The sequence below is a fragment of the Panicum virgatum genome, chromosome 9N (assembly GCF_016808335.1).
Source record: "Panicum virgatum strain AP13 chromosome 9N, P.virgatum_v5, whole genome shotgun sequence".
NCBI lineage: Eukaryota > Viridiplantae > Streptophyta > Magnoliopsida > Poales > Poaceae > Panicum > Panicum virgatum.
The window spans coordinates 10800619-10869538 of NC_053153.1; the positions used below are offsets into that span (position 1 = coordinate 10800619).

A 68920-nucleotide genomic window follows, 5' to 3' on the forward strand; every position below is an offset into this window, starting at 1 on the left:
ACAACTACTGGTATAGAAACTCATGATACCTAAGGGTTATGCATCTAAGGTTCCATTCAACTCCTATACTCTAATGCACAAGAAATACATATATCTATAATTAATGTTGTATAATTTGAAATATGGGTTATGCACCGGAGCTTGCCTTCGGGCTGCTGCTGCTCAGAGCTGGGGTCAGACGGGCCTTGGGCCGGTTTCTCACGCCTCTCCTCCTGGGTTTGCTCCGGCTGCTCCTGTGGTGCCGTAATCACCTCATACACAACGTTCTCAACTGCGGATGCTACACGAATACATATGAAATGATTGAGTGCAACTCAAACTATATAATCACTATACCCAAAAATGAAATATCCTGCGGACTGTCCGCAACTAAATGGCGGACCATCTGCAGTTCAACTTCGCAGACCCACCAGAACCCCCAACGTCTCTGGATAATGTCACAGAACAGTCCAAATAATACCAATCAAGTGCAGTAATTGACACTTAACCTCAACCCAGAATTACTGCACTCAACCAGTGCACTCAGATCGCCTGCTGTAACCAGGATCGATTACACAGGAACTCTCGCCAAAAGACGAGCACAGATGATTACCGGCAAAAAAAAAATTTTAAGGCAACTTACAACCCGAGTTTAACAGAAGCACCAACTTAATCTACAGCAAGCGTTTATGAGCTAGTTTTACAATTCAAACCTCAGAGTTCAAACGCACCGGAAAGTAATTTAGAGTTTAAAACAAACTTCAAATTACAATACGATAGATAACGTCGACGACAGAAGACGAGCTTCACATCTTGCCCACTGATGTGAGGCTCACCTGCCCGAACTTCGCGGAGAAGACGGGACCCACTCGACTGACCAACCCGGAGGAAGTGGTTGACCGATCCACGAGGCGCAGATCTCCTCGAAGTCCTCCGGAACGCATCCTGCTAAAAAAATATAATACAACAAGCCTGAGTATTCTAATACTTAGCAAGACTTACCCGTCCATGGGTATACTTAGCCCATTATTTAGACATGCAAAGCTGTTTGGCTCTGGAGTTGATTTGCAGAAAAGCTGCTAATATTGGATCCTTACTTTCAATATTTTAGTGCCAATTGAGTTGACCGCTATAACTTAGGTTTGCCTAGTTCTCTAGAGCATACATGGCTGATCACATTAATCTTTAGCAACATACAACTCCATTTTTCCATTCCAATCTCATTCCACTTCTTTACTACGATGCGACGAAGTGACCAAGGTTCTCATAACCGCGAGTCACGGCGAATCGATCTGATTTAACCTTGCAAGGTGGACCTAACACACACGTCACATATAGGCCCCGTCGGATCCTACGTGGCAACCCTTCACATATGCACACCGAACAGCCGAACTGCCCTGCGACCCGGGACTGCTAGCCCCACCGATACCAACGAAGGGTCAGCCATGAGTTTGTATACTAGCTCCACTGGTGAAGACAGTATCAAGTCCGCCTACCGGTGCACATATGGTACTGAGCTTACCGGTTTCGACTACCTCCTACTTTCGGCATGTGGTTAGTACTGTTCAAACTTGGTCAGCACGGCCAGCAATGGTATGGTCCTCAATCGACACAGGCGGAGACTCAACTTTCCTTTATTCCATGGTCATGTCCAACTTTCTCTCCGCCCGGTCTCCATTTCCATTCTCATAGCATTATTTCTCATATAACTATCTGAAGTAACAACCCTATATCTCGCGGGTGACAGGAAATCACCCGTCTTCTACCGAGTTTACTTAAGCATAGCAGTGCTAGCGATAACTGAACTAGTAAAGACACTGGGTATCCAAGATTATGCATCTATGGTTCCAATCAATTCCTTGAACGTAAATGCACAATACTTTAAATATAACATGGAGTAATTAAAATAAGAGTCATGCTCCGGGGCTTGCCTTGCCAATCAGCAGGGTTAACGACTTCTGGATCTGGCTCGACGGCTGCTTCGGCTTGCGGTTCTTGCATCGGCTCAGCGACCAACTCGTAGACGGCTTCGCTCGTGACGTCTACACGTATGAAAAAGGATGCCATGCAATAATTAAAATGGTGCAATGAAATGACACAAGTGTTCATGATGCAATGATAACACCGAAAGAAGATTATTTGGCAACGCAAAAAGGAAAACTGCGGCTAGGAGTGAAACACGTGCAGGAACTCAACGTACCGACAAGAATAAATCAACAAAATTTTACTAGCATGAAAATACTTGGATATCACATGCAAGAAAAATTTATAAACTTTTGTTGCAAAAAGAAGACATTTATTTTTGCCCTAGTAAAATAAACTGAACAACAATAGATCCACAAACATGAACATAGGCTATGCACCTGAAAATTTTTCAGTGAACTACACATACAAAAATTAATTTACTAAATAAATTTCCTAATTTTTAGAGCACCCAAACAGCAGGGACAATTTAAAGTAGCTTACGCACAAACCAAAATTTTAGCAGGGGCAAAAATGACAATTCGCATGCATGAGTATTTTTCCTCTGAAGATCTTAACTTAAGAAACCCAATAAAATTTAGTTTGCATTTTTCGCATTTTTTTGTGAATTGTTATGCATTTATTAAATTTCAGCTGAAATAACAATTTCTTGAAACAAAACAAAACAAAAAGGGGGGCTGACAGCCGGGCCCCACATGCCAGTGGGAGCCCAGCTCCCAGCGCCCTCCTCCCCTGTTTTCGCCGCGCCATGGCCGGCGCTTGGCCAGGCGGGCTCGCGGCGGCTCTGGCCTCCGCCGGCGGTGGCCGGCCGGCGGCGCGGCTCGGCCGGACCGCGGCCAGGGCGGCCGGGATGCGGGGCGCGCGTGAGGCAGGAGCAGAGGGAGGCTGGAAGGTGGAGCTCGACGGGAGGGGGGCGAAGCTCGGGCGGCAACAATGGCGGCCGCGGTGGTGCAAGGCCGAATCGGCCGGGAAGGGGGTCGGTCAGGCTCGGGGAAGAGGCGGAGGAGATCCGGGGTGAGGTGGGGCGGCTTGGGGCGCTCTGAATCGAAGCGGGGGTGGCGGGTTTGGTCAGAGGAACGCTGGCGATGGGCTCTGCTCGTCTCGGCTCGGCGTGAGCACGAGGAAGACGATGAAGGGAGGAAAAAACGGAGACGGCACCAAGACGGGATAAGCTCGAGCTCGCTCGGCGGTCGATTGTCGCGACGGCCGACGCGTGGAGGAGGCGCGCCGACGGCCACAGTCGCCGGCATGGGCGCGGGGCGACACCGTGGCGAGCACAGGAGCACAACAGTGGAGTTCAATGAATTTTGACCGATTTTTGCTCATGTTTGACCGTCCGAAACTCAAACTTTGGTATAGAAACTTGAAATTTGGCCAAAATAAAAGTTGTAGAGGAGGAGAAGATCTACAACTTTGCTTTTGTGCGTAAGTTGATTTGAGGCTCGGATCAAAAAGAAAAACGAGAGCGAACGTAGCTAAGTCGAAAGAAACTATGCGAACTCGATTAATGCTAATGACGGTGATTAACCCTGATTAGCGACTAAACACAAGATCAGCACCAAAAATTAACACCGGGTGTTACAGAGAATTTCTAGACTGACTGGCGGACTGTTCGCGCCCTAGTAGCGGACTGTCCGCAACACACTTTTGCAATCCCCCCAAAACCAACTACTTCTCTAGACAAATTTCAAATCTATACTGCGGACTGTCCGCTCTCAAACAGCGGACCGTCCGCAGTTTAACTCCGCAAAACCACCAGAGGCAACAACGCATCTGGACAAATTTTAAACTCTACTGCGGACCGTCTGACCCTTCTTGGCGGACCATCCGCAGTTTAGCTCTGTCAATCCACCAGAGACGACAACGTCTCTGGACAAAATTCTAGACTCTACGGCGGACTGTCCGCTCTCCAATAGCGGACCGTCCGCAGTTCAATTCTGCGAAACCATCAGAGACAACAACGTCTCTGGACAACTTCTAACCTGACCTACGGACTGTCCGGCCCTCCTAGGCGGACCGTCCGCAGTTCATATCTTTTGACACCGCGCGCTGCCACCAGTGATGCCGGCGCGGCAGCGCGGCGCGCCGTTCCCGCCGACGGTGGCCCGACCGACGGCGAGGATAGCACTACACCATCTACTGAATGAGGCGCACACGGACATGGGTGATGCACGCGAAGAACTCAAGCCTAACCTAGTCGGCGACGTGCGGCCCGTGGCGGTCAAAACGACATCGTCGTGAACGTGCTTGGAAACAACAAGAACGTGGAGGAACGAGGGGAGCATGAGCATTATAGACTCACTTACAATCGATTTGAGCCCTTGGGCGAAGTAAACGGTGCTCGGACGATGGAGTTCCACGGTGAGGTCGAGTTTGGACCAAACTAAGACCGACGGCCGGGGAATCCGAGATTCCCGGCGAGGTAGGGGTCGTGGCTATGGTTTGAGGGATTGAGGAGGAAGCTAGGGAGGTGGTCGAGCTCTGGGTGCGATGGATTTGAAATCCATGGAGGGGAGCTCGCGAAATCGGCCGGCGAACGGGGAGGGCGCTCAAGCGTCGCCCATGGCGTCGGGAGGGAGAGGGAGAGTGAACCAAGAGAGAGAGAGGGAGTGGGCGCGGGTGGGTGAGGAGGATAGTGCTCGCCTTCAATGCAGTGTACGGGGTGGCCGGGGAAGGCTCGATGGCCGACACGTGGCGGCGACCAACGATCCTCGGTCACGGAGCAGGTGAAACAGAACCGTCACTGACCGTCCGCCGTCCCCAAGCGGATTGTCCGCTAGGCGTGGTGTTACACGTTCTCCTGCCCGTCCATGTCCTTCGCGAGAGGAGCTTTCTCAAGCTGAAATGTCAGCAGCCTCTAGATCGATGTGGACAAGCAGACCGCACACTGAAGATCCGGCTTTTCAGAGATAAGTTTGTGGATATATACGGACATGGTTGGTTGAAATTGGTTTCAGATCTTTATGCAAACAGCTGGTCTGAATTCTACTACTTGCATGCAGCGATGAAACTGACTCTCTCGGCATGCTCTTGTCCACGGTTCTTTCTGAACCCAAGGCAGGATCACTGCCACTTCACATATGAGAACAAGTGAGAAACGAGGCCACGCCGTACAACTCTTGGTTATTAAGAAAAACTGGGCAAAAAGCAATCGAGATACTTCATGACATAGGATAGAAAGAGCAATGACAACTAACCAGGCTGTGATATTTATCAATACGCTGTTCCTGTAGAGAACAACAGGCCTAGACAGATAACCCGACGGTACAGACTACAGAGTGTTTACAAACAGGCAGAACGAGCGACGTGAAGCTTATTGTCTTTCACTGAACCTGAATGGGGTAACATGTTACATGGTGCGCAGGCAAATCAACAGAGTCCTCGATACTTTATTGCAACTCTATGCGCAGTTTGGATGAATTACACAATTTCCTGTGAAGGTTCCTCACTTCTGCATCCCATGCAGTCATGCTACTCAACTCAAGCTGTACATTGCAATGCACATCTGTTACATGATGGCACATCTATGAGGCAGCCCTTTCTGCTCTACTCTTTGGTCTTCATTACCTGCAGAGAAGAAACGAAACTAAGAATGCAGGGGCAATATATAGAGAATTGTCACAAACACTTAACCTCATAAATTTACCCCGCGGGTTTCCGTAACTAAATAATACTGATTACAGCGCATGATGAAGAAGATTGCTTATGACCATGAGTACTAGATTCCTGTTTTTGGCCTTGCTGCCAGCTGCTGGCTTGACAAGTGAACTATGTTGTGGCTTCACAAGCTACTCTTGACAAGGATTTCAGATATTCAAGGTAGATCCCTTCATGTAGTTAGGTTCAGTAGCATTCTCACGTATCAGCTATTGAAATAATGATAAGGGAAAAAAACAACCTTCTTGAGGCTGGTGCAGCCTGCGATTCTGAGGAGTTGACATCTCCCTTTTTAAGCTGGTTAGGATGTCCTCCATTGTATGTTCCCTTTGCCAGTTTCCAAGCATAGGAAATAGACTTGGTTCAACCTAGAAAAGCTACTAGTTAAGTACTAGGCCTAACATCATTAAAAACAGCCTCATAGGTTGGCACGAATGAAAATAAATGTATGAGTACCAATCCAGTTTCTTTGTTCACACATGTCATATTGATTCGAGTCTGAAATCGAACAGTTGGTGGTTTATCTGGATAATCTGTATCACAGAAAAGCTTTAATTGATAGATTCGTCCCTCGTGAACAGTCTGCAAGAAAAATGCAGTAAGTCCTCAGGTTTGAGCATAATAAAGCAAATGTAATGTATGTATCCAGTTATGGGTATTTATGCAGCATACATTGGGAGGGCCAATGATAGTTCCTGTCCAGGACCGCATATAAATGTCATCAGCATCATCCATCCCATAGCTCACTGTTCCATCACCAATGCCCTTCTCACCACGTTCTAGTTCTTCTAGCAGCCTGAAGTTTCTGGGAACTGCAGAAAACATAGTACAACAAAGTATGAACTAAATTATTATTAGGTGACTAGCAACATGCTTAGCGGATATTCTGAATCAAAATTTCATCATTCTTGTGGATGAAATAATTTTCGTAATTTACTGGAATGTCATCAGCTACCCGTGAGACTTCAAAATCTCTAGAACAATCCATATGTCGATTTCTATAACATAAGGAATGCCAGATATAAGGCATTGTACCAAGCCTGCTTTATGTGCGGAAGAGCATATTCCAATACATTTTGAGGAACTATGCCAGTTTCCAAAACAATTCATACTGTATATTTCTAAAAAATTAGAGAATAGCAAGAACTGAAGTATCAATTCATTATACTGGGCCTGTTTTATGTAGGGAATATCATATTCATACCTTTTGAGGAATGGTGCCATAAATACACAAATAAAACAATGGTGAACTATTGATGCAAGAAGGCTGAGTGTCCAATAGCCGCAAGCCCGCAACTTTAATAAACCACAAGAAACATTATCTATACTTGCGGAGGCATTAAAGCTAGAAAATATCCCTTCTTTCCTTGCCCTCACTATTTCGAAGGAATCATTTTGTGAGAGTGAGAGCCAAATGACTAAATTTAGTATCACAAATACCACTTTACATTTGGGGCAACATAGAAGAGTTTTTTTGTCAGATTATAAACAGGTGGCAGATAGTTATTTTTTAAGCCAAATAGAATTTGTAGCTACTCTAAGATGAAGATGAAGGGCCAATCATATAATCCCCAATCAACTTATGAGTGCACATCGAATAATCTCAGACTTCCAACAACTTAAACATAAGCCATCTGAAACAAAGTAGTTGGGGGCAGTGGGGCTTTGAGTGGAGAATGAATTTAAACATTCCAAATAAGCCACATAAAAGGCTGCTAAACATATTTCAACTCTAATTATGTAATATGTGAAATCAACATTGCTGTCATAGCAGGCTGACAGATTATGATAAGATACCTTCGGTCGGCCATAGCAGGCTGACAGATTATGATAAGATACTATCAAGGACTATGTTGTTAAGAGTAATGGAAGACTAGGTCAACCATGAACACATGACATGGAGCTAATTTTGATAGGACTCATGCTTGATAACTATCAGCTAGTAAGTATAGTTGTGAAATTGTGATACTGGTTTAAAAGAAGACTATAGACTAGGACCATTGAATTGATCACCCCACCCCCTCCTACGAAAGCATGTGCACACACAATTTTGAATTACTTTGACCACTTTAATTGAAGACACCCAAATCAACAACCCTACAGCAAGATGTATTCATGCTATGTCACTATACTTGTCCTACTAGTATGTTCAACAATCCACTGCTAGTTAATGTCTATCTATTACTGTTGGCAAGCAAAAGTGGATACTATCTGTAAATCTTTGAGCAAGATCACAGAGGCTCTTCTATGTACGTAAGGCCACAGATCAACTCAATATGCACTAGGTTCAGGAAAACCGATTAATCATGGTGAGTTGCGGATTGGTGCAGTTTCCATCAAGGAATGGCAAACCAAAAGAAAAAGAAGAAGGAAAATGATATGTCAGCTAAGGGTAGGACTAACAAGTAGATAAAGCTCAATATGGGAATCGGGTATCACTGCCAAGAAGGCCTCCAAGCCACATGGAAGAAAATTTTACAAATGGATCCTATTTATTAATTCTTAAGGAAACCATTAGTAGTAATTTTCAACTCATTCCTTTAGAATGTGGAGAATTATATTTTGGTTATCAGGGGCATGCTGGTCAGAAATAGCTAACCATAACTCATTCCGAAACCATTAGTGTAGACTCATAAGGATTTATTATCACAAGATTACTATACAAATGGTCCCAAATTCGGTGCCAATTAACAGATTGCACTTATGGATTAATGGATTACATGTTACAAGTACCCAAATGAATATATAATTCAACTTTTCAGAAATTTTTACAAACAAAAAATAAAAAAATATCAGACTACAAAGCCATTTCATGAGTAATGATTTCCAAGAAAAGATGAGTGTGACTGCTCAACAAAAATGATATGGCCCCCTCCAAATCCTGAGCCAACACACCCATCTAGAGTTGGACCAATAATCAAAGAATCGAACCTTTTTGCTTATCCACGAAGAAACAAGCCTTCCAAGTATCAACCAAACACACATCATAATGATCATATTTAGAAGGAATGGTCAATTGGGCCTCACCAGCAACTACAGGGAGATGCTAAATTTACCCTAACATTCCATTGTCGCACTACAATCCCAACCCAAAGTAAAATCCTTGTTCCAAGAAACTATAGTTTGCACAATAGTTTCTTACACCACATGGCGATAGAAATGGTGACCTTGCATCACCTAAAGTTGCGGCCAAAGCAAACTTCACATGGCGTGAATCCGAGGCATTGCCGGATCGGGTTCACTCAGCAACCCCGGGTGACCCTGAGCCCAATCCCGCCCAGCTCCCTGCTCCCTTGCTCGAAGCACGCCCAAATCCGATCAGGAATCCAAAAGCCATGACCTTTTGGCACACAGATCCCACCTCGTCACTTAAATCACCAGCCCGAGTAACAACAATCCCACTATATACAACAAGGCACCTCGAGAGGAATGATGAACAGAGACTGCTACTCACCGACGACCGTTGCCGACGGTCCCTCGGACCCCATCGCGAGCCCCTCCGCTTCCTCCAGCTCCGCTTGCTGCAACGGCGATTTCCTGAGATGGGAGGAGTGGAGGACGCGTACTGGAGCCGAAGGGCGGTGTTGGTGCCAAACCGAGGAGAGAAGACAAGGAATATTCGAAGCCCCGCGTGAGGTCGTCTTCCAATTCCAAGGGTGGCCGAGAGGAAGACGAAAGAAGTGAGAGCACAGAGCAGCTCCAGAAACGGAACTGCTCCAGAAAGGAAAAGGAATACAACTGGCAAGGGGGCGGCGGCACAAGACAGAGAGAAGCGAAGAATAAGTGGAGCAGTTTAAGAGGACAGTTTGCTCCAACCTGTCAGCCTTTTGTCTATTTTCAGCAAAGTTTTTACCTATTAATCAGTACTAGATCACTTTGTATTTTGCATTTTTGTGTTTTTGCAAGAGAATTTTTAATATTTAAAGTATTAAATGTAGACTAATTACAAAACTAATTACAGATTTCGTTTGTAAACTACGAGACGAATCTAATGAGCCTAATTAATCCATCATTAGAGTACGTTTACTGTAGCACTACTGTAGTAATTTAGTATCTAATCACGTCATAATTAGGCTCATTAGATTCGTCTCGCGATTTACATTACATTTGTGTAATGCGATTTATTTTTTGACTACATTTAGTACACCATGCAAATGATTTACAAAAATTTTACATATTGTGTTTTGGGATCTAAACAAGACCTAAATAACATGTCTAAATTCCCTTCCAAGCTCTCGCAGGATCCTGTCAACAATTGGCAGAAATGGTTCCATTTTGCTATGGGTCCGGGGCTGGCCGTGATTTTGGTGATGCTCATTATTTGGTTACTGCTATTTGAGGTGTGTTTAGTTCATTTTGCAAAAATGTGTAAAGATGTAAACAGGACATTTGAAGTACTAAATGAAGTCTATTTGCAAAACTTTTTGCATAGATGGGTTGTAAATCGCGAGACGAATCTAATGATGCTAATTAATCCATGTTTAATCAATAATTAGCGGATGGTTACTGTAGCATCACTATTGCAAATCATGGATAAAGTAGGCTCATTAGATTCGTCTCGCGATTTACAGTCCATCCATGCAAAAAGTTTTGTAAATAGACTTCATTTAGTGTTTCAAATTAGCAAAATTTTGTTTCACTTTAATGTGTTTACGACTTTTTTGCGTTTACATGTAAAGATGCCTTGGTCTGCTTTTACGCCAACTACTACCTGAATTCAGAACCTCTACCAAGATGTACCTAGGCGATGGCAAGATGGTCAATTGGTCAGCTTTTGGTTGACCACTGGATTGATCACCAGCCCCTAGCTGAGCTGCTCCCGGCCTTGTACTCCTGCCGGCCACCCAACATCACGGTTTTGGACTCAAGGTTGGGTGATCAGTGGGAGCTTTTTCTACACCCGAGGTTGAGCTCCGTTTGCTATAGCTGAGCGCCAGCTGCTGCTGCATGCTCGCCCTTTTCTGATGTACAGCCCCTCCCCCCCGCCCGGGATGTGGGATGTCCTGATCGTCGTGGCATTGGGACGCTTGCTGTGGCTGATTCACCGTGATCGGCTACCCACTGCAGCCATGCTCACGAGCCGCAACGTTATTGAATTGGATCTCTGAGCATAGTGCGGTGCCGTGGAGGATCAATCTCATCTGCTTCTATGATGTCCTCGTGCCAAGATCATCTGGTGCCGCCTGGGGTGGGATGCTGCTCCACACCCTTTTATTTTGTAGCATCAGCTTGGAGCAAATTCCATTAGTTGTTCTTTTATGAAAATCTGTAGAAACCACGACAAAAAAGTTGTCTAAATTCACCAAAAAATCACACATATAGATGATATAATGATACACAATCTTGTAAAATATTTTGTCCAAACTCAACTTTTGTTTGTGACTTGTGGAATATAAAAATAACAAATTTCTAACAAATCATCTAGACAAGTTTCTGACTTGAAATTTGTTACCATCTGTCCATCTTGCTTTTACTTCACAAAGCTAGAGACTTGGAACTCATACTCACGAGACCTTTTCTTTGTACTCACGTCTTCAAGCAACCAAGCTTACTCCGTGGGAAAAAATGTATTCCCTCCGCTCCAAATTATAAGTCATTTCAAGAATTTTAGAGAGACAAAATTTTTCAAATTTGACCAAATTTATATAACAAAATAATAACATTTATGATACCAATTAGGAATCATTAGTCTTTGTTAGATATATTTTTTTAGTATACCTATTTGGTGTCATAAATTTTTGTGCTTCTTTCTATAATTTTGGTCAAACTATGAGATGGTTTGACTCTCCAAGATTCTTGGAATGACTTATAATTTGGAACAAAGGGAGTATTTGCAAGGCATATTATTGTTGGTGATATGCCCAAGAGCCCATCATCACAATACGGTTTAAAGGCCCAAGAGGATATTGATCCAAGAGGAATTAGAGTTACTAATGGGCCTATGAGATGGAAGCTCATTAGTACGCCCTATATATATATGAGGGAGGGGGGCGACACAACCATGTGAGCCGCACCACCTCCCTAGCCCCCCCCTCTCGGCCGCCGCCCTTGCCGTGCGTGCGGTGCTAGCACACCGACGCCCGGCGTTTCATCCCCGTACGTGTGGACTCCATAGAGGCGCTGCTGCGACTGCTGCGCTGATCGGCTGTTGGGATCAAGTACGAGGAGCTCGGTTCGTGGGACGTGATCGACTACTTCCTCTACATCGACGCGCGACTTCTTCCGCTGTGCTGCGCGTCTAGTGGTAACGATCTATGATCTTCTACTCGCAAGCATCTTGGGTATATGCGGTAGTGATACTAGCGTAGCCTACCCGTTTACCTACAATTATTCCACATGCCAGTTACTTTGCTATTGCCGGTGCACTAAGCAGCATCCAGCGGAACAAGAAAATGGCACTCTGCAGCTCAATCACACCCATAAACCCATAGCAAAATCATAGCATGCGACTGGGCAGTACATAACGGAACTCCAAAACATATTGGTCTCGAGTGAGCTTTTACTTTCTACTTTTTTTGCCTAAATTTTAGTAACTCTTAAAGATGCAAATTTTACATAGGGGCATCCACAAATCACACCCATTACAAATTTGGTTATGCTTTCTCCAGATTTTTATTATTAGCTCCGCCTGAAAACCATGAGGCAATATCATCATCAGAATCAACCAACTCCATGCTTCTAGGAAGACGAACAGACCTAAAAGGTCGACTGCATTCTTGTGATTCCTTTGTTAGTAGGCCTTTGTTTCTCCTGGACATTTCATCCTTCCATTTCTCCCTTGCAAGAGGATCTTGGGAAGTAGCAGTCTTGCCACCAGTAATGGGAAAACTCTCAAGGAATTTGTAGTCCTGTAGCGGGAGCAAATTGTTAGCCTTGCTATCATCACTTTCATTGTCACTCCAGAAATCTGAATCTTCATCAGATGGATCATTCTTCTTTGGAATTTGCCAATTCTTCAATTGGACGCCATCTTGAACAAATGAAATAGAGGGATTCCTACTATGCTCTAAATCATGACTTGATTCGATACTATCTTGACTGTTCAGAGATTTTGGTCTTTTCCAACAACATTTCAAGCAGAATGCATTCCTCTTGAAGTTCACATAGTTACACCTGTTGTTGAACATTTAGCATATAATTACCTTCCATATTCTGACAAATACTAGAAGTTAACATTATGGTAGGGAAAGGATAGTCATACATTTGAAACTTTTTTTTTCTGATTATAAGCTCATACTGGCAGTAGGCACCAAAACAATTCAATGGATAAGCAGATATAATAGCATAGTGGAAATAGGCACTCACGATACACATTCCCATTCTCCTGGATTGAGCAAACGGTTTGTTGGTTTCTCATGGCATTGCAAGCATCTTGTATTCTTTGCAAAATTCAAAAAATTGCACCTAAAAATGTAAGGTCAGTACAAGAGAGAAAAAGTAATTGCAGGAGATCCTGGAGCTAAGCAAGCTCACTTTTTGCATATCCAGTCACCCTTTTTGAGAGGTAGATGCTCTTGGTCTTCATGCAACAACTGATACCTCTCTTGGAATTCTCCATCACAGCGCAAACATTTGATATTCTTTGCAAAGTTCAGGAAGTCACATCTGACAACAATTGAAAGGCATTGTAACGGAGTGGATAGGTTAGTCTTATAGAACACAAATATTATCTTTTCAAACATACTTGGGACAATTCCAATCACCCTGCTTCCTGGGTAAAACTGATTGACCTTTGCACTGTCCAGATTTAGCTGTGCTGGGACCAGGTCCCCTAGAATCGACCTCAACAACCTCATTTAGTAGGCTCTTTATTGATTCCTTGGCAGTTTTGTTCAGGCATGCTCTGTTCTCTACATTGTCAGTAATAACATCAAGACCATAAGTCAAAAGGATGCGCATAACATCCACAGTCCTTCCAACTTCTTCTTTCCGGGCCTTTACATATGCCCTCTCGCAACTTCCTCTTAAATTGCATTGACTGCAAACCTGTCAGGATAAGCTAATGCTACATAAATTAATGTCACAGAATTAAAGCACTCAAACTTTCAAGCATAGATAAAAGTACTGATCCAATGGGTTTGGAAAACCAGACTGCATCAGCAGCAGGCCAAGTGAACTTCCCCCTCGCCACAAAGAAATATGATCGTTGATTAATTTCATTAACTACCTCTCAAGTACGGAGTGTAAAATCCATATTGCAAACATTTTATACATGCTATCACCAGTGTGCAATGGATTTTAGTGAAAGAAGGGTTACTGATGAGTTCAAATAGGTGATCCATTTTATTCCTTCACAACATATTTTTGCAGTCAACTATTTCAAACATGCAATTGAAAAACAAACATATTAAGATCACATACAGTTATATTATCATTACTCGTGCCTAATAACTTGTGCATGTGCTTAGTTTTCTAGGCCTTTTTGTGTGTCTAATTCCAGTATCGACACGTAGATCCTACCCAAGAATTTGTGTTTATATTCCGAATAGGCTGAATAGCCATTTTCATCCCCCCAACTTTGCCAAAGGCTCATATTTGTCCCTCAACTATCAGACCAACCATTTTAGTCCTCCAACTTTTCTTTTGGGCGTTCTCAAACTTCTGTATTTCCGTTTCTTGGAATGGAAATGGGGGATGGCCTCGATTAAAAAAAAAAACTTTTCTTTTGGGCTCAGATTTGTCCCTTGTCTAATGTGGCATGCCATGTTATTAGCCTACTCTGTGATTTGAATTGACAAATCTCCCTAACCAGCAGACATGAATTGACAAGATTTTTTTATCAGTTCATATATTTTTGGAGCAAATTTCATAAACCACGTGTACATGTGATATGGTAAAAGAAAATGACATAAAATTCTTTACTAGCACTAATGATGGATTTGTTGTGCATATTAGCATGGCAGATCAGCTAAATGGCCAGGCAGGAAGGTGACACAGGGGGCAAGAGACGAACAAGCATGGGGAATATTAAGGATGGTAGACGGGTCCTTTTACATTTGAACATGGCCAACATAAAACCTAGTGACTCATTGCTGATTAGACTGGTTGGACGAGGGGTGAAATTGACCCCAAACACTGGAAAGGTTGGTTTAAGCTGAGGGATGAATTTGAGCATTGGGGCAAAGTTGAAGGGAAAAAATGACTATTCCATGAACATTATAAGTGCAAGGTACTTTTTAAATTGATGGGAAATGAAAAACGTGCTGCAACCAGATAACTTTTCAATAAATAGTTCCATGTAATTACCTCTCCTTCATCAAGGCCTACATAAGCCCGCAATCGCTTCCCAGAATTTACAACCTTCCTGTCAATGCTGGGGCAACCACATCGCAAGGCGACCTGAATATCCCATCTTGATATATGCCTGCAACAAAAGGCTTTCAACTTTAGCTGCAGTGCATCCATTTAAGTCCTTTAGTTGAAAGATGGGACTCACGAAAGAAATGATAACATTACTACTTTGCAAGCTGAAATGTCTTGCAATTGCACACATCACTATAGTGATAGACTGGTAATTTGTGCACCATATGCTTTCCCTGGTTACTAACCCAAAAATGTCACTATTAAGGCAGCATTGCTCCTGAAAGTTGCTACTGAAATGCGCATGATCAATTTAGCACATCTTAGGGGCACACGTTGTTAGCCAAAATGCTGCAAAAACTGCCAAAATGTGTACCAATATGGTAATAAACCACCTTGCATGCACCACCGGAGTGCCTGACGAAGAACTAGGAGGCGAAGCAAATAGCTATCACATTTCCACAGACACCTCGCGTGCAGCTGAAACCATAGCTCCCAACAGAGACAATGGCCTCAATCCGCACACCAACCCAGGCCACGAACTCAACCTCAGCAAGATTCCTCCGAGATAAGCCACTTCACCTGATGAGCTCAGGCCGCTCGCGCCCAAAACGGAGGCAGGCGGTGCGGACAGCGTTGGCGTCCTTAGGAGACGGCGAGCTGGCGGCGAAGGCGGAGGGATCGACTTTGCCCCGCCGGAGGAGGAGCTCCATCAGCGCAACCCACTCCGGCCACGGATGCGCTATGTCCACGGCGGCTGGTGCGCCTCCGGCCTGAGCAAGACCGCTTCTTGGCTTTTCTGTCACCTGGCATTGGTCGTTAGGTGGAGGTCGTGATGGTGGTTTATGGGATGACGAGAGGGAAAGGTCGTCGAGCTCGGAGCGGAGGAAGGCGAGCTTTGAGTCAGGCCGGGGAGGCGCGCTGTGGTCCGAGAGCCGCCGGAGCGCCGGCGCGGCGGCCGCGGTGGCGAGACGGCGGTGCATTGCTTGCAGAGGTCCAAAACTGCGTCGGGCTCCGGCCGGTTTCAAGTTGCCCAACTATGCGGACTGCGTCGGCCTCCGGGCCGGCCCAATTTAGTAAACTAGGCCATGTTTGGCCCAACTAAAGTTCTAGAGAGGGTTTTTTTTCTTTTTTTATATTTAAAAATAAAAAAATTAAAAATATATGACGGTTTGGGAATATTTCAAAAAATAGGGGCTTGTCACCCGGTGTGTCGCCCCGTGGCCGGGCGACAGAATCTATCTGTAAAATTTCTTTTTTACAGATAGATCCCTGAGGGAGAGGAGCGCGACAGGAGAGGCCTGTCGCCCCCCCCACTGGGCGACAGGGGGGCTTGTCGCCCCTCCACCAGGCGATGGCCGCTGCTGTCTGCAGCCTACGTGCTTGCCTTGGGCCACGTGAGCGGGAGGACGATGGGACGCGTGCTCCATGCTTGTGGGAGACGACAAGCAAGGAAATTCAATGTTGATTGTGAGTTCGTCATGGAAATCACAATTCAGGGTCTGTTTAGTTCCCAAAATTGTTTCCTAAAATATCACATCGAATGTTTAGACATATGTATAAAGTACTAAATAAAATTTATTTGCAAAATTTTTTGCACGGATGAGTTGTAAATCGCGAGACGAATTTAATGAGCCTACTTAATCCATAATTTGCAACAGTGGTGCTACAGTACCATCCGCTAATTATAGATTAATTAGGCTCATTAGATTTACCTCGCGATTTCCAATCCATCCATGAAAAAAAAATTATAAATAGACTTCCTTTAGTACTCCAAAATAGCAAGATTCCGTTTCAAAAATTTTCTTATCTGTGAGCTAAACAAGATCTCACAATCTGACGACATGCCCGTTGCCCTACTTGCCTTGGGCCACGTGAGCGGGAGGACGATGGGACGCGTGCTCAATGCTTGTGGGAGACGACAAGCAAGGAAATTCAATGCTAATTGTGAGTTCGTCATGGGAATCACAATTTACAATCTGACGAGATGCCCATTGCCCAAGGCAAGCAGGAGGTTGCAGACAGCAGCGGCCCGTCGCCTGGTGGGGGGCGACAGGCCCCCCTGTCGCCCAATGGGGGGGCGACAGGTCCCTCCTTTCGCGCTTCCCTCCTCCAGGGACTTATCTGTAAAAAGAATTTTACAGAAGGGTCCTGTCGCCCGGTGGTGGGGCGACAAGCCCCCATTTTTGAAATATTTCCAAACTGGCATATATTTTTGAATTTTTTTATTTTTAAATATAAAAAAGAAAAAAGGGCTCTAGAGAGCTTGCATAAGGAAAAAGTCTACTATCACAAAAGTTTGATTTTCCTCCTTCAACTACAAAACCGAGTATCCAGCCTCCCCGAACTATCAAAATCGTTTGTTTTACCTCCCTCGGCGGTTTTACAAGCGGTTTTTACATTTTTTCATAGATTTTTTCTTTATCTTTTTTTTACTCAATTGAGATAGCAAACGTGGATAAAAAATCATATTAATTGGCATAGTGGTAGAGAAGAGTAGAGAACACAATTTTGTAACCTTTTGAAGTTGAACTCAAACAAAATTGAAATTTCAAACTTTGAAGAAATAAAGAATTCAAACTTCATTGAACTTTTAAAGCATTAAGATGAGCTCCATCTATGACAAAATTTGAATTGTTTGATACATGTTAGAGGTGCATAATTAAAGATTTTGGGAGTATAGGTTCCGTAGAAAAATTTAAACTTCTTAGAAAGGGTCAAATTTAAGTCAAATATAATTATTTTTATTTATTTACATATTTGATTTATACATATGCAAATTCTTGAGTATATTTTGTACTTATGAAAATAAATAAAATTATAAAATTTTGCTCAAATTTGACCCTTCATAATAAACCTTGCTCTTATACTCACAAAATTCTCTAGTTATTTACCTCTAATATGTGTCATACAATTCAAATTTTGTCCAATATGGAGCTCACTTGATGTCTTAAAAATTAAATAAATTTTCAATTCTTTATTTTTTGAAATTTTAAGTTTCAAATTGTTTTAGGTTTAACTTTGCAAAATTAGGTTCTTCCTACTCTTCTCTATCGCTACGCCAATTTTTATGATTTTTAAACCACATTTGCTGCCTCAATTGAATGGAAAAAGAGATAAGAGAGAAAAATATATGAAAATAAATGTAAAACCGCCTATAAAACTATTGAGGGAGGTAAAACAAACGGTTTTGATAGTTGGGGGAGGGTGGATATCCGGTTTTGCAGTTGAGGGAGGAAAATCAGACTTTTGCGATAATTAAGGGAGGCAAAGTAGACTTTTCCCCTTGCATAATGAAGAATGAACAATTTGCTTATTAGTATTTACTGAGATTTCATTTGCTCAAAAAAATTACTGAGATTTGAATATGCAAGCAACTTTATTCGGCCAAGAAAAACTAAAAAAACTTAATATAAATAAAGTTGGGAACATGGGTAATTCTGTATGATCCAAACTGGAATCATGCTTAGAAAAAATCCATGCATGGTTATAAAATGTTAAAATGAAACAAATATTTATGTCTTTTTTTCACGTTCCAGCTCATCATAGCTAGCTGGGAGTTTGTTTTGAAGACAGTTACAATTTTGAAGATATGAACTGACCATATAATTCAAGACCAGTTGAAACATTATACTGATAACATGTAGCTGGTTCTATCACAGATACTGTAAAATGACAATTGTCATCAAGTCACGGACTAAGCATGCAGCAGCATTGACTTCGTTTTACGTTCAAATCACTCGTCCTTGCTCTGTTCCTCAACACAAGTACACAACACGGATACGATAAATAGACAAGTTGAAATTGGCCCATTACAACTACCATTGTTACTGTCTGATCTCTGAAGCCACATTCTTGGACGCTAAAGTGTACCATTTCAGCAAACACTTCTAAGAGGATAAGATGTCTACCATCTAGTGGTAGAGCTCCTAACTTCACATTCCTGGGCGCAAAAGTGTACCATTTCAACAGAGATACTTGTACTAAGAGGATAAGATGTTTAACATCTAAACTACCAGAAAACAGAACTCCCACTACAGTCGCAACCATCATCACTAAATCACTGAAGCATTGAACATGTGAAAACCAGTCATTGTCAGAATGCTTGTCGCTTCAGCCTGTCCATGAGAAGGTGCGCAACTGATTCGTATCCTTGTTCCCTTGCTGTTGCAATGACAAAGAAAGTGAAAAGGAAGCACAGCATTTGCCACACATATTTAACAGAAGTAGAAACAGAATTACCATTGTATATGGCAATCCCAGTTGGTGGTATCTTCCTCTTCTTCAGACAGAAGGAGCTGCAATGTTGTATGACCAAGGTTACCAAGTAAGCAATGGGAGATATTTTTTCCATGGAAAATTCAACATATCTTGACAGCACCATTTCAGGCCTCTGAATCTCTGGTCCAACGAGGTTGGGGAAGCTCACCTGTTGCATATCCAGAACTTCTTGATACCCTTCTCCTCAATGCAGTGAGGGCACATCCAATCCTTGTTCTTCCTCACCTCTTCCATCTCTGCTAAAGCAGTTTAATTCAGCTAGCAGGCCAATAAAAACCTCCAAGAACAATGGCATTTCTTGACAACATTGAGCATGATACATACAGCCCCAGTTCAACCATGGCATTTCTTGACAACGTCGAGCGAGTTCACTTACCTTCGCCGTACCTAACTTTCAGGCAAGCACGGCAGAGTATCCCATTCGAAGAATGACAAGATGAACAATCCGTCTTTCCTGTCAAATTTACAAGAGTATTGACCATGATCAGACAAGTACACACAAGGACACGATTGGGGAAAAAGGAAGGAGATATGTTCACGGATTCTTCTTTACCTAAGCACGGCTGCTTCAGATCACCTTTCCCGCAGCGCTTGCAGTCCTCCTCGCCGCACAATTTCTTCTGCCTTCGGTCACAGAAGAACGAGTTTTCTCAACTGCTTGCACAAAGACGCTAATCCCGCCCAATAACGCGACCAGAGCACAAAACCGGTCATAAACGCGACCAACACATGTTCGCAATGGTGGGAGATTGCCAGTGTACCTGCAGAAATGGCAACAGATCCCAAGAACAGGGTCGTACACGCCTCCCCTTCCCTTGCTGTCGCATCGCCTCTCCTGAAGCGCCTGCACCCTCTTCTTGTCCACCAACAACGCCAGATTCTCCTCGTCATCGTCATCGTCATCGTCTGTCTCCTCCGCCGCGGCCGCCGCCAACTTACTCAAAGCTCCTACAAGACGACAAAAGAAACTTGTTTGAGTCGTTTCCAATCACATACAACACGGCCAGAATCCAGGGAAGAGCAGCAAATTCGGCAGGCGACCTTTGGGAGGCAGCGCCTTGTGCTGAACAGACTGCCCGTTCAACCGGGCGGAGCGGCGGTTCGTCGACGGGGATCCAGTCGGCGTCGCGGCGGCGAGGCGGATGGAGCGGCGGAGCGGGGTCATGCTCATCGCCCGCGGCCTGGGGGGCTTCCGATTCCGGGGGGTCGCGCTCCCGGCCGCGCGGTTGCTGGAGGCGGAGCAGGCGATGTTGCTGAGCTCCCCCGCGCAGCGGAGCAGGCCGAGCATCTCCATTCGGGCCTGCACACGCGCCAAGAATCAGTGGCGCCGCAAGAAATTCCTCTTCCGGTGGAGATCGGATCTGGGGAAGATGCTTGCGCCTTACCATGTTCTCGGAGATGCGAGCGTCGCGGAGGCACTCGTAGTCGGACTTGGCGCTGAGCCTCCCCATCGCGGCGGCGGCGGCCTTGCCTTGCAAATATTGGCTGATTGGGGACAGGGTCTAGTGGGTGGTGGCTCAGGCGCTCCGCGCTGACCAGCGGTGAGATGTGCGAAGTTTGAATGGCAAAAGGTGAACAAACGGCTCTATTTTATGCTCAGTGTGTGCACTACTGGCAGAACGTTTTTTACCGTCAAAATTTTACCATTTTCCCCAAGACGCTTGAGGTGGATATCCCCCCCCCCCTAATTTTTTTTAAATGCCAAGGAAGGCAGCTAATCCTGATTATTTTCTAGAACTAAAAGCTAAATCATAATTATCAAACCTAGGAAATAATGAATCAGCCACACGCAGGATATGATAATATAGGCCACGTGTCAATGGCATACCATGAGGTAGACCTGATTAATTATGGGTCGGGTCGGGTAAAAAGACCCGCTACTTTTTTAGCCCGTACCCAGCCCGACTTGATTATCGGGCCAATTTTTTTATTAGAGCCCAACTTGAAATATGGTTTGATCGGGTCGGATCAAACACGATTTTTTGTGTACATAATTCTGGTATTTAATCTGTATCTAGCCCATTTTTTGTGTCGGGTCCCAAATTTAAGCTCGAGCTTGGCCCACACATTAATCAGGTTGGATTTCTTTCGAACGGGTTGGATCGGGTTTCGGGTAGCCTGAGATCATGTACCATGAGGCATGAGCTGGGCCCCTCAAAACCACGGAGACAAGGTTTATGGGATTATATCTTGTAACGACCTAGATAGACAAGACAATGAGCATTTACACAAAATATAACTCAATATACTAACGTTTTGTTTTAGCTCATGGCAAGAACATTATCGGATGAATGTGTGATGAAGACATGGCAAAAAAGGCGTCGAATCCTATTTGAAGAAGTTGTTGAATCATAGTACGAAGAAGATGCTGCATAAGCCCTTCGCAATCTGTTTGGAATGTAGCCCTATTTGTTTGAGCTTCTAGGCAGCTTCTCAGTGTAAAAAGATAGAAGATCAAACAAACATCGAACTTCTCACATAGCTAACAGAAAAGTCAAAAGCTCAGAAAAATTAAGTTTATATGTAAAGCTAAAAAAACTTATTTATAGTTTTTTTTACTTCATAAAGTTAAAAGCATAATCTAAGGCTATCGACTCTGTTTGTTTGCCAAGTCATCTGACTTTTGAATTTTCCGAAATCGAGCCTTCAAAATCGTCCATGAGCTCGAACAAACATGACTATTATTAGCTTTTGAGGAGCAAAATGCTTGCAACAGCTTTTCAGAAGAAAAAAAACTCCAAAAATTGCAGCTCAAACAAACATACCCTTAAGAATGTAAATGTAAAACTAAGGAATGGAGGAAAATATACGAATGTGATAGAGTGAAAATAAATAAGGATTTTAAAATATGAGAATAGAAACATATAGGGGTCTTTGGATTGTATGAAAATGATGGAACCTTTCACAAGTGCCCCTATAATACAAATCCCACCGTGTCCACTATAATTAAACTGGGTTTCCATGCTAACTAATACATGAAGGTCACGATCTATCCCTTTCTCCTTTCTCCTCTTCTTGTTTCTTCCCTCTTCCCACAATCCCATCCTTATGATCCCCATACTTTTCTGTTTTTCTAGCTCTCAAGCATTGCCATTTCACTAGACCACGGAAGCAATGAAAAGGGACTGCTATCGTGAAGCCAAAGATTCACGGGGGCAACAACAGTGAGCAACAAGGTAAAACAAAATGTACAGTAGTTGCAGCATTGCAAGGCAGCGCCAGCTCGACCAAACGAAACGCTGCAGGAAATTTTCCTTTGGGTTTATTTGGATGTCTTTTTTCCCTACGTTTTGTGAAGCAACAAAGGCCTTTCCTACGCAACGGGAATCACTTTTCCTCCATTTCAAACAGCAAAACGAGAAAAGTTCCCTGAGGAATCCATTCCCGAATCCATTCGAAGTACTCCGTAGTCCTCTCCAAGCATACCCATTCAATGCTGAAATGCATGACGCGCGTGTGGTGAATGCATTGTAATCCACTCACATTCCAAGCCGCAAGAGTTCAACAGAGACCCGGCAAGAAAATTAAAAGACCATGCTCCAGGAATCGACTTAAACTACACACGGATATTTAGCTGAATATATAGCAGAAGTGTGGTAGGCGAGCACACACCATGCCTGCAAAAGATTAGTCAAAGTGATTGCTATTAGGCTATTAGCAGACGAGCTGGACACGGATAGGGGAAAAATTGGAGAGATCGTCGCTGCTTCTTGTTTTCCCTGAGCGCGGCAAGTTCAGGTCTCATTCCACGCAATCATCCGCGCTGCACGACCTCCTCTGCATTTGATCACACAAACAAATTTTCTCAGCATGCTGTATAGATAATCTAATCCCATGCTTTTTTTTCTCAATAATATAAAACAATGTTTGCAACTAAAAGTTAATGAATAAAAAGAAATAATTAGCTTCAGCAGTAAGTACATACTGAATAAAGTATATATATGGTTGGAGCAATTCAGCAAAGGTGTGAGTACCTGCAGAAATGGCAGTTTCCATAGGAACAGAGTCGTACACGTCCCCCATCCCCTTGCCGTCAGTGTCCATCTGCTCGTCGACGACCGCCGGCGCACCGTGATCGCTCTCCTCCCCCTCTTCTTCCTCTTTCTCCTCCACCACCACAGCCATCGCCTTGCCCAGAACCCCTAGGAGACAACACAAGAAACGCGTTCCCATCTCAGACCACCCGGAACAACCTCCGACGGAGAGGCAGGGAGCGCACGCCACGGCAAACCTGCGAGAGGCAGCGCCTGGTGCTTCACGGCCTGCCCGTTCAGCCGCGGGGAGCGGCGGGGCGGGCCCGTGGCGTACTGCTTGTAGGTGTAGCTGCGGCGCGCGGGGGCGACCATTGCGTTGAGCTCCTCCTTGGCGCAGCGCAGCCCGAGCATCTCAAACCGAGCCTGCACGCCGCACGGGGTTCCCCGAGGATCAGTGGCGCCGCGCGGAACTTCCTCATGCGGTGGGCTGAAATCAAGTACGGGGAACCGGGGAGAAGCGCGCGCCTACCTTGTTCTCGGCGATGCGGGCGTCGCGGAGGCTCTCGTAGTCGGACTCGTTGCCGCGCTTCCCCATGGCGGCGGCGGCGGCCACCGGGCTTGCGAAGTGTTTATTTTTTGGATTGGAGCCTTTGGAGGGCGAGCGGGTTGCTTTGGGGCGATTCGTTTTGATGTGAATGGTAACAACACAGAGATTGGACGAGGCCTCTCTGACATTCTTCCTGGTCACTGACGCGTGGGTCCGGGCCCCCGCGTCAGTGATTGAAGTTCGAGAAATTGGCAGTGCTCCGCGCATTTATTCTAGCCTAGGGTGTCAGTGGATTGTGAAGAGGGGGAAGCTGGCACTGAGGAGAATCGTCATCGTCCTCAACACCTCAACCATTCGACCACTCCCTTTAGAAATTGGGCGGCGTAAGCGATGGGGCTAATCTCCCTCCCGTTGGGCGTGATGGTGCACAGGAGGAGCTCCATGGTGCAGGTTAAGGTAAGCTCTCTGCCAGGACTTCAGAGGGATAGTTCAAGCCTTCAAGGAATCAGGATCAGCTAGCTATATGGTGCAAAATGGAACCATATGAAATCCTCTATTCAGATTATTGTCAGTCAGCCATGCTTCACTGCTTAATTTTTATATGGGCACTGAATAGTAGGGGTGTTAATTGGTGACTCTTAGGTACACATCCAATTGATTTTAATTTGAAAAATAGTATAAAATTTTGAACTAAAGAGGGTCACCAATTAACTCCACTACTAAATAGGAATTAAAATTTGGTTGCCATCCAAATTACTCATGAGAGCTAGGAAATAAGATAGCAAATGGGCCTCCATGCCTGAACAACAGTTGATTTTGGCTCAAAGACTAATTTGCACTGAACTGAACTAATATATTGGCCGATTACATATTGGCAATACTTGTAGGCAAGATGCAATAGTCTTATCTTATTTACAACGAAAAGGTTTATAATTCAGGATGCGTTTAGTTCCAAAAAAGTTTGCGCAATACCCGTCACATCGAATTTTTGGACACATGCATGGAGCATTAAATGCAGTTGAAAAAATAATTAATTATATAGTCTAACTGATTCCTACGAGATGAATCTAATTATGCTAGTTAATCCATGATTGGACGTTAATTATTAAATAATAACGAAATGTGCTACAGTAGTCAAATCCAAACTTTTTCACCAACTAAACACCCCCTCATAAAGGATGTTACACAGTATTCCACCATTGCCGTGTCCCAGGTCATCATCATGTTCACGATCACCCAGGAAAGCCCCCACAAGCTCATCCCACTCAGATGGTTCACTCCTCGGTGACGATGAGGCGCTGCATGACGTTGTTGAGGTCCTAGGGCTATCAAAGTCCGATGATGACGACTCGGAATTGTCTTGCAAAGTCTCTTCCTCAAGAGACACCAGATGCTCAATACTATGAAGGCCAATCGTTCCCTCCTCAACGTCGATTGACTGCACCTCCTGTGCTCTTAGCATCTTCTGTTGCGCCGGAGGCGATGTCGACTCTTTTTCTTGCTCCATCAACTGATGACAGTCAAAACAGATGAAGTAATGTCACAATTTACATGATCACGACATATATAGAAGGTAAACCGGAGACATGCAAGCATAGTATGAACTCACATCTAAAGCCTTCTGAGCCTCTCTTTCGATCCAAATAATTCCATGGTCGGTGGCAGCATTGCACGACAGAACAACATGTTCGAATCTGCCCACTATTGGAACTGCTGTTCTGACCTCTGGAGGAAATCTTCCGCATCTGCATAGAAAGACACGTGGCTGCAATGCTAAATAGCAAGACTCCATAATTCAAATTTTAAGAACCAGATGTTATGGATTTTGTTTTTCCGCAGAAAGTGGAGAAACCTGTTTAACAGTTGGTTTGGTTTCAAATTCTTGCAGGGAATTAGGAGAAACATTTTCTGTACTAGCATGAAAATCACCCAACATGTTGGTTTTCATGAGAAGGGCTCATGAGAATCATCCCCCCCTCTCACATTGCACAAAGTGGTCCTCTTTGTCTATGGAAATGTACCAGGAAGAAACAGACCCAGACACATAAATTGGAGAATCCAGAACCGTGGACAAATGATGCCCAAATTACATCACAGGTGCAAATTCAGAAGGTATATGATAGTTCAGAAGCTTGTTAAAATCCTATGCAGAGGAGTAGAGAGGTGCACAACTGTGCAAGTAACGAATCAGATCGAGTCCGTTAGGTATATGCCTCATTAGTCCACTACGATATCATCCGGTGACCCCGTTTCCAAGTGACGCTAGCAGATTTAGAGACAATGGAGATACCTGCAATTCTTTCGTTCCACGATATGGAACACCGTGCCAGGAGCGTAGAGTTTAGCTGGATCCTTGAGCTTCCCTTCTGAGACAAAGGTGTCTCTCATGCAAACGAAGCATAGCAGACACGGCAAACTGCAAAACGGAAAAGGAAATGAGCGAGGCAAACTAGTAATGAACAGCAGGAACTAAGCATGATCCCTCAGAACATGGCTTTTTGAAAGGCGTCCGAGCAAGTTTACCAGAAAATAGATCCAAAAATGTGCTGCAGGGGCGCCGGAGTCCTGGGCAAGAAATCATCCTGCAGAGGTTCCACAACTGCGCATGATGAGGACGATCATGGATGTCAAAATATTACAAGCAATATCTAATGTATTTGCATGAGTTTTGATACTGCAACTTCAAGATTTCAAAAGTTTGTTAGTTTCTGTATCATTGTTCAAAAGAAATGGATACCTGAGAGGAACAAAGAAGCACTAAGAGGCAGCAATCTGAGCACTCAGCGGACATGCCTGCAGCACGAAGGAGTGGACGACGTCGGCGTACTCGACGGCAAGCCCGAGCGACATGCACCGCGGCGGCGCCATGGCGTAGCACCTCACGTCTTTGCGGCGGAGCCTGAGCCTCCCGAGCCAGCACCTCACCGCCACGACGCCCGCCAGCACGGCCACGCCCGCGCCGAGCGAGTGGCCCACGAACACGAGCCTGCAGGAGCAGGCCGCGGTGCGCGTGCCCTCCCGCGAAGGGCTGGGGCCCGCCGGCGTCGAGGAGGAGGCGATAGTCCTCGGGCCGCGCGAGGCCAAGGCCGCGCACGGCGAGCACGACCTCCCCGCGGGCGCGGTCGTGGTGGAGCCGGTACGGCGGGCAGAGCGGCGGCGGCGGTGGCACGTCGTCGTCGTAGGCGGCGAGCGCGGCGCGGCAGGCGCGCGGGAAGGGCGCGAAGGAGGCGGGCCACGACGCGCTGTCGTCGGCGCCCGAGAGGGAGAGGCGGCGGGCCGCCCACCGCGCGCAGGCGAGGGAGAGCGCGCACTCGGCGGCGCAGGAGAAGGCCATGGCGTGCTCGCGGCGAGCGCGTGGAAGCGGGACTCGACGGGCATGGGCATCCTTGGCTTGGGGTGCAAGGGATTAAGGGAGGGAGCTAGGCGTTCTCGAAGGCAGCGGGAGTTGATTTCGACAACGCGGCAACGAAGGCGGCGAAGTTATGAACGGAGCACGGGAGAGTTCGAAAATTCGAACTTCTAGAACGGAGAAATCAAGATCCGGCCGTAGATGTTTCTTTTTTTTAAAAAAACAACGATAAAAACAATTCTTATTCATCAACCGGGGAATCTTTGACCGTTGCAGACCAGGAACCGGAAACTCCAACCACTGGCCCACTGCCAGTCTGGCACTAGCCAGTCGTCGTCGCCCGTCGGTCGTCGCTGGGGCTGAATCGGTTCAAGGCGAGACGGCGAGCGCAGAGCCTCGCCGCCGCGCTCGGGAGCAGCGGTCTCTCGCAGCAAAAGGTGGCGATCATATTCGTGTTCCCTTTTTTTTAATTTGTTCAGGTTTTAATACGCTTTTTTTGACACCTTAGTAGGTGATGCTTATACATGTCCGCGTAACCGCGTCAACATCTTGTTCGGCTGCGCATTTGAGATCCCTGCGAGACACCGAAGGAACCCGAGTCTCTTCACTTTGAAACCAATTGTAGGGTGTAAAGTTTTTGAAAGTGAATCTTTCTATATTTGAAGTACTAAATATAGACTAATTATAAAATTAATTACAAAACTCGTCTGTAAATCGCGAGACGAATCTAATATGACTAATTAATTCGTCATGGGAGGGTGTTTACTGTAGTATTACTGTAGCGATTTAGCGTCTAATTACGGCCTACTTAGATTCATTAGATTCGTCTCGCGATTTACAGGCAAACTGTGCAATGCATTTTTTATTTCGTCTAGATTTAAGTCTTCATGCAGATGCCGGGAAAAAATTGTAATTTTGAATTATGCAACTAAACAAGGGCCAAAATGCAGGTTCCCTGTGCGCCAGGAAATGGAGCCCCTGCTGGCTATCAGGCTACCAGACACTGGTGTGATGAGTCAGACTAGCCAAATTTTTGCGAAGAGGGTTCAATAGTGTCAGTGTGCCGCATATGCGAGGAGTATGTCCCTACACATTGGGTGGAGGATCACTCAAGGGTTTGTGCAGTTGCTGATAGGTGCGACCGGAAAGGTTTTAGCATCGATGAGCGTCTAAAAAGAGTTGCAGAAACACTAGAAAGAGATGGTAGAGTCGAATTCGCATGTGATTCTCTTTGTCTGTCATTTATGGCAATGCGGAAATCAATTATTCAGTGCAACTGCATTAAATCGAGCACTGAAAATATGAGGATATATATATCAGGAGGTGCTTCAGAAAATAAAGAGAGTTCGCGTGGTAAGAAGGTTCAGACCATACATATAGTTCTAGGTGTGAGGTTTGGAAAGAAAAGAATTCCTTCATCATCTCACTTATCAAGCCTGACCTTCTGCATACCAAGGATGTTGTGCATGCCTGGATCATATAGAGCAGGCTCTGGCCGCCAACTTACTGAATCTTAGGTAATCTTATCCACCTTGATACTTAGGAAAGCTAATTAGTGTTAGGTTAAATAACTTCAGATGGTAACTGCTGGCTTATCACTGAAGTCTACTCCAGATCTGGGCCATGGAGGGATGGTAAATTTTATGGGGATCCACCCCTTGCTATGAAGTTTCATGAACTTACTGTAAATTATTACTCTGATATCAGGTTACCTAGAGGTTTGCATTCTTGAAGTCCCAGTAGCCCCTTTGTTACCTGCTGTGGAAGTTATTTTTGGGTACTGATGATTTTTTTAATACGGGATAGTTCACTACACCTTCAACTCTGGGCATCTAGAGTAGCTACAACGAGTTATTAGTGACTTCCTCCTTACTGTTCAGATTGTCGAACTAGCTGATCTTGCACGACGCATCTCAAATAACAAATATGTCTCAGCATGAAGAAGGTGCATATATTATCCAAAATGGTTACCTGCATGGAAGATATGCAAGAAATTATCAACCATAGGAAGCATCACTCAGACACTCACTCACGGTGCAAGCATTTGGTGCACGTATAGTAAAACTACACGGGTAAGAGCTTGCAGATTTAAGCACCGAATTGGCCTTTTATTTTCTGTTTGCTTACCGGTTCGTCTATACAAACTTGCACATTTGGGTAGTAGGTAAATGTGATCTACGCAACATATGTACGGATATGACTATGTTGTTTGGCTTCGCGGGTCGGCTTATCCAATCGCATTTGCTAGCCACACCGTTTGCTCGCATCCTCTCCTACCTCGCTACTTGTTTGTTGTGTCACCATATACAGTCTATGTGGGACCGAAGCCGGCGACCAGTGGGGGGTAAATGGGAGCCGATCAAAAATTTCTTCAAAATTCAAATCGTCGGCCTATGTCCCAAAATCGCCCAAGCCCTCAAGCGTTCTGACCAAAGTTTGGAGTAGCTATTGAAAAGCTAAACCAACACAACAGGCCTCGAACGAGCGAGTGAAAACCCAAAGCAATTCGGAAGCGATTGGGGAAAACAGCTGATCCGAACAGCCAGTACCGGTCTGACCGGTGCACTGGACCGGTCTGACCGGTCGGGGCTGTGCAAAAGAGAGCAGACCGGTCTGACCGGTCTTGCCTACCGGTCTAACCGGTGGCACCCAGAAAACCCCCGAAAACTTAGATTCAAACGGTGAATCTCGATCCAACGACCACGAAAATCGACGAAACTTGGGGGATTACTTCGCCCCTACCCCGTGAACATATCCCCAAAAGATCTCGTCCTAAAGATCAACGATTCTTGAGAATTCGAGGGGAGATCAAAAGGGTTGGGGTTTTCTCTAGAACTCAAGAAATCGAAATTCAAAAGAACTCGTGATTCCAGAGGATGTAGGACAGGGGTAGATGCACGGGAATCACAGCTAAGAACTCGTAGCCTCCTCTCAATCAAGTGTGCCAAAAACGAAATCGAAAATCCATTGCACAAGGCACAAAACCAGGGGATTGAATCGAATCAAAAGCCCGGAGGGCACGAGGAGGATAGGGCCTCCTTTCCCCATCAAATCCCTTACAAGGTTTCAACAATCCATGGACAAAATTAACTCAAACGAGAGGAATAGAGGGAGGGAGACACAGGGGCGGCGGCCTGGGGAACAGAACAATTCACGGACGCAATACAAAAGCCGCACTTGACCTAACACAAGTGAAGGGGTATTTATACCCGCGGGACCGGTCAGACCGGTACGCTGAACTAGTCAGACCGGTTGGTTAGACCGGTCAGACCGGTGCCAGGGACCGGTCAGACCGGTTGACCTGCAGCACCCCCTGTACATGATCTCATCCGACGGCAGAGGTTCTTTCTTAGAAACGAAGTCTTCTCTGCGATGCCGCCGTCTTGATGAAGATCCAGTCCGCGGTTTTAGAGGGTCCGCGAAACCCGGTTAGATGGCTGGTTTTGAGAAAACCGCCAAAACCTCACGCGCGGGAAGATTCCCGCCTCCACGTCGTGGCCCTAAAGGCCGTTCCCGCCTCGGCCTTCTGACGGCCCTAGACGCCGCCCGACGCCCGTCACCTCCTCGCCCGCAGCGAGGCCCTAGACGTCGTCGACTCCGTCAGTCCCGAGACCGACGCCCGTGGCTCCACGACTCGGTATCTTCAACCGCCGTCCGCCTCCTTGGTTTTGTGGCGCAAACCAAGAAACCCGCCTTCCGTCGCCGCTTGCGCCCTCGATCCAGGAGTGGACGCCACAGCTGCCGCCCGGTCCGAGCTCCGGTCCCGGCTGCCCTTCACCGCCGTCCACCGCACGGTCCATCGGCCACAGCACCTCCACGGCAGCTCCCCGTCGACACTCGACGCCCGTGTACCTGCAATCCAAAGACCAAGCGCACGATCACACCGCACGGTTGACAATTCACTCATCACAAGCAGGATAGAGTACTCTCGTTCCTCAATATCCCCCTTGATGAGTGCATTGTCAACACACCACAAATGAACCATGAGAAGTGATAAGAAGAAAACAGAAAGAGAAGAACTCAAGCAAGTGACGGAAAGCTCAGAAAGGCAAGAACAGTCACTTACTCAAGCAAAGATCGATTCCCTAAGACAAGGGCAACGGCTCGACACAATCGATCAAAAGCCAAAACATGACTCCTCAAAGACATAGGTAACGCTCGACGCAGTCATGTAAGAAGCAGAGGGAAAACGAGAAAACCAGGAGCCAAAACCAAAGCAGAAACTCCCCAAGAAAAGTTTTTCCCTCTCACAAGTGCAACTCTCCCAAAATGATGCACTCTCAAAGCCCTGTGCACAACAAGTTTTTTCAAAAATCAAACAAGTCTCCCCCTTGTTCGATCACTTCTCTTAATTCTCCCCCTTGTTGGCACATGCACACATCAAGCCTAAAAAGACCTAAAGCTCCACCTGAAGCGCAGACTCCCCCTGAACAGATGCTATGCAATGAATGCGATGCAGGAGGTGTAAGTGAAAGCATTCAGGGATACAAAGATATGAGCAACATCTAGTCACAAGCACGTGTGCATCCATAAACTAGACCTGCATCTATCTCAACAGGGTATATCAAATCAGTCTAGAGCTAGGCAAGTTCAGTTTAGGAGAAATAAAAGCATCACCCATGATCTAGCACTAACAAGTAGGAAATGGAAAGCAGTGCTACTCAAACTCATACAGGTGAGCCAACCCAGCCAAAGATGTTGTTAACATTCATTTTCCATCAAATTTATAGCAATCAATTCTTAATTCCAGGGGTTGAAAGCTTGTCATGCTTCACTTAGCAACGAGGTCAAGTCTATGCCAAAAGACAATCAGAAGCTTAAAGCACTCGTTTCAGTCATGCACAGCCTTACCCGGGTTCTCACAAGTGCAAAGTGAGCCGTCCCGAAAGCTCGATCAGTGCGACAAGGAATCCCACCTGGATTTTTTCAATCCATTTCAAGTACAGTTCAAGCAATTTTATCAGATTAAGATCATTTCAATTATGAATTGCTGAACGAAAAGCCACACTAGCATGAACAAAATAGCAAAGCATATCAACACGCCCTAACATGCTAGTAGTCAAGACAGGGTGATCATGTTTTCAGACTTTCAAATCAAAAATAGCTTAACTCAGATGATGTCATATACACAGTGGAGCAAGCTATACATGATCAAGTTTATCAACTTACACTAGCAGGCACTAGAAGATCATAGCAATGTATACAAGAATGCTAGTGTAAGTGAGACAATGTAAAATGCAAACATGTACAATGCAAATGCACAATGCAACTACCAAACCTAGAAAACAAAAAGAAGAGCAAACAAGACCTACAAAACTAACCAAAAAAAAGTCAGCGATCAAAAGGGGTAACAAACCCCAAGCTCCCCTCTCAAGCGAGCAAAAGTGTCTTGCTCTAGCGGCTTGGTAAGAATATCAGCGGTTTGTCTCTCTGAAGGGACATGGATCAGGTCTATGTGTCCTCTCTCATGGTTGTCTCGCAGGAAATGGAATCGGATGTCTATGTGTTTGGTTCTGGAGTGTAGGACAGGATTCTTTGCAATGCTAATGGCTGACATGTTGTCTACAAAGATGGGAACCCTACCGAAACTCAAGCCATAATCCTGCAAGGTTTGTTTCATCCAAAGTATCTGGGAGCAGCAGCTAGCAGCGGCAACATACTCGGCTTCTGTGGAAGAAAGCGCTACGCTAGCATGCTTGCGAGAGGACTAAGACACCAAAGATGTATCGAGAAATTGACAAGTGCCGGATGTCGACTTGCGATCCAACCGACACCCACCGAAATCGGCATCAGAAAAGCCCACCAAAACCAGAGAAGAATCCGCAGAATACCAAAGACCAAATTCAGGGGTGAATTTCAGATACCTGAAGATGCGTTTCACCACCTGCCTGTGGGAGGTGCGCGGTGAAGCCTGGTACCGCGCGCAGAGGCAGACGCCGAACTGGATGTCCGGTCGCGTCGCCGTCAGGTACAGGAGGGAGCCGATCATGCTCCTGTACTCCTTCTGGTCCACCGCCTCGCCGTCCAAGTCCTCATCAAGCGCCGTAGATGTACTAATCGGAGTCGGCTGAGGAGACAAGTCGCTCATGTCGAACTTCCGCAGCAAGTCTCTAGTGTACTTGGCTTGATGGACAAAAGTGCCCTGAGGAGTCTGCTTGATCTGCAGCCTGAGAAAGAACTGCAGCTCACCCATCATGCTCATCTCGAACTCCCTGGACATCTGCTCAGAAAACTTGGACACAAGAGCGTGAGAAGAGCCACCAAAGATAATATCATCCACGTATATCTGAACTAATAGAAAGTCATTGCCAGACCGCACGAGGAATAAAGTTTTATCCACACATCCCATTTTAAAGCCCTGAGCCAGCAAAAAGGTTTTCAATCTACCATACCAAGCTCTAGGTGCATGTTTCAAACCGTAAAGAGCTTTTTGAAGTTTATAAACACGGTTTGGAAACTTGGGATTTTCGAAACCAGGGGGTTGTTTCACATAAACCTCTTCTTCGATAAAACCATTTGTCGTGGTGTTGCAAACCACGGCCGGGTGGCGGAAGGCACCCGCCCTAGCCCAGAGGGTGTGTACTCAGGGGGTAGCTAGTCTTAGATCGATCTCCCTCCAGAACACAAGAAACACAGCAGGATTTAGAGTGGTTCGGGCCGCCGGAGCGTAATACCCTACATCCACTGTGTGTTGTATTGCCTTCCCACAAGCGTGAGGAGGTGCGAGAGCTTGAGTCTGTATTGTGGAGATGATGTGTGAACCTCCTGTGTTCTAGCGGGCGTGCTCTCCCTTTTATATGTCCAAGGGGAGCACGTACACTGAGCGGGGCCCCGACATGTGGACCCGGCGATGTATTATAAACTACACTTTGGCCTTCAATGGCTCAGATCCGGAGATCTTGTCGTCGGCTTCTGTGCGTAGCTTCTGACCAGGGATGGTCTTGAGTTGTCCTGTCAGAGTAGAGTCTAGCCTTTGCAGTCGCGCGTCGAGGTCACGATGAAGCGCCGAACTACTGACTCAGTCTACTGTAGCAGCGTGCACTGTTGCTTCAGTCAGTAGCTGGTCATCATGACTCGTCGCTCATGCGCGCAGCGCTGAGTCTTTAATGCTTGTCTCGGTATCTGGCGATCCACAGTGTGGACTGACAAAAGCTGCCCCGTGCCCAGAGGCAGCAGATCCCGCCTCAACCACTCGCACTTAATGCGGGTGGGTGAGGGAGCTTCCAGCGGAAGGCTGGCGCCCGCGCCCGCGTCTGCGTGACACGTGGCGGCTCCGGACCCCACCCGAGCAGCTTGCTGAGCCGAGAGCTCACGGGGGTCCGGGTAGGCACGTGGAGGTCCCGGACCCGCCTGCGGGGGTCCGGGTCCGCGGCCACAGGTGCTGAGCATTTCCACCTCTGGGACACGTGGTGACACCGGACCCGTCCCCAAACGGGAAGCGGGTCCGGGACCGTTGGTCCGGTGAGATGGAGTCGGAACCCAGGAGTCCGGCTGCTCAGCTCCTTAGGGCGTAGTTACGGATAACTACGCGAGTCTTGGCACAGTAGGAGTGGGTACCCCAGTTGTAGGGTACCGACAGTGGCCCCCGGGCCCGCCTCGGGAGAGGCAACGAACCCGCAGGTGGGGCCACTACTGTGAGCAACTTGGCTGCTTCTGGCACCCAGCGGTGCGCGCCGCAAGGGTCTTGCCCTGCATCGTCCATCCCTTGGGTCACCTGCTGCATCATCACGTTTGGACCTGCACATGACTCAAGGTAGATGCTTAGTAGCGTGCCCACGGGTCCCAAATCCTGTTGGCTGTAATCCTTTGAGATGGATAGCTAGGTTCAGTGAACGAAGCTCAAGGGGCCGGCCTTTAGGTTAAGAGAAAGTCCGGACCTCCAGGTTCCCAGTCCTAGGTACTACGGCACTCATTCACAGGAGGTGGTGCGTGCAGGCTTAGGGTACGGAACCAGGCTAAGCGGCTACACGGCTCCGGACCTCCCCGGAGAATGAGTGCGCTTCCCTGAACCTGCAGGTTCCCAGGGGTCCGAACCCCTCTCTTCCATGAGGGGTCTCGAGCTAAGTCACTAACTAGCCAACTCAATTCGGACCACAATCACCGCACAAGAGTAAGAAGCCACGTGGGGGTTAGCGCAAACAGAATGCGTAGATCGAAATTGGAATGTAACATCCTTAGAGGCGAACTGAGAATAAACTTTTCCTTTATAACTAGATATACATGAGATGTGCGATGTAAGCCAGAACACGGGTTTATGAGGCCGGAGCTGTCCGGACCTCCGGGCCCCCAGTCTTAGGTACTACGGTACTCACCCTAGGGAGGTAGAGCATGCAGGCTTAGGGTACGGAACCAGGCTAAGCGGCTACACGGCTCCGGACCTCCCCGGAGGGTGAATACGCTTCCCTGAACCTGGTTCGCAGAGGTCCGGACCCCTCCACGGGGGAGGCTCACCGGACTGGACCACACGGAAGTACCACATAGTTACAAAGGAAAAGATTTTATTCCCTGCTGGGCCTCTAAGAGTAGGACTTACAGAGATGTAGAGTCGGGGGTACGACCGGAGTCGGCTTTCCGCCGGAGAGAGCCACTAGAGCCGGCTTTCCGCCGGAGCGGGCTTGGTGCGACCGGAGTCGGCTTTCCGCCGGAGCGGCTTGGTGCGACCGGAGTCGGCTTTCCGCCGGAGCGGGCTTCCTCTCATGAGTGAGGTATGCTGTGAGCTGGGATTTGTCGCTCCGCCGCTCGCAGCTTGTGAGGGGGCCCTTGACGGGTGCCCTGACTCTTGCCGGCGGGCGGCGCGCGCCGCCGCCAACGGTGGCTGCTCCACAGGCACAGTTGCCCCTGGAGCAGGAACGCGAGAGGCATGTGGCGTGGAGGACGCCACCCCCTCCGTCATCTCCACGTCGTCCACGCGAACCATGGGGACGAAGAAGATGATGAAATGCGACCAGCTAGCGCCCCTACCTGGCGCGCCAAATGTCGTGGTGTTGCAAACCACGGCCGGGTGGCGGAAGGCACCCGCCCTAGCCCAGAGGGTGTGTACTCAGGGGGTAGCTAGTCTTAGATCGATCTCCCTCCAGAACACAAGAAACACAGCAGGATTTAGAGTGGTTCGGGCCGCCGGAGCGTAATACCCTACATCCACTGTGTGTTGTATTGCCTTCCCACAAGCGTGAGGAGGTGCGAGAGCTTGAGTCTGTATTGTGGAGATGATGTGTGAACCTCCTGTGTTCTAGCGGGCGTGCTCTCCCTTTTATATGTCCAAGGGGAGCACGTACACTGAGCGGGGCCCCGACATGTGGACCCGGCGATGTATTATAAACTACACTTTGGCCTTCAATGGCTCAGATCCGGAGATCTTGTCGTCGGCTTCTGTGCGTAGCTTCTGACCAGGGATGGTCTTGAGTTGTCCTGTCAGAGTAGAGTCTAGCCTTTGCAGTCGCGCGTCGAGGTCACGATGAAGCGCCGAACTACTGACTCAGTCTACTGTAGCAGCGTGCACTGTTGCTTCAGTCAGTAGCTGGTCATCATGACTCGTCGCTCATGCGCGCAGCGCTGAGTCTTTAATGCTTGTCTCGGTATCTGGCGATCCACAGTGTGGACTGACAAAAGCTGCCCCGTGCCCAGAGGCAGCAGATCCCGCCTCAACCACTCGCACTTAATGCGGGTGGGTGAGGGAGCTTCCAGCGGAAGGCTGGCGCCCGCGCCCGCGTCTGCGTGACACGTGGCGGCTCCGGACCCCACCCGAGCAGCTTGCTGAGCCGAGAGCTCACGGGGGTCCGGGTAGGCACGTGGAGGTCCCGGACCCGCCTGCGGGGGTCCGGGTCCGCGGCCACAGGTGCTGAGCATTTCCACCTCTGGGACACGTGGTGACACCGGACCCGTCCCCAAACGGGAAGCGGGTCCGGGACCGTTGGTCCGGTGAGATGGAGTCGGAACCCAGGAGTCCGGCTGCTCAGCTCCTTAGGGCGTAGTTACGGATAACTACGCGAGTCTTGGCACAGTAGGAGTGGGTACCCCAGTTGTAGGGTACCGACACCATTCAAGAAGACAGATTTCACATCCATTTGGAAAACTTTAAAACCTTTGGAAGCAGCAAATACAAGAAAGATTCGAATAGCTTCCAAACGAGCAACAGGGGCAAAAGTCTCCTCAAAATCAATACCCTCTTTTTGGCAAAACCCCTGGGCAACAAGACGAGCCTTGTTTCGAACAACCAACCCATCCTCACCCTGCTTGTTTTTGAAAACCCACTTCGTTTCGATGGGATTACAAGCAGGTGGAGGCTCGACCAAAACCCAAACTTGGTTTCTTTCAAAATTTTCAAGTTCTTCATGCATGGCATTGACCCAATTAGAATCAGAAAGAGCGTGTCCAATATCTTTGGGCTCAAAAGAGGCAACAAACGCTGAATGAGCAAAGCCAGCGATACTTCTTACCTTGGACCTTGTGACTCGCTCGTTGAGATCACCTAGCATCTGTTGAGGTGGATGGCGACGCTGGATGTGTCGCGGTGCTTCCCGTGTCGAAGTCGCCTCCTCCTCAACCAAAACTGGTGTCTCCTCAGGTGCAGCTGGTGTAGCCTGAGTCACCTCCTCGAACAGCCCCCGGGAAGTAGACGTAGTCGGGTCGGGGCCGTCGTCATCATCCGAGCTCGTGGCAGAAATTGCTGGGTCCATAGCACGCGTGGTAGTCTCAGCCTCGCCATCTGCAGCTTCTTCCTCCTCATCTTCAAAGATGGAGGTGCCGAGCTCATCATCTCCTGCAACTTGAAGGACAGAAGAATTGCACGGTGCAGTCTCGTCGAAAGTGATTTCACAAGTCTCTCCGACGATGTTAGAATCAATAATCTGCACACGGTACGCTCTAGAGTGAGAAGCATATCCGAGAAAAACACCGTCAGACGAGCGAGACTCAAACTTATCAAGATTTCCATCTTTCAGCACAAAGCACCGGCAACCGAAAACTCTGAGATGGTCAACACGGGGCTGGCGTCCAAACCACTACTCATAAGAAGTCCTGTGCATGAAAGCATGTAAGAAAATGCGGTTGGACACGTAACAAGCGGTGTTAACCGCCTGAGCCCAGTATTTGCGAGGAGTCCTATGCTCATCGAGCATCGTCCTCGCCATATCAACCAGCGTCTGATTCTTCCGCTCTACAACTCCATTCTGCTGTGGAGTGTATGGAGAAGAATACTGGTGTTCAAGACCTTGATCACTGCAAAAAGCGTCAAAACGAGCGTTTTTAAATTCTGTGCCATTATCACTGCGAATCGCTCGCATGGCCTGGGGTAGCTCGTTTTTCAACGTTAAGATCAAGTCTCGAACAAACTCGAAAGCCTCATCCTTGGTTCTCATGAAAAAGACCCAATAATAGTGAGAAAAGTCGTCGACAATCACAAGCACGTACCACTTCCCACCAACGGATATCACCCTAGAAGGACCAACTGTGTCCATGTGTAGCAACTCTCCAGGGTGAGCGGTCATCACCTGATTAACAGGTGGATGAGAAGCGGCAATCATCTTCCCGTGACGACACGGATGGCAAACAAGGTCCTTTTCATACTTCAACTTGGGCAATCCTCGGATCAGGCCAAGTGAGCTCAGTCTCGACAACAAATCGAAGCTCAAATGTCCAAGTCTCCTATGCCACTTCCATAAATTAGAAGAAAGACCAGCCATCAAGCAATGAGAAGGGCCAAAAGGAGTTCCAGAGAAGTCAACTAAGAAAACTCGATCGCGAGGTGTAATCCGGCAAACCAAATCTCCCCTGGAATCCAAAACACGCGAACAGCCCTCCTTAAAGCGACTTCAAACCCCTCATCAAGAAGTTTCGAAACATAAAGCAAATTGAAGCCAAGATTCGAAACCAAAGCAACTTCTCTCAGGGTAAAGCGATCAGAAACCCGAACATCGCCAAGTCCACGTACCTTTCCTCTTCCATTATCCCCGAATACAATGTACTCCTTTAAGCGCATCGGGGTGAGGCTGGAGAACCATTTGTCATTTCCGGTCATGTGGCGCGAACAACCGGAGTCCATGATCCACCTGTTCTCCAAGTCTCCGACCTGCACATCAGTAGTGAGACAAAGGGTGAGCAAATGTCTCAACACTGGGGTTAGCAAAGTGAGAAGCAAACCAGTGTCGAGCCATTTGCTCTACAGAAGGGTTAGCAAAACCAGACAAAGCGTATCCCCCGTCCCGTCTACCGCGTGACTGACGAACACCACCGCGAGGAAAGCGTGGAGTCTCAAAACCTCCTCCAAAGCCTCGGTCCCGTGGTCCCTAGCCGTACTAAAAACGACCAAGAGCACGACCGGTAAAGCGACCACCCACTGGAGCACGGTAACCACCACCGTCTCCCTGACCTCCACCTACACGGCGCGCCCTAGCATCTCGCCTATCACCACGCCGAGAAGGACCATGCACCCGAGCAGAGTACATGTCTGCGTTCCGTTTCTCCTGCTCTCTCCTCACAGCCCGCTTCCTCCTGAAGCAAAACTCCTCCAGGTGACCTTCCCTGTCACAGAACTCGCAGTGGTACCTCACCTCACGCTTGGGAAGTGGAGGCCTAGCCTGCGGACGGGGAGGAGCAGCCCTCTTCTTCTGGACAACCTGGGCTGTGGCAGCAGGGAGCGTGTCGAGGGAGTTCCTCAACTCATTAGGCTTTGGAACCCAAACCTGCTTCTGCGGACGTGCTTTCGGTGGTTCTTTAAGCACACCATCCGCGGGGTCAACAAGCGAAGGCTGCGTGCTCGTGCTAGCAGTGTTTCCAGCAGCCTTGCCGATCTTACCATACAACCTGTCAAAGTCTGACTTCGTGTATGTGTAACCGACCCCAAACCCATCACCACACTTGAACTGCTTAATCATCATGCCCAACTGCGGCTCACTACTAGAAACCCAACTCAGAATCGCCCTAAGATAGGTATCTCATTCTCCAGATTGGCTTTCTCTACCGCAAGATTATCCAAATCAGAGATCAAACCAGGGCAAACAAAGCAGTCAATAGGTGGGCTAGACTCTATGACCTTAGTTTTTCCAAAAGACTTAACCAAAGCGTTCTTCTCCTCTAGCTCCGACCCAAGCGTGGGACAAAGCTTACAAGCACCAAGCAAAACTGGCCTAGATCTAAGCTCCTCTAGTTCACAAACAACAGTAGCAAACATGGACTGCAAAGAAGCTAGATCAGACTTGAAGACAGGACACTCATCGCATTCAAGCACATCACTAACAATGGGAGCGTCCTTGATAAGTTCAAGCTCATGCTTGGCCTTGGCTAGCTTGTGAGACACGTCAGAAAGCGAAGTCTTAACAACATCTAAGTTCGCGACGTTCTCATCATGCTTGGCACGGAGAGCAACAAGATCATTCATGTGAGATATGCAGCCAGCGCACTCATCCTCACTAGATTTCTCCCTAGCACAAGCCAGCTCAGCCCTAATCTTTCTACGCTCTCTAGCTGCTTCCTTAAGAAGCCTTTTCTGGTTGTCGAGAGCGGCGTACAACTCCCTAACCTCTGTATCAAGCAGGTCAATCGTGGAGTTTACCTCTGAATCGCTCTCGGATCTAGGAGAAGAGCCGGAGTGCGTCGGTGTAGCGTGTCCACCCGAAGACGCACGAGCACCATTGGCTTCGCCCGCCATGGTGCAGAAGCTCTTGCGCCGACCGGCCGCCAAGAAAAGGCCGATGAAACCGGTGGCTTCCTTGTCCCGCTTCTTCTTCTTCTTGTCGTCATCGTCGGAGGTCGGTGAAGAAGAGCGGTCGGTGTCGGAGCTCTTGTTAAGGTCGCAGAGTTGCGCCAGGAAGGCCTTCTCCCGCTTCTTGGCCTTGTACTGGAAGCGCTTCTTGAGCGACTCCTTGTCGAAGCGTCCTCCCCGGTCACGACTACGGTGCTTGTGTCGCCGATGCTCCTTGTTGGAGCCTCCCTCGCCGCGGTCGCGGTGGCGGTAGTAGTCGAAGGAGTTGTTCTGGCCACCGCCGGACTTTTTGGGGCAATTGGCGATGAAGTGGTTCAGATCGCCGCAGTTGTAGCACCCGGGGTTCTTCTTCCACTGCCTGTTGTGGTAGACGCGCTAGAACTTGCTGATGAGGAGGCACAAATCGTCATCGCCCAGCGTCTCCAGCTGCTCATCTGAAACAGAAGGCAAAGAGACAAGAGAAAAGCCAAGAGCAGAGTTAGCGTTAGAGCTCGATCCACCTGGGCCAGTCACAAGAGCGACACTCTTGGAAGGAGGGGCACCATTGAGCTTGGCTCGTGTCTGGTTATCCACCTCCGTGGCCTTGAGCTTGCTGAAAAGCTCGTTCACGGTCAGAGTCTCATAGCCTGCAGACTCAATGATCGTGTTCACCTTGAGATCTCACACAGAGCGGTCAAGTGCGTAGAGCAACTTGAGAGCCTTCTCGTGCTCTGTGTACTCAAGGGCACCAGCAGATCTGTTCGCATTGACCTTGTTCACAATCGATTGAAAACGACTGAACATCAGGTCAATGCTCTCACCCGGCTCCTGTGTGAAGTTCTCGTACTCACGCCGGTGAGTCTCGAACAGTCTGGCCTTCACCTGAGGTGTACCCTCGTGGTAGTTCTCAAGGCACGTCCAAATTTTGTGGGCTTCCTAAAAACCCTGGACGCGTGAGAACTCCGCACGAGAAACGCCAGCGAACAAGGCATTGACGGCCTTGGCGTTTCGTGCTGGGTCACCTGAAGAGGTGTGGTCTGAACAGCAAGCACCTCGTAAAGCTGGTTCATGGTAATCTCCCAGATATCGGCTCCCATGCTCTGCAGGAAGGCTCTCATGCGAACCTTCCAGTAGGCATAATCCTCGTCGGAAAACACCGGGATCTTACCAAGACTCGCCATGGTCGCCGAGTGGTTTTCGAACCGGTTAAGGTATTGAAAATCTCAACCAAGCTCTGATACCAATTGTGGGACCGAAACCGGCGACCAGAGGGGGTGAATGGGAGCCGATCAAAAATTTCTTCGAAATTCAAATCGTCGACCTATGTCCCAAAATCGCCCAAGCCCTCAAGCGTTCTGACCAAAGTTTGGAGTAGCTATTGAAAAGCTAAACCAACACAACAGGCCTCGAACGAGCGAGTGAAAACCCAAAGCCATTCGGAAGCGATTGGGAAAACAGCTGATCCGAACAGTCAGTACCGGTCTGACCGGTGCACTGGATCGGTCTGACCGGTCGGGGCTGTGCAAAAGAGAGCAGACCGGTCTGACCGGTCTTGCCTACCGGTCTGACCGGTGGCACCCAGAAAACCCTCGAAAACTTAGATTCAAACGGTAAATCTCGATACAACGACCACGAAAATCGACGAAACTTGGGGGATTGCTTCGCCCCTACCCCGTGAACATATCCCCAAAAGATCTCGTCCTAAAGATCAACGATTCTTGAGAATTCGAGGGGAGATCAAAAGAGTTGGGGTTTTCTCTAGAACTCAAGAAATCGAAATTCAAAAGAACTCATGATTCCAGAGGATGTAGGACAGGGCTAGATGCACGGGAATCACAGCTAAGAACTCGTAACCTCCTCTCAATCAAGTGTGTTTGTCAATCTCGAGGATTTGACGACTCAGTCTCCGAAGATATTTATAGAGGTAGGATTTGCGTACGTGTATTTATAGAAATGAGTGCGTGCGTTGTGGGTGTTCGAATTATACTGTGTAATTAAAAAAATATATTTTAGAGGGTATCTGCATTTTATAGACTATCTCAACTCACGGCATATCTCACGCCGTTAGTGATTAGTCCCGCAGGGTTAAGAAACACTACACGGAGTCCACCCCACTGGTCCCAGCATTTTCCTTGCGGTGTCCCCGCTCGCACGCTGTCCTCTCTAGTCTCTACTACCAGTCCGTCTCTGGCGCTCGCTTCGCTTCGCTTCCACCACCTGTTCGACGGAACTCCTCCCCGGCGGGCGGGGCGGGGAGGGGGCGGGGCGACGCGATGGTGTTCAAGGGCCGCTTCTTCTCGTCGCGGCATAAGTCTTCGGAGTCCTCGTCCAGCCCAGACGGCAGCAACAGCCCGCGCACGCCCACCTCGGCGCCGGCCCCGGGCTCCGCGGCATCGCCGGCGTCCTCGTCCTCCTCCAGATCCGACAAGAAGAAGACTAAATCGGAGACTCCTAGGAAGCGCGACAAGCTCTTCGGCTCCGCGGCCGCTGCCCCCAAAGCCGCCTCGTCGTCGGCCTCGTCGAGCCCGGCAGGTGATGGGAGGAAGGGGTCCGTGGCGCAGCTTAGGGATGCGGGCGGCGGGGGCGTCGGCGGCGCGTCGGCAGCCGCGCTGTCGCCGATCCTGGCGTCCTCGCTGGGGCTCAACCGGATCAAGACGAGATCCGGGCCGCTGCCGCAGGAGGGGCAGCGCATGGCCGCTGCGCTCGGGAGCAGCAACCTCTCGCGCGGGCAGGGCCAAGGGGAGCCGTCGGCTGCATCAGCCGGCGTCGGCGGGAGAAAGGGTGTGAGCTCGTGGGCGGATTCGAGTAGCAGCCGTGGAAAGGGGAAGACGGCCGAGCTGCCGATGCGAAGTGCAGCTGGGACGAGCTTGGGAGCAGAAGGGAAGAGCGCTGTAAAAGGTTAGCAAAATTTTGTCCCTGTTTTTCCATTCAAAAGGCAGTTTAGTTTAGGGTTATCCAGCAAGCCCCGTAAGCTGGTGAGTGATTTGTCGAAGCTAGGGGTTAGAATTTTACCATGTTGAGCGAGGCAGGGGAAGAGGGACAATGAGCAAGCAAACGCTAGTTATTCGACGATCCTTCTAATGCTTAACTGTTTGAGACAAACAGTTGACATAGTCTTAAGCTGTTAGAAGTTTAGATTACACAATTCATCATGCTTTGTGGTATCCATTTACGGAACTTGAAACACTGGTGCAAATAAGAAAGTTTCTATCTGTTTAATGTCAAATCCACAAGCTAGAGAGAGTTATTATTCACAAGTGGAGTTAGCTGGTGTTTGCTTTTTTTGGTGCTTGAATATAAGGCATTTCTAATGAACTCATGAGCCCTGTTTATTCCTATATATACAGTTTGTTGGATCTGTGCTTGATTGATATGTTCTAGCACATGCTAAACACTGTTTGACTTTTACGCTATAACTTCCTTGATATTTTAGCACCGTGTATAGAAGCTGTGGAAGTCAATTTTCTGTTTATGCTTTAGAAAAACTGAACTGTTCGAAAAATGAAATCACAGCACACTGGATGGTAGTTTATGGTTGAGTGAAAATGCTTTACGACAACTACACATCTCCTTCTACTCCAACTAGCTGATTATTATGTGACCTGTGCCTACATATTTCTGCATATCCCACATGAAACTGCATTATGCTTATGTTAGGCTTGCAAGCAACAAGTCTTGCTTTGCCCCATTGGGCTGTCCAGATTACACTATCTGACAGCTGCAGATTTGATCGATAAAAATTGGAGTCAAATGCTTCTTCTGTAGCAGAGATATCTTGTTTGTGTGTTCATATTCTTTTTCTCCATTAATTTTCCCTCTTTTGGAGGTCTTCTTCTATTTTTTATTTTTTTTAGTCTCTCTGATATATGGCCATCTAATCCATCTCATACACAGCTAAAACTAGTGCACTGCGGAACCATTCAGGAGATCTGAGGACACCAACTCACATACCAGAGGCTGCGGTAGTGATATTTCCATGTGTTTCTTTTTTATTTTCTATGACTTACAATTAAGTAAACGATGGCTAATGTACTGTTGCCTCTTTTCCTTGCATTTTAGTGTGCATATGATCCGTGTGAGACGCCAAAGGAATCCGAGTCTCCACGCTTTAAAGCCATTATGCAGGCTACAAGTGCACCGAGGAAGAGAGTCCCCGCAGATATAAAAAGTTTTTCACATGAGCTGAATTCCAAAGGGGTGCGCCCTTTTCCTTTTTTGAAACCTCGGGGCATTTACAACTTAAAGGTAATCCCAGTCCACGGTCCGTGTGGGACAAAAGCCATTGTTGATTTATATGTATTTGATGTCTTCTTTTTCCCCCTCTCCTTCACACATTCTAGTTTTTCAAGATTTGTTAAATGATAATAATAATAATATTGTCTCCTGTTATCTGTGCAGGAGGTGATAAAAGTTATCCAGGTGAGATTTGAGAAGGCAAAGGAAGAGGTAAATTCAGATTTGGCAGTATTTGCTGGAGACTTGGTTAGTGTAATGGAAAAGTATGCAGACTCTCATCCGGAATGGAAAGAAACCTTGGAGGATTTGTTAATACTTGCACGAAGCTGTTGTGTCATGACACCTGGGGAATTTTGGCTTCAGTGTGAAGGTATAGTGCAAGATTTGGATGATCATCGTCAGGAGCTCCCAATGGGCGTGCTGAAGAAACTGTACACGCGGATGCTTTTTATACTTACAAGATGTACAAGGCTGCTCCAGTTCCACAAGGAGAGTGGCTTTGCTGAGGATGAAGTTGTTATTGATCAGCGTGATAAGATTATACAGTCTGCAGACAGACAGATTTTAGCTCAACCAGGTGTGCATGACACAACATCCGGAGCCAGTAAAAGCGATGCAAGAAAATCATACAGTCAGGAGCAGCATAATTTGAAATGGAAGCGCAGCCAGGAGATAAAGCCTGTTAGGCTTCTTCCCCCCCTTGATACAGATATTAAGAAAGAGGCTGATTCTCCAACCAAAGAACGGATGTCTTCCTGGAAACCTTTTCCATCACCTGTTATAAAGGCCCCAAAAGAATCTACCCCTACTAAATCAGAATCACCTAATAAGAAAACAGATGCACACACTACAGTTAGTAGCCATGTTGAATTAAGCAGTCCAGTCGAATCTATACCACAACAACAGCTTCCTTCCAAGCATCAACATAAAACTTCATGGGGACACTGGTCTGACCAGCCAAATATTTCTGAAGAGGGTTCAATAATGTGTCGCATATGTGAAGAATATGTTCCAACACATTATGTAGAAGATCATTCCAGGGTCTGTGCAGTTGCTGACAGGTGTGATCAAAAAGGTGTTAGTGTTGATGAACGTTTAATCAGAGTTGCAGAAACATTAGAAAAGTTGGTAGAATCTTATTCGCAGAAAGATCTTCCAAATGCTGCAGGCAGCCCAGATGTTGCAAAAGTTTCAAATTCAAGCATCAATGAAGAATCAGATGGTCCCTCTCCAAAACTCTCCGATTGGTCTAGAAGAGGATCTGCCGATATGCTTGACTATCTCCAAGAGGCTGATAACACTATTTCATTGGATGACATTAAAAATCTCCCTTCAATGACATGCAAGACTCGTTTTGGACCAAAATCTGATCATGGGATGACCACATCATCAGCGGGAAGTATGACTCCTAGATCTCCATTAACGACTCCAAGATCAAACCATATAGACATGCTTTTAGCTGGTAAAAATGCAATTAATGAGAGTGATGATCTTCCACAGGTAAGAGATGCAGTTTCTATATTTTGCTTATCTCTTTTCTCTTTTGCTACCTTCATTATGCTACAAATTTGACATTTGATGCGTGAATAGAGACGTAGCATCTATGTAACTATTTTTACTGGCGTAATGTGCAAGCTATTGACCACAACAAAACCAACAGATTAGGTCGTTTTATTTGTCTGTTGTTTCTGGCAGTTGGCTTTTTTCCATACAACTGATGCATGTCACTTGGCAAAAGTAAGTGAACATGTATCAGCAGGTGCTTAATGCAATTTAAAACAATCAATATTCGATAGGTTTATTGTATTAAAATCTATTATATTTGATTCGATGGCTGCATGCTATCCACATTAAATGCTGGTACATTTTATCAATATGCCATATATCATGTGTGCTGCTTTTAGTTTAAGTACTGTTGTCCTAATACGCAGGCTTCTTAATTAAAGGTGTGAGAATTAGAGAAACACAATTATCTTCTGATATCTCACTTAATCCTTCCCTTGTCACCATGATCAAATCCTAATCCTTGTGACATTTCACATTTGGTAGGGATGTAGGGCTGTAGCGAAACCGCATTATGCAACTCTGTTGGCATACCTTGTGTGTACCTCTTGAAATTTGATCTTTGTAACTTGTTGATAGTCTATGAAATATTAAGGACATACCACTCTGTTCAATGAGACTCCGTAAACCATTCCATTCCCCAATTACCCACATGTCACGTCAGTGTGGCATTGAGTGGAAGTCCTAGAAATTTCCTTGCCTTGTGGTGTATTTTCACTAGGATTGACGAAGCCAATGGAATTAGGCCCTGCCATGAAGCTTGAATATGTTGTGGACGCTTTTGTTGGCAAGTCCTACACATGCCGGAAGCAGCAGCAGCAGGCGTCCATGGCTTGAGCTGTTAGGTGTCAGTTTGTTACTTTGTTAGTTTGTTGAGTCTTTCTTATCCATGGTTGTGAGTTGTTAGAGTGTATGAAAATGCTAGCTATTTATTAGGAGTGAAAGTTGGATTTCTTAGGTGTCCACAGCTTAGTTGTTAGGCGTCGGTTTGTTAGTTTTTTGAGTCTTTCGTATCCATGGTTGTGAGTTGTTAAGAGTTGATGGAAATGCTAGTGTATTATTATAAAGTGGTGTGACTGATAAACTCTCGCTAGAATGCAGAAACAGTGAAACTATACCTTGCAAGTTTCAGAAATATACTGACTTAGGGTGCCGAGAATTATTTGAAGGAAGTTTGACATGGTCAATCGGTGATAGCTTGATAGTTTGAGATGTCCTCTGCACTGGTGGGTGTGCCCACTGAAAGAACAGATGTAAAACTGCTGTGATATGTGGTAATGCTAGAGTTTGTGAGATTTAGATGGGAAGTCGGCAACACAAGGGATACATGAATCAGACACATGAGTCATGCAGAAATGATGGTTTATCTGAGAAGTGTAATTTCACAGGCCTTGCTAGCTTAAGAGTTAAGAGTAAACTGTAGATCTCAGTACTAGTCGAAAAGGTTCTTATTCTTGTGTTCATATTATTCCTTGTTTGGCTGTAAGGAAAATGAATTCAGTTATTAACATTATATTCTGGATATCTGACTCCATCTTGAACTCTAGACATCAAATTGTAAGAGTTGCTATAATAACTTCCTTCAATTTATGCAGATTGTTGAACTTTCTGATATTGCACGATGCATCGCGAATACTCCTCTGGATGAAGAAAGTGCATTATCCCAAATGGTCACATGCATAGAAGATCTTCAAGAAATTGTCAACCGCAGGAAGCATGAGGCCCTTACAGTGCAAACATTTGGAACACGAATAGAAAAACTGCACCGGTGAGACTCTTATTTGGACTACTATTTTAATTAATATCCTGACCAGATAATAATAGTTATTCTTGCGGGTCACTTTGTTTTTCGAAGCTTATCAACGGTGATGTTACTTTCTTCTATAATCCTTTAGGGAGAAATACCTGCAGCTATGTGATTCGGTTGATATGGACAAGGTTGATTCAGCGAGCACTATAATGGATGAAGAAGATGATGTTGTTCGTAGCTTGCGCGCAAGTCCTGTCCATCCAGTCAAGGATCGCACTTCAATTGATGACTTTGAAATCATAAAACCTATCAGTCGTGGAGCATTTGGACGTGTTTTTTTGGCCAAGAAAAGAACTACCGGAGACCTCTTTGCTATAAAGGTATTCATTGGCTGATCTTTTTTTTCTTTCATGCAATCATGCACGCTTTTCATTAGGCACTGGTCTTGTGGTTCATACCTTGGAAGTTGTGCAAGTGGTCCAGGCCCAAAAGTCGAAACTTTTCTTTATTGCTTCATAACAGTAGGTTTGTCCAATCACTCTGTTTTCAAGTCCTGTGCACATATTTCTTAGTGCTGTGATTCCTATCCAACTATGTTGATGTCCTAGTGTCACCTGTGGATCCACAATGTGAGTCTGGTTGGTTCCTGCACCATCAATTCTTTTAACAGTTCACCTGAAGTTACACTCAAGCCAAATGGCTATCACTTATTTGTCTTGACATAGCAACACGGCGGTATTCCTAGAGATCACCTTGCACCATATATAAATATGTTCACACATTATCATTTGACTATCCAATTAAACATTAGCATTCTTGTGCTGCAAGTTGTAATTGAGTTTCCGGATCATGGTCATCGCTTTGTCTTGACATCGCAACAGATTACAATGTTCTTTTCTCTACTGCATATCGTCAGAGAGCTCATGAATTGGTACCTGATAATGTCAATTACAGATTCAGACCACACCCTGTCATGTTTGTGCTGTTCCTGTGCTAAGTTTTGCAATATAGCTTTTAGGCTGAAGTGAATTTAATGCTAACGACGATGCTTGCTTCTTGCAAGCTTTGTAGTCTAAGATGTCTAGCAAATAGCAACACAACAAGAGCAATTTTCTTCTGGGATTCATTCCATCAGAATGGCTGGATTTTTTATGCTGGCCTGCCTAGCCTGTCACCACTAACAATCAGCTATGTCCAAACAACATAGGAGAGGATCTGGCTCTGCTGAACATAGGTGGATTTATAGCAACAAGCGATACCATGGCACCAATTTCTCTAACATTTCTCAGCTTACTTTTGTGTATAATTATAGTAGAAATTTTGTCTCGTACTTACTTCAGGGCACCTTGCTTCCTTTCATTTCAGGGCATACATTGCTATTTTATTCACTTATTTAACAAGATTCTTCCTTTAAGCAGGTTCTTAGGAAGGCAGATATGATTCGGAAAAATGCTGTCGAGAGTATATTGGCTGAACGTGATATCTTGATTACAGTAAGGAATCCTTTTGTGGTAAGTGAACCTACAAATCTGACCCTGTTTTGGAATGCTATAATTTGATTATAAAGTTGTCATGCTTTTGAAAGGTACGCTTTTTCTATTCATTTACCTCTCGGGAGAATTTGTATCTGGTCATGGAGTACCTAAATGGAGGGGACCTTTACTCATTACTGAGGAATTTGGGATGCCTGGATGAAGATGTTGCTCGTGTATATCTTGCAGAAGTTGTAAGTTTATGGTATCTAATAGTTTTCTACCCTTTTCATTCCCTCTGTCTCATAATCAATTCATCCTGCAGGTACTAGCTTTGGAATATTTGCACTCTATGCACATAGTTCATAGGGATCTAAAACCTGACAACCTGTTGATAGCCCATGATGGACATATTAAGGTATGTGGAGGCATGCACATGGTCATTAAACCTTATCTCGTTATATATTTTATGTTTCATGTTAGATATGGACAAACTAAAGTTAATTCCTCATGCTTTTCGATGGCAAGCTCGAATTTGTGTCGTCTGACTGGTTGTAGATGTTTGATGTATCAGCAATTTGGTATATTTTGTTCATGCAATCCAAATGCATAATTATAATGGTTCATAGCTGTTGGAGTATATTGAGCCCATGTGTATAGAGGCCCATCTAGAGGCCCATGTATAGGATCTATATATACCCACCCATCTAGGGTTGGAGGAATCCACTAATTATCCCGTCATTATGGTATCAGTAGATTAGGTTTAGGTTTCCAGCCGCCTCTGTTTTCCAGCCGCCTCCTCTGCTGCCCGCCGCCGCCGGCTCATGGCCGGCCGGCCGCCGGCGCCGCCGGCCTCCTCCTCCCTTTCCCTCTCCTCTTTCCCACCCCTCCCATCCTCTGCTCCGAGCCCCGCCTGGACCGTCGCCCCGTCCGCCGCCGCCTAGCACGCCTGGAGACCCCTGCCTGCTCCTGTTGCCGCCGCCGCCGCCGCTGCTGGTGCGCGCGCGGGCGCGGCGGGCGGATCTGGCGCCGTCGACCCTGCTGGACGCGCGGCCGTCGCCCTGGCGGTGCTGCCCGGCGCGGATCCGCCTGCTGGGGGCACGGCGGCCGCCGCTCTGGCGCCTCCCCTGCCTCACGCGGGTGAGGAACCGGCCCCTGTTGGGCCACCCACTACTGGGCCGCCCCCTGGGTTTCCTCCCCGTGGGCCGGTGCCCCCTGGGCCGCCGACGCCCCATCCTGTGGCTGCCGAGCGCGCCGCTGTTGCTGCCGCTGGGGGAGGCGCCGAGGCTGCGCAGGCCGCCGCCGCCCACCACGCCGCCGTCGATCCGGCTGTCCTGCGGGCCGCGGCACAACTGCTGCAGGCCGCGGGCGCCGATCCGGCCGCCCTGCAGGCCGCCCTGTCGCTGCTGCAGGATCCCGCCGCCGCCGCTGCGGCCCACCGCGCCGCTGTCGCCAAGGGCAAGCAGCCCGCCGCCGACGCCGCGCCTGATGCTGCATGGCCTGGCCTCGGGATGTCGCCCGCGGATGCGCCGCCCTCCGCGGGCAGTAGGCCGACGCCGCTCTCGCCGCGGCCCTCCTCGCCGCCAAGTCGGAGGCTTCGGCGGCCCAGGAGCGGGTCCACGTGGCTGCCCTCGCCTGGGAGCGCGAGCGCACCGCGGCCGATACCTCCGCTCTCCGGGTCGCCGAGGTGGAGCGCTTCCTCTGCGCCTCCTCCGGCCAGCTGCCCATCGACCTCGAGCCTGGCGCCTCTTCCTCACGCCAGGCGCCGCTCGCTGGATCTGGAGCCCGGTACGACCCGACCGACCCCATGGTCGCCCAGCTCCACCTCCAGGCCGCCGGAGTCCAGAACATCAGGGCCCTGGTCTCCGTCCTCCTCGACCACGCGCGGCCCCCGGACCTCCGGTCGTGCCGCGCGCGGCCCCGGTGTCTCCCGCTGCGCCACGCGCGGCCCCAGTGCCTTCCCCTGCCCCTGCGCGGTACGCTCAGCCGGTGCAGGTGTACCGGCGTCGCTCGGCGCCGCGGCGGTACGCTGAGCCGGTGCAGGTGTACCAGCGCCGTTCCGCGTCGACATCGGCGCCGCCTCCTGCTCCGGAGGCTCCTGCGACGCCGACACCGGAGCCGTCGCCGCCATCGCCTCCTCCGGCTCCCTCTCGAGCAGAGCCGGAAGTGTACCACCCGCCAGTCGTCCATCGGGATCCTCGACATATCCATCCCATGGTGACTCGGCGGATGGCGTCCCAGGCCGCGACTCTCTCAGCTACCGAGGGAGAGCCGCGGGTCTCTCCGGTACCCTCCTCTGTCCGCGACGCCTTGGCGGATCCTCACTGGCGTCGCGCGATGGAAGAGGAGTACGCGGCTCTTCTTGCCAACCAGACGTGGAACCTCGTGCCGTGTCCGTCTGGTTGCAATGTGGTGACTGGCAAGTGGATCTGGACGCATAAGCGTCGGGCTGACGGCACACTGGAGCGCTACAAGGCTCGCTGGGTTCTCCGGGGGTTCACTCAGCGGCCTGGTGTGGACTATGATGAGACTTTCAGCCCGGTCGTGAAGCCCGCTACGGTGCGCACGGTCCTCTCGCTTGCGCTCTCGCGCACTTGGCCTGTGCACCAGCTGGACGTGAAGAATGCATTTCTTCACGGCACTTTGTCAGAGACTGTTTACTGCTCTCAGCCTGTGGGATTTGTGGACTCGAGTCGTCCGGATATGGTCTGCCGGCTCAACAAGTCTCTCTATGGACTGAAGCAGGCTCCACGGGCTTGGGACTCGGTTCGCCACGTTCTTGCTGACACTGGGGTTCACTGAGGCCAAGTCTGACACGTCTCTCTTCATCTACCGCCGTGGGGATGAGACGGCATATCTGCTGCTATATGTCGATGACATTGTGCTCACAGCTTCCAGTCAGCAGTTGCTTCAGAGTGTCATCTCCTCTCTGCAGCAGGAGTTCGCTATGAAGGATCTTGGTCAGCTCCACCACTTCTTAGGCGTCACTGTTGAGTCTCGCCCGTCTGGTCTTCTGCACCAGCGGCAGTACGCCCTCGATATTCTGGAGCGGGCTGGGATAACTGATTGCAAGCCCTGCTCCACTCCAGTCGACACTCAGGCGAAGCTGTCTGCTGATCTGGGTGATCCGGTGGCTGACCCTACAGCCTACCGGAGTCTGGCCGGTGCTTTGCAGTACCTCACCTTCACCAGGCCGGACCTCACCTACGCTGTTCAGCAGGTCTGTCTCTACATGCATGATCCCCGGGAGTCACACCTTACTGCGCTGAAGCGTCTCCTCCGATACATCCGTGGCACTGTGGACCTCGGCCTGGTACTTCACCGCTCGTCCTCTGCTGAGCTGGTGGTCTACACAGACGCTGACTGGGCTGGCTGCCCGGACACTCGTCGCTCCACCTCCGGCTACGCCGTCTTCCTGGGCGGCAGCCTAGTCTCCTAGTCGTCCAAGCGGCAGCCGGTTGTCTCCCGCTCCAGTGCCGAGGCGGAGTACCGGGCTGTTGCTAACGGCGTGGCGGAGGCGTCCTGGCTGTGACAGCTCTTGGCGGAGCTCCACAGCCCGCTCGCCAAGAGCACGCTCGTCTACTGCGACAACGTCAGCGCCGTGTATCTCTCCGCCAACCCCGTCCAGCATCAGCGGACGAAGCACGTGGAGATCGACCTACACTTCGTGCGCGACAGAGTCGCCATCGGCGATGTTCGGGTACTCCATGTCCCGACTACCTCCCAGTTTGCTGACATCTTCACGAAGGGGCTGCCCTCGTCGATCTTCTCGGAGTTTCGATCCAGCCTCAACGTAGCCGGTGGCTAGTTGTGGCTGCGGGGGGGTATTAGCCCTTTTGTGCTCTACTTGTACTCTCATCTTGTACAGTTTTGAACACCGCTGCGTCGGTTGTTCAGACTGCGAGGGGGTGTTAGCTTTCTTGTTGTCCAGTCTTGAACACCGCTGCGCCGGTAGTTCAGACTGCGGGGGGTGTTGGAGTATATTGAGCCCATGTGTATAGAGGCCCATCTAGAGGCCCATGTATAGGATCTATATATACCCACCCATCTAGGGTTGGAGGAATCCACTAATTATCCCGTCATTAATAGCAGTTGTAGAACATCATGTACTAGATTTCTAATAAGAAAGAACAGGGGTGAAGCCAGGTTAGAAATGACCCTGGTAGACACTATTGTATAGAAGAAAACTAGTACAACTTACATGGTAAAATTGAGTCAACCACAATTAAATTTTTGTTTAGCCCTGGTGCATGTGCATCATTTGCCCTGGGAGAGAATAGCCAGCATATGCATGTGACTATTGAGGTCAGTCATTTTTGGAGATCATGATGGATGATTAGAAAGTTTGTGATGCCTTCATATTTTTCTTTTGGACTTTAAATACTGATAGAAGGCCTATGCTCAAATCGTGGAGGTTATGTTTTTCTTGAAGAAAAATGGCACTTAGTTGTAGTTTTCACAAAAGGTCAAATATCTGGTGTTATTTACTGTTCAATTTTCATGTCACTAATTCAGTACCGTTTGCCTTTTATATTTCTGTGGACGTGCAAACTCATTGTTTTAGTCTGACATGGTTACTTGTACTATTGTGTTTTCTATTTATGCTGCTTATTAATGTTCATTTCTTCAGTTGACAGATTTTGGGTTGTCCAAGGTTGGTTTGATCAACAGCACAGATGATCTGTCTGGCCCTGCTGTTAGTGGGTCTTCACTGTATGGAGATGATGAGCCTCAGATGAGTGAACTCGAGCAAATGGATCACCGAGCTCGGAGACAAAATCGTTCTGCCGTTGGAACTCCTGATTATTTAGCACCAGAAATCCTTTTGGGGACAGGACATGGTAAATGCTGAACAAATTCATTGTTTAGGCTGTGTACCTATTCACTTTTTTACTACCTATTTGATACTAACTATTCTGTCATTCTGTATATCCTCCTAGGTTGCAGTGCAGATTGGTGGTCTGTTGGTGTAATTCTTTTTGAGCTCATTGTTGGTATACCTCCCTTCAACGCAGAACACCCCCAGGTATTGTACATTAAGTGAATGATTCTTTTGCAGCTAGATTATCAGTCTTCCAGTAAATTTTTATATGGTCATAACATCAAATGATCAGTTTAACACAGTTGCAGACAGCCAGGGCTTATTAGATATTTTCTGGAAGTAAATATCCCTTGTTAACGTGTGCTGCTCATTGGAGCAAATATTTACCAATATACTATTATATTTTCTCTATGGATCAATGATCTGAAAAACTTGGTTTGGCTTAACATTATTATTATTATATTTGTGCTGTAGACAATCTTTGACAATATTTTGAATCGCAAAATACCTTGGCCACATGTCCCAGAAGAGATGAGTGTGGAGGCACAAGATTTAATTGACAAGTAAGAAATATTTCAAACCATTTTTAGCACTCAATTGCTTGCTATAGGATTCCATGTTATAGCTCTTGTTAAAAATGTCTATGTCATAGATAATTGTGCTTTGGTTGAACCGATCTTATGGCAGTATGGCACACATAATTTAGAGCTAACCATATCATAATTTTGCATGCTCGTGCTGCATTTTTTCTTTTTCTTTGCAGCATTCTTTTCAACTTATTGTTCCTATACAGTCTTCAAATACCATGCATGACTACCGATGCATTTCATCCATAATTTTCAACCTATGCTTCAAAGAGAACTTAATATGGTGTGCCATATTTTAATTATTAAATCATCATTTAAGTATTACTTGTTTCGGATAATGTTATCTTTTAGATTCTGAGAATGGGAGCATCAAACTGTTAACTAGAGGGTACTTTTGTAATTTTACTCTTGGGGCAGTTACCCATGAGACTCTACATAGCTTGTCATTTCCAGTGTGTATTTATAGGATAATGGCGGCAAACCAACCTATATTCTGTCCCCTTTCAGTTGTATTTTGTTGTTTTAAGTTATTCTAGTTTGCTTCCTCAGAGGTAGGACTTTTCGCAAGTATGTATGTTGGGATCTTGTATGTGACAGTCATATGCCACCAGCAATACAAATTTCTATTGCAGTGCTACTCATTAGTTCATGCTCATTTTTTCTAATTATTTCAGCAAGTTATTTTCTGATACGATTGAAGTAAAACTATTCTGAAGATCTTACAAAATTTTTGTCCAGACTATTGACAGAAGATCCTCATCAACGACTAGGGGCAAATGGTGCCTCAGAGGTACTTTAAAGATGCTACATACAACCTTTTTTTGTAAATTTGTTAAAGGCTATGATATGAACATGATGTTTGGAATCTTGTTTCTTTTAGGTTAAAAGACATCCCTTTTTCAAAGACATTAGCTGGGATACCCTTGCTAGGCAGAAGGTGAGAAAGGACTCTTCAAACTTGTAGCGCATCTTGTTTATGTATACCAGGAATAACAGAAAATCATTTGCAGGCTGCCTTTGTTCCCTCCTCAGATAGTGCATTTGATACTAGCTACTTCACTAGTCGCTATTCTTGGAATCCGTCAGATGAAAACATATACGAAGCATACGAGTTTGAGGATTCCAGTGATAATGGAAGCCTTAGTGGAAGCAGTAGTTGTGTGAGCAACCGCCAAGATGACATGGTATGGTATGAGTATTTTTCTTATTTAGTTGCTGAGCAACAAATAAAAACCTTAACATTTTTACCAATGTAGGAAGTAGAGAAAAAGAGAAGCCAAAAGAAAACTGTATTTTGAATAGCTGATCTAGCTTTATGTTCTTAAGTTGCGTTGCTAACTGTTTCATATATTGTGCAATAGGGGGAGGACAGCGGTGGCCTCAATGATTTTGAATCTAGTGCAAATGTCAATTATTCTTTCAGCAACTTCTCATTCAAGGTAAGACTACATCCACTGGGCAATTATTTCCTATGATGTCTTGATAGTGATTGAAGCATGACAACCTCCTATCATTTCACTAGGCTTTGTTCCTTTCATTTAGTACCCTCTCAATTTTAGCCACATCACTCTTCTATTTGTCTTGCATCTCAGCAATAGGCAAAGTCCATATTTGAGCAAGTAGTAAATATCACTTTTTGTGGTGTTACTGTGATTGTAGTGTCGCTTATATCACTTTTTGTGGTGTTGCTGTGATTGTAGTATCGCTGTACCCATGAGCCAGATACTGAACGTTTAAGGCATTATTCATTGACAGCTTGCCTAGAAGATTGTACCACGACATTATTCTAACATCATTTCCCACTGCAGAATCTGTCACAACTTGCTTCCATCAATTATGACTTGCTCACCAAGGGATTGAAGGACAATCCGCCGCCGAGATCAGAAACGTAGCAGTCAATCTAAATCTGGATCGACTCATTTGGAGTAATCCAACAGTTTACAAGGTTCTCGCGTGACGTAGAGGTCTTGTACATGTAAGTATATCACCTCTTCTATTTGCACTTCATTTTCTCCTCTTGAAATGTTGTTTTATCTGAGCTGTTAGCGTCATTTTTGCAGATCAAAGTGAGGCATGGTCTGTTCTTATTGAGGCTGTTCCTACATCTCGCGGAGCCAAGTACAGTTTTGCTGTTACCTTGTTTTCATGACAATTGCCATGCCATCGTCAGCGAATCATCCTTGACCAAATTTGGCATGAGACCTAGGAGCGCTGTTTTTTGTTTTTTTCTTTCCCGCCCCATTATCAGCCTTGGGTTCGCCAAGATTGGTCAAGGTTACTGTGTTCAGAATTCAACCCCTCAAGATGTAGGTGGGTTTCAGAAATTTGCCATTCTGGCATATAATGGCTCGTTAAGTTGGCAGCCAGCAGGATTTCTCTGCGGCAAGAACTGTTCACAACATTTTGGTGGCCATGGAACCGGTCGAAAAAAGATGGCAGTTCGCTATTTCCTTGGTGATAGTATTAACTTGAATAACTGCACATTAACTTACCAGTTTCTGTTCACAAACCAGGGACATCATAGAAGAATATAGGAAATTGCCCAAGAATATATACTGATCGTTGAATTGACAGCTGGCAGTCAGTCATGTATCTGACTCCCCTGGCAGTAACAATCCAACGACTGTCTACACATAAGCATTAGTAGAGTTAGCTGTTAATGATTTATTCAAACATGATTTTGCAGTCAGTCTATTTAGAGTCAGTCTATTAGAACTAAAACAAGCCATTGCCGATAGGCTAGCTTCATCTTGATCAATTGTTGTTTAGGACGAAATCGGAAAAAAGTAGCACTTACTACGGTACGTTCACATTGATAAAAAAAAAATACACGAGTAAAAGTCTAATCTTCAGTACAGAGGTTCCGTCAAAAAGGAGTTTGGCACAAAGCATGAGTGTGCACATCCATGTAATACACTTGGGCAAACATATTGCAACTATTTTATTCTTTGGACTTGTACCGGCACTTAGTGCACTCGTAGAATACCGTCTCTCCCTCGTCTGCTGAACGCGTCTGCAATTTCAGGTGTCAGAGACAGAATTGCAAATGAAAAACAAGTAAATAATTGCCATCCAGTGCTGAAGGATCAGTTGCTAACCTGTATTGAGTGGTATTCAGCTTTTGAATGGTTGCACTTCGGACAGGATCTTGTTACCTAATGCAGAAATCGAATTTGTGAAGAGCCCAGAATAATAAGAACTTATTGGACTTAGACCATATTTGAAGGGCAGAGTACTTACCACAGGTCTTTGTACCACCAACACCTCATCTAACAGATCCATCTTTAGCTCCCGTCGAATATCCTGCGAATAGCATGTAGTTAAAGACCAGAAGCATATTGAGGGTTAATGCCAGCCATGTTCAACATGCGACGACACTTCATGCCTGCTTAGACAAAAGAACAGAGTATGAAGTCTAGAAATCTGAAATTTCCTTTTAGTAACTACGGCAAACTGTGAAAGCTTAGTCTGATTCTGATAACAAATCCCTATAATCCTTGGTCAGCATAGCATATACACGCAAAGCTAGAAATCATCAGTGCTTAGTTCAATTGCTACACGACATTTTGTGCTAAATTTACACTATAAGTCCTACCCCAAGGAAATTTTCCATAATGTAGGGAGCTTGACGTATGCTGCTATGCTGTGTATTGTACATCTAATATTCTCTCAAAAATCACTCTAAAGCCACTGGCTTGGCAGCTTAAAGATGGGGATGGTTGCTCCAGGGACCAAAGACGAGTTAGAATGGAACACCGGTTCATCCATTTGTACTATCCTGCTTTGTCCTGGTGCTCCAATGGATCGGGTGGATCAATCCATCCACAGATCAAATGAAGCCGTCAGCCAATAGCCGCCAAGTACCTTGCTTAGATCATTCACTTGCCAAAGCAGATCATGTAGACAACAAAAACTCTTCAATTGAAAATGACCTGCTCGCAGCAGGGCAATGATGCCAGCAACGAATAGAGGCACCACTTCTCGCTATGTGTCCTGGGGCCTGTGTGCGGGTCGAACCTGTCGACCCTTTGGTTCTGTGGGTTCCGATCCAATGACCCTTAGCCGATTCACAGTTTGGATTTGGGGACCGTTAGGGTCATTTTCAAGGGCCGGTTAGATGATCCACCGGATCGAACAGCACCACCCCCCATCCTTATGGCGGCTTGGTTGTCAACTTGGCATAGACTCCTTCAGGGGAAATTTTGATAAAATGAACAGGTGCTGAGAAAACTTTATAAAAAGAAAAAATGGCAAAGGCAAAGGCCACTGGTCGGGTGCTCCCACCCAGAATTCAAACCCTGGGTGCTGCACCTAATTAAACTTTAGGTGTTTCCTTTAAAGTATTTCTATCAAAAAAAAAGAAAAAATAGCCAGGCATGCAAGCATCGTACAAATCATTCACTGAATTTAACCCGACTCGATTTGTTCCATCACATGATCATCATATACTTGAAAATACTTCTCACAGTCACAGAGTTCGCACATTAGATATGCGTTTCCGTTCTACAAGGCGACGAGAAAAGCATCAGGACTGCTACAGAAAGAGAGCCGTGAGTTTTACCTCGGCGGTGACGGTGTACCGTGTTTCCTTCCCTTCAATCTCTGCAAAATGGGGGGAGCGATCAGTCGGAGCGCCAGGGGAGGAGGAGGAGGCGGCGGAGAAAGGAGACCTTTGGCCTTGCGCTTGAAGCCGCAGAGAGGGCACGACGCTGAGTGGACGGAGTCGAATGTGAGGAGGGTGCCGCACACGCCGCAGAAGAGGAAATCGCGAGACTGCCAGAACGCCATGGCTGGCGCTTGCTCGTCACAGTACTTATCAACGGGGGATTTTAACTTTATACCATTATAACGATCGCCACCTCCTGAGATAGCATTTTTATTTTTGCAATTACAGAATCAGCACGAAAGAGAGAAAATATTTACATTTTTACCACTCTTGATTCCGTGGACACCAGCGCGGCGGCCCAGTTAGGCTCCACGTCAGCTCCAGCCTCCCGCGCTCGACCAGAGGCTATTTTGTCCAGCCCGTGCGCCCAAACCCGGCCCATTCCAATCTCTTTCTCCCCTCCTCTGCTCCGTGACTACCTTGCCCCGCCCCTGCAGTGCCGCCGCCGACACGCCGCCGCCTCCGACACCAGCCACTTGGTGAGCGGCGCGCGAAGGCGGAGCTCCTCCGTTCGCGCACGTCGCTCCTCCTCACCCGCTCGAGCTCCCGGCCGCCCAGAAGGAGCTCTTCGTTCGCGCGCAAGCTCCCGGCCGCGCCTCCCCGTGCCGCCATGGCTTCTTCTGCTCCTTCGGGTGCCCGGCGGCGCTGCCCCCCGCGGCCGTCTCTGTCCCTGCAGTTGGATCCTCGGCGGCGAGGCGCCCCCCAAGCGCGGCCGGCGAGGTGCCGGCCATCCGCCATCGCGGAGCATCCCCAGCAGCGGAGGGCGATGGTCGGACATGGCAGCACGCCGCAGCGGCGGCCGGGAGGGCCCTTCCAGCGCGCAGTGCGGCTCGGGGCTCCGCGGCCATCCCTCCCAACGTGGAGGATGAGGCTGGAGCCGCGTTTGCTGAGCACGTTCTGCCTCGCGGCGGCCTCCGCGGTGGTGCCGCGGAGCACCAGCTCCATGCGCTAGTGCTTCGCCAGGGCCGCCATGCGCCACTTGCGCGACAGCAGCGCGGGGCTCGCTCGGGCTGCTGCGGCCATGGGCACCACCGTCCGCACGCAGGTCAGCGACCCGCCGGGCGGCGTTGAGCGATGGCTGGAGGCTGAGCGATTTCTAGTGAGTTCTTGCTCTGTTCTTTGACCATCCTCTATTCGATTTGAGCTTTTCTTGGTTTCAATCCGTGGGATTCACTATCTATGCATGTGCTTCGTTACTCATTCGGCTCAATTCGACTTGGTTGATGCCTTTTCAGGAATTACTCAAAGCTGTGGGTTTGCTAAAGCGGTGATCGGCGATGGCGAACCACAAGCTGGTCCTCGGGCACGGGCAAAACGCGGAGCTTGCGTTGGGGCAGAACCACCACGACTTTGGCCAGGACAACGGGCTGGGCCTTGGCTACGGGCACGACCACGAACTTGTTCTCGGCCAGTCGCACGACGAGTCGACGACGACATGGTGCCGTCGCATCAGCGGCGGCGGCGCTGTAGGAGCGGGGGGAGAGCAGAGGAGAGTGGAGAATGGGCCGGGTTTGGGCGCGCGGGCTGGACAAAATAGCCTCTGGTCGAGCGCGGGGGGCTGGAGCTGACGTGGAGCCTAGCTGGACCGCCGCGCTGGCGTCCACAGGGGCAAGAGTGGTAAAAATGTAAACATTTTCTCTCTTCCGTGCTGATTCTATAATTGCAAAAATAAAAATGCTATCTCAGGAGTTGGCAATCGTTATAATGATATAAAGTTAAAATCCCCTTATCAACTCGAGAGAATAAAGGCATCATGGCAGTAGCTGGCAGTGACGAGTCAAGGGCTCTAATAACAAAAGCAACTAGTCCCATAAAAAAACAAAAGCAACTAGTGATAGCTCCAGGGAAATTTAACAATGCGCATGGAATAATAGCCATTGTTTTTAGCATAATAATTTTCTATTTTTCTCCTACAAGCTTACCTTTGTTTACCATTTTGTGAATTAGCATAAAAATTGAGATTGTACACCCATTAGGTAACAAACAAATTTTTCTTATGATATATGGTAAATATTTATAAATTTAATGGTAAAAGTTTATTGTATCCCGGGCCTGTGCACCAGGCTAGCATACCGTGGCATCACCCCTGCTTATAGGCAGTTGTCCTCCCTTACACAATTACATCATAAAAAATAGCTCGACATCACATGAAACGGTACCTTTAGCAGCATGTTAATCACGCTGCCAGTTAATTTGTTCGATTAGAGCATATCATGTCTACGAAGCAACATGAATAAAGTTTACATGGATGATGACGGAGAAAGGTTGGTGCCATGAACGGTTCCATGTGTGCGATAACACTCCTTTAAACTCGCATCACGTCTTCATTATTTCTTTCTTTATCCACCTGATGAAATCAATGAAAATGGTTCGCCGTAACATGTCGTGCTTCCTTTAATTCCTCACTTTTTACAATTTCCCCGAAACTTCCTTTTTCTCTTTTCTTCCACGGAGTTTTTCTTTCTTTTGCACCCATCAGTTTTCCACCGCACCGCACTTTAGTGCCGTGGTCTTTGGTCTGGTCAGCCGCCCAAAGAAAAAAAACAAATTAAGTGCGGAACGGTCGAGCTGAGCCGAAAGGCCGAACCCACCGTTGGAGTTGGAGAGCGGCCCCGAGCCGGGTCGCCCCGGTACCACACCACCCGACAGATTCCTTGTCGAAACTGTACTTGCATTCCCTGAGGCCTCAGCGCTCAGCGGCAGCGCCCCCGGTCTCAGATCCGCGTCGTCGCGGCCCCCCTCCACCCCCTCCTCCCGTGCGCTGCGCCCCCTCAATTCCCTCCCACTCCCCCCCACGCACAGGCACGCCGAGAGGGAGAGGGAGAGGGAGAGGGAGAGGAAGCGACAGCCAGCAGCCAGGCGCGGCCGAGGCAGGCAAGGCATGGCCACTCCCACTCCCACTCCCAGTGGCGGCGGCGGAGGCTCGCCCCCCGCCGCCTCCCACCTCGTGCCCCCCTCCTACCCCGAGGCGAGCCGCCTTCCGAACCCTACCTCCTCCCCCTCTGCTTCGATCCTTTTGCGCCAGATCTGCGCCGGTTTGCCGAATTTGACTGACTCCGTTGCGCGTGCCGTGCCTCCCCCCCCCCCCCCCCTGCAGATGATCGTCGCGGCGATCGCCGCGCTGGCGGAGGAGAACGGCTCCAGCCAGGCCGCCATCGCGCGCCGCATCGAGGCGGAGGCCCGCGGCGACCTGCCGGCCTCGCACCCGGCCCTCGTCGCCGCGCACCTCTCCCGCATGTCCACCGCCGGGGAGCTCGTCGCCGTCGCGGGGGGGAAGTACGCGCTGCCCCCGCCCCCGCCGCCGGCCCCGCCGGCGCCGGAGTCGCCAGCTGACGGCGGCGTCGACGAAGACGACTGCGCCGACGAGGAGGAGGAGGCGCCGGAGCTTCTGCCGCAGCCGCCCGCTAAGCGCGGGCGCGGAAGGCCCCCGAAGGTGCGGCCACCGGGCTTCCCTGCTGCCGGCCCCGTCGGCGCGCCCGGGGCTGCCGGTCCCCCGCCCGCCGCGCCCCGCCGGCGCGGCCGCCCGCCCAAGCCGCGGGACCCGCACGCGCCGCCCAAGATCCCGCGCCCGCGCGGCCGCCCGCGCAAGAACCCGCTCCCGGAGGGGATGGCGCCGCGCCCGCGCCCCGGCGCGCCCGCGACGGCCAAGGCGGCGCGCCCGCAGTTCGCCGAGGTCGGCTTCGTGTGATGCGCGGACCTCTCGCCGGCAGGCCAGGTGGACGGCGGGGTGCAGAGCAGGCGCTAGCTAACATTTTGCTCTTGTTCCAGCTGTTGTCTGATGTGGGGTTTCTTCTCAGTTCGTGTTGTTGTCTAATTCCGGGAGCGTGTAGGAGCAGAGTCTGAGTGGACGGCGGGGCGAAGATGGCGGCGGTGGCCGGCGGTGTGTCGTGGTGTTGCTACCTTACTATTGGAGGTCGCCGGAGGGGTTCACCTCCGGCGGTGTATCTTGTGTCTCATCTCCTTGTCGCTCGCGCGCAATGCAATGCAGTTAGTCTGATCGTTTGATTTCCCAGTCTTTGTCTCGGTTCGTGATGATCCATCTGCTATTGTTTACCTCTGCCGACAGCCAAGAATGATGGCTGGGTTGCGTTCTTGCTGCATCCTCGTGCTCTTGTTGTTGGATTGTTCCATGATCGCGTGGAATATGCGTGTGATTCAGTCTGCGGCCCCGTTAGGAATGATCGATGAACACGGTCAGTCTATCACATCTGCTGTCACTCAGATTATACGGAGATTGCCGTGCTTGATGAAGCGCGTGTGATCCGCTGATGTGGAGAAGCGCCCGTAACAGATCGGCCGATCACGGCCCCACCGGATGCGGTGATCCGATGTCAGTTCTGGGCGATGGTGACACACTGACACTGGCCAGTCCTAGGTTTCATATGGGCTCTGTTTAGTTCCCAAAAATTTTCCTATAATATTTGTTATCGAATCTTCGAATATATGTATGGAGCATTAAATACAATTGAAAAAAAAACTATTAAATGCAATTGAAAAAAACTAATTACGTAGTTCAACTGTAAATGACAAGACAAATCTTTTAAATCTAATTATTTTATAATTAGGTATTAATTGTCAAATAACAACAAAAGTGATATAGTACTCAAATCTAAAAAAAAATTCGCGAACTAAACACAGTCACGGTGGCATCACCAGCGCAGCAGCAGAACAAAGGCTGCTGCACAGAAGACTCGGTTAGGTGGGTTCCTGAATTCTGATTCCTGGGAGCATGACACGTATTGATGCTTGTCAGTTACGCAAGTTGCAGCTACTGCTGTGCTGTTCCGTGAAGTTAAGCTTTAAGCCTTGTTTAGCTCTAAAAAAAAATTGTACAGTACCCGTCACATCGAACGCATGCATGAAACATTAAATATAGTTAAAAAAATAACTAATTACACAATCTAATTGATTACCACAAACTGAATCTTTTAAGTTTAATTAGTTCATATTTGGATATTATTTGTCAAGTAACAACGAAATGTGCTTACCAAAACCTAAACTTTTTCACCAACTAAACACAGTCTTACGATCACGATCTGTCAGACAATCTCACTTTAGGCCCTGTTTAGATCACACCTCATAAATCCCGTAAACGCAAAAAAAACATCACATCGAATGTTTCGACACATGCATGGAGTACTAAATGAAGTCTATTTACAAAACTTTTTGTATGGATGAGCTGTAAATCGCGAGACGAATCTAATGAGCCTAATTAATCCATGATTTGCAACAGTTGTGCTACAGTAACCATCCACTAATTGTTGATTAATTATGGATTAATTAGCATCATTAGATTCGTCTCGCGATTTACAACCCATTTGTGCAAAAAGTTTTATAAATAGACTTCATTTAATACTTCAAATTAACAAGATTCCAATGCAAAAAATTTTACACGTGGAACTAACACAACACACGGCCTTAGTAGACTGCTTCAGTCTTGGCATGTGGAACCGGAAGCTGCGTGCTATACCTATGGAGCTGCTACTGAATCTCTGTTTCATATAGTCTTTGAATGTCCGGTGGCAAGGATGTTCTGGGACGAGGTGAAGAAGCTGACAGGGATTAAAATTCCAAAGCTACATCAGGCGACTTGGGTGAAGGACTTGCTAACAGGTGATCATTGCTCTGTAAGTTCAGCTGAGTTGATCATCTGCAGGGTGTGGTCGCTGTGGACAGGACATAATGCAAGGAAGCATGGCAAAGAGGAATGGCGTTCGGCGGCAGCAGCTAGGCACATATCTTCGATGCTTGAAGACTTCATTGGCTCTGGTACAGATACGTCCTCGAGGCAGGAGGTAACCCGAGTGCGATGGTCAGGACCACCCTCTGGATGGATGAAAGTCAATACCGATGCAGCGTTCTCACTGAGTAATTCGACCGGAAGTACTGGGGCTGTACTACGTGATCACAGCGTGAGTGTCCGGGCAGCTGCAGCACGGTTCTACCCCTGTGTTTCAGATGCTCTGATGGCAGAAGCCTTGGCAGTGAGGGACGGGCTGATCCTAGCAGCCGAGCAGGAGGCCACAAGGGTGGTCCTGGAGACAGACAATGCAACGGTGGCTACCCTTGTTCGCTCAGATGATGGATTTCGTAGCGTTATCGCTGGCGTTTGGCATGAAATTAGAGAGCTTAGTCTTTCTTTTGCTTCTTTTATTTGTACTCATGTTAACCGGGAAGGCAATGAGGCAGCGCACTTGTGTGCACGTAGGCCATCAGCGTCTTCACCGGTGATGTCCTGGGTTGGTGATCTCCCGAACTGGCTGATGGAGGTCGCTAACAAGGATTGTAATGTTGAGTCTTATTAATGAAGCTCTCTGATTTGCCCTAAAAAAAAGTCTTGGCAGCCTTGAAAATAAACGGAGTTTGTTGGAATTTTTGGCCTGGGTGCAGTTACAGGCTGGTTTTGCGTCACCTTCAATGTTTCTGCCGGTTCACTCATCATGCCCCGTTGAGTTTTCTGGGAGAATGTGTTGCTTCTTAACTTTGCTTGGACTTTAACCTTCCCCGGTTTTTAATTGAGCTGCCTGAAACTGAGATGAACAGAGGCGCGGATGGAGTGGTATACGTCCTCTGAAAGTCTGCATAATCCCCGAGTCGTTTTCGCCGATCGGATACGGATTCCCTTGACCCGCCCATCTCTTTTCTGTTGAGAAGCAATCTGATTCGAAAGCAACGCTCGAGGTCCTTTTCAAGTAGTGTCCGATCTCTGGTACCGAAAGGAACAAGATCCGTCCTTGTGAGGTTTTGGAATTTGTTCGGTTGAGCTGAACTTCATGCGAGTGAATGCTTGAAAATCTCTGTTGAATTTCGCTCTGAGTGAGAGTGAATATACGAAAATCTGAGTTGAAATTTGTTTGGCTGAGTTTTTTTTCATATGGAAATTTTGCTCCGAGTCATCGCCCGTTGATGAATTCTAAAGCAGTACATGAAACGTATGCAGAGGCACAAACCACGAACTTATTAGAACGTAAATACAGTATCGCACGTAACTATTCATCCGTGGAAACAATCATACAAAGCAAGGATTCAGAAAATTCAGAAAGAAGCGGAGGGATTACAATAATACATTCAGCGTCTGCGGAAAGGTGGTGTTGCAACAAAACTACACAAAACTAACCATGCATCATCCGTGGCGACAGTGGACAGATAATGAGATTCTAACATTAAAAATCGCGGCAAAAACTCATATTACAAAGAGAATTGCAGGTGTAGAATGTGCAAGACAAGTACGGTCGCCCTCTTTGTTAGTGCACGCCCAAAGTTTGTCAAAACACGGAAACGAACACAAAAGAACAGCACTTGTTTAACCCCCAGGAATTCGTGTAAGAACAGGGCACCCTTCGAATCTGTTGGGACAAAACCGTACACCATGGCAAGGGTATATTTGCCAGCCTTGAACCGTACCATTATATATGTGAATATGTGATGAAGTAAGCAACAAGGAAATTAGAAGTCCCATCACCACAACATAGCCTTTTTTTCCCATACAAATTGGGGTAGGTTAGAGATGAAATTCGAAAGAAATAAGTTCAAGATTCAGGCACATTAATAGCTAGTCTCCAAGCGCTACTATCCAAAACTATCTCTTTAGAGATATTCCAATCCTTAAGTTCTCTCTTAACCGACTCATCCCACGTCAGTTTAGGTCTACCTCTACCCCTCTTTACATTATCGACCCGCTCAAGAACCCCATTACGCACTGGCGCCTCAGGAGGCCTTCGTTGGACATGTCCAAACCATCTCAGCCGATGCTGGGTAAGTTTCTCCTCAATTGGTGCCACTCCGACCCTATCCCGAATAACTTCGTTCCGGACTCTATCCCTCCTTGTGTGCCCGCAAAACCACCGCAACATCCGCATCTCTGCTACACTCAGTTGCTGGACATGTCGCCTTTTTGTAGGCCAACATTCAGCACCGTATAGCATCGCCGGACGAATTGCTGTCCTATAGAATTTGCCTTTTAGCTTTTGTGGCACCCTCTTGTCACAAAGGATGCCAGAAGCTTGTCGCCATTTCAACCAGCCAGCTGAAATTCTATGCCTAACATCTTCATCAATGTCGCCATCCTTTTGTAGCACCGATCCTAAATAGCGAAAAGTATCCTTCTGGACCACCACTTGTCCATCTAGACTAACGTCTCCCCCCTCATGCCTAATCGCGCTGAAATCGCACATCATGTACTCGGTCTTGGTCCTACTAAGTCTGAACCCTTTCGACTCTAATGTGCGTCTCCACAGCTCTAACTTCCTATTAACCCCTGCTCTACTCTCGTCAACTAGCACCACATCATCAGCAAAGAGCATACACCAAGGGATCTCACCTTGTATATCCCTTGTGACCTCATCCATCACTAAAGCAAATAAATAAGGGCTCAATGCTGACCCCTGGTGTAGGCCTATGTTAATAGGAAAGTCAGTGGTGTTGCCATCACATGTCCGGACAAACGTCGTCGCATCCTTGTACATATCCTTAATGAGGGTAATGTACTTAGTTGGGACTTTGTGCTTCTCCAAGGCCCACCACATGACATTTCTCGGTACTTTGTCATACGCCTTCTCAAGGTCAATGAAGACCATGTGCAAGTCCTTCTTCTGCTCCCTATATCTCTCCATCAATTGTCGTATTAAGAAAATCGCCTCCATGGTTGACCTTCCAGGCATGAACCCAAATTGATTTTGGGTCACACTTGTCACTCTTCTTAGGCGATACTCGATAACCCTCTCCCAAAGCTTCATCGTATGGCTCATCAGCTTAATCCCACGGTAGTTAGTACAATTTTGAACATCGCCCTTGTTTTTGAAGATAGGTACTAATATACTTCTCCTCCATTCTTCCGGCATCTTGTTTGATCGAAAAATGAGATTAAAAAGCTTAGTTAACCATACTATTGCTCTATCTCCTAGGCATCTCCACTCCTCAATGGGGATACCATCAGGGCCCATCGCTTTACCTCCCTTCATCCTCTTCAAAGCCTCCCCGATCTCTACCTCCTGAATTCTCCTCACAAAACGTCTGTTGGTATCGTCAAAAGAGTCATCTAACTCAAGGGTAGGGCCCTCACTCTCCCCATTAAACA

At 47.5% G+C, this 68920-nt stretch overlaps 6 protein-coding genes and 1 pseudogene across 8 annotated transcripts; 2 read left to right on the forward strand and 5 right to left on the reverse strand.

Moving 5' to 3' along the window:
* Window positions 1-5138: 5138 nt before the first annotated feature.
* Window positions 5139-15917, reverse strand: LOC120688700. Its single transcript, XM_039971087.1, has 11 exons — window positions 15502-15917; window positions 14866-14983; window positions 13304-13605; window positions 13093-13224; window positions 12925-13023; window positions 12215-12732; window positions 9074-9472; window positions 6292-6431; window positions 6076-6201; window positions 5861-5987; window positions 5139-5529 (listed from the first exon to the last, which is right to left on the reverse strand). Exons 1-11 carry the CDS (start codon window positions 15900-15902, stop codon window positions 5471-5473), a joined length of 2421 nt encoding a protein of 806 aa, XP_039827021.1. The 5' UTR covers window positions 15903-15917; the 3' UTR covers window positions 5139-5470.
* A 2697-nt stretch (window positions 15918-18614) lies between these two features.
* LOC120692773 (cell division cycle-associated protein 7-like) lies at window positions 18615-20761 on the reverse strand. Its single transcript, XM_039976158.1, has 8 exons — window positions 20586-20761; window positions 20242-20500; window positions 19962-20148; window positions 19754-19824; window positions 19577-19654; window positions 19349-19436; window positions 19162-19217; window positions 18615-19083 (listed from the first exon to the last, which is right to left on the reverse strand). The coding sequence occupies exons 1-8, from the start codon at window positions 20649-20651 to the stop codon at window positions 19016-19018; spliced, it is 873 nt and encodes a 290-aa protein (XP_039832092.1). The 5' UTR covers window positions 20652-20761; the 3' UTR covers window positions 18615-19015.
* A 1668-nt stretch (window positions 20762-22429) lies between these two features.
* Window positions 22430-23831, reverse strand: LOC120692774. Of its 2 annotated transcripts, none has more exons than XM_039976160.1 (5): window positions 23704-23831; window positions 23432-23597; window positions 23175-23342; window positions 22920-22977; window positions 22430-22817 (listed from the first exon to the last, which is right to left on the reverse strand). In XM_039976160.1, exons 1-4 carry the CDS (start codon window positions 23767-23769, stop codon window positions 22955-22957), a joined length of 423 nt encoding a protein of 140 aa, XP_039832094.1. In that variant the 5' UTR covers window positions 23770-23831; the 3' UTR covers window positions 22430-22817; window positions 22920-22954. The 2 variants fall into 2 exon arrangements, with proteins under 2 accessions (XP_039832094.1, XP_039832093.1); XM_039976159.1 differs by having other exon boundaries at window positions 23126-23342.
* A 967-nt stretch (window positions 23832-24798) lies between these two features.
* Window positions 24799-27080, reverse strand: LOC120692153 (annotated as a pseudogene).
* Window positions 27081-42885: 15805 nt separating this feature from the next.
* LOC120687199 (probable serine/threonine protein kinase IREH1) lies at window positions 42886-57709 on the forward strand. Of its 2 annotated transcripts, none has more exons than XM_039969190.1 (18): window positions 42886-43646; window positions 44643-44710; window positions 44808-44993; window positions 45147-46484; window positions 48143-48315; window positions 48443-48677; window positions 49716-49808; window positions 49883-50023; window positions 50095-50187; window positions 54400-54610; window positions 54710-54795; window positions 55066-55154; window positions 55917-55968; window positions 56059-56115; window positions 56189-56362; window positions 56540-56617; window positions 56987-57153; window positions 57239-57638. In XM_039969190.1, the coding sequence occupies exons 1-17, from the start codon at window positions 43022-43024 to the stop codon at window positions 57068-57070; spliced, it is 3783 nt and encodes a 1260-aa protein (XP_039825124.1). In that variant the 5' UTR covers window positions 42886-43021; the 3' UTR covers window positions 57071-57153; window positions 57239-57638. The 2 variants fall into 2 exon arrangements, with proteins under 2 accessions (XP_039825124.1, XP_039825123.1); XM_039969189.1 differs by having other exon boundaries at window positions 42891-43646; window positions 57225-57709.
* A 185-nt stretch (window positions 57710-57894) lies between these two features.
* On the reverse strand, window positions 57895-59976 carry LOC120687200 (DNA-directed RNA polymerase I subunit RPA12-like). The gene is made up of 5 exons (XM_039969192.1): window positions 59849-59976; window positions 59740-59780; window positions 58419-58481; window positions 58277-58333; window positions 57895-58191 (listed from the first exon to the last, which is right to left on the reverse strand). Exons 1-5 carry the CDS (start codon window positions 59964-59966, stop codon window positions 58120-58122), a joined length of 351 nt encoding a protein of 116 aa, XP_039825126.1. The 5' UTR covers window positions 59967-59976; the 3' UTR covers window positions 57895-58119.
* Window positions 59977-62507: 2531 nt separating this feature from the next.
* Window positions 62508-63856, forward strand: LOC120693048 (HMG-Y-related protein A-like). The gene is made up of 2 exons (XM_039976446.1): window positions 62508-62812; window positions 62942-63856. Exons 1-2 carry the CDS (start codon window positions 62726-62728, stop codon window positions 63530-63532), a joined length of 678 nt encoding a protein of 225 aa, XP_039832380.1. The 5' UTR covers window positions 62508-62725; the 3' UTR covers window positions 63533-63856.
* Window positions 63857-68920: the final 5064 nt, after the last annotated feature.

Excerpts from the sequence above, each read along its gene's own strand:
- LOC120688700 (XM_039971087.1), bottom strand. The coding sequence starts at position 15,902 with ATGCACCGCCGTCTCGCCACCGCGGCCGCCGCGCCGGCGCTCCGGCGG. Across the intron at positions 13,024-13,092 it reads GGTGACTGGATATGCAAAAA|GTGCAATTTTTTGAATTTTG; the intron begins GTGAGCTTGCTT and ends TTACATTTTTAG. Across the intron at positions 5,988-6,075 it reads TGAACAAAGAAACTGGATTG|GTTGAACCAAGTCTATTTCC; the intron begins GTACTCATACAT and ends TAGCTTTTCTAG.
- LOC120692773 (XM_039976158.1), bottom strand. The coding sequence starts at position 20,651 with ATGGGGAGGCTCAGCGCCAAGTCCGACTACGAGTGCCTCCGCGACGCT. Across the intron at positions 20,501-20,585 it reads CTCGCATCTCCGAGAACATG|GCCCGAATGGAGATGCTCGG; the intron begins GTAAGGCGCAAG and ends GCGCGTGTGCAG. Across the intron at positions 19,084-19,161 it reads TGGGATTGCCATATACAATG|CAAGGGAACAAGGATACGAA; the intron begins GTAATTCTGTTT and ends TCATTGCAACAG.
- LOC120692774 (XM_039976159.1), bottom strand. The coding sequence starts at position 23,769 with ATGGGGAAGCGCGGCAACGAGTCCGACTACGAGAGCCTCCGCGACGCC. Across the intron at positions 23,598-23,703 it reads CCCGCATCGCCGAGAACAAG|GCTCGGTTTGAGATGCTCGG; the intron begins GTAGGCGCGCGC and ends TGCGGCGTGCAG. Across the intron at positions 22,978-23,125 it reads CCATATATATACTTTATTCA|AGGAGGTCGTGCAGCGCGGA; the intron begins GTATGTACTTAC and ends GATCAAATGCAG.
- LOC120687199 (XM_039969190.1), top strand. The coding sequence starts at position 43,022 with ATGGTGTTCAAGGGCCGCTTCTTCTCGTCGCGGCATAAGTCTTCGGAG. Across the intron at positions 50,024-50,094 it reads GTGTATATCTTGCAGAAGTT|GTACTAGCTTTGGAATATTT; the intron begins GTAAGTTTATGG and ends TTCATCCTGCAG. Across the intron at positions 56,618-56,986 it reads TCAGCAACTTCTCATTCAAG|AATCTGTCACAACTTGCTTC; the intron begins GTAAGACTACAT and ends TTCCCACTGCAG.
- LOC120687200 (XM_039969192.1), bottom strand. The coding sequence starts at position 59,966 with ATGGCGTTCTGGCAGTCTCGCGATTTCCTCTTCTGCGGCGTGTGCGGC. Across the intron at positions 58,482-59,739 it reads GGTACACCGTCACCGCCGAG|GATATTCGACGGGAGCTAAA; the intron begins GTAAAACTCACG and ends TGCTATTCGCAG. Across the intron at positions 58,334-58,418 it reads TGGTGGTACAAAGACCTGTG|GTAACAAGATCCTGTCCGAA; the intron begins GTAAGTACTCTG and ends TTTCTGCATTAG.
- LOC120693048 (XM_039976446.1), top strand. The coding sequence starts at position 62,726 with ATGGCCACTCCCACTCCCACTCCCAGTGGCGGCGGCGGAGGCTCGCCC. Across the intron at positions 62,813-62,941 it reads TGCCCCCCTCCTACCCCGAG|ATGATCGTCGCGGCGATCGC; the intron begins GCGAGCCGCCTT and ends CCCCCCCTGCAG.